Source organism: Oculina patagonica, chromosome 11 (genome assembly GCF_052425735.1).
Source record: "Oculina patagonica isolate OP01 chromosome 11, crgOcupat, whole genome shotgun sequence".
Lineage (NCBI taxonomy): Eukaryota > Metazoa > Cnidaria > Anthozoa > Scleractinia > Oculinidae > Oculina > Oculina patagonica.
The window spans coordinates 15,871,492-15,925,218 of NC_135768.1; the positions used below are offsets into that span (position 1 = coordinate 15,871,492).

At 38.8% G+C, this 53,727-nt stretch overlaps 7 protein-coding genes, 1 non-coding gene and 1 pseudogene across 8 annotated transcripts; 4 read left to right on the plus strand and 5 right to left on the minus strand.

Annotated features, from left to right (window-relative positions):
- Positions 1-5,690: 5,690 nt before the first annotated feature.
- LOC144630398 (cyclic pyranopterin monophosphate synthase-like) lies at positions 5,691-8,032 on the minus strand. The gene is given in 3 exon segments (XM_078488765.1): positions 5,691-6,271; positions 6,274-7,023; positions 7,906-8,032. Coding segments are annotated over 3 exon segments (810 nt in total). The 5' UTR covers positions 7,931-8,032; the 3' UTR covers positions 5,691-6,236.
- Positions 8,033-9,155: 1,123 nt separating this feature from the next.
- Positions 9,156-9,264, plus strand: LOC144631248 (U6 spliceosomal RNA). The gene has a single exon (XR_013566704.1). It is a non-coding gene; the product is annotated as a U6 spliceosomal RNA (small nuclear RNA).
- An 11,346-nt stretch (positions 9,265-20,610) lies between these two features.
- On the minus strand, positions 20,611-23,287 carry LOC144629671 (carbohydrate sulfotransferase 11-like). The gene is made up of 3 exons (XM_078487899.1): positions 23,143-23,287; positions 22,348-22,404; positions 20,611-21,446 (listed from the first exon to the last, which is right to left on the minus strand). Exons 1-3 carry the CDS (start codon positions 23,285-23,287, stop codon positions 20,611-20,613), a joined length of 1,038 nt encoding a protein of 345 aa, XP_078344025.1.
- A 5,766-nt stretch (positions 23,288-29,053) lies between these two features.
- Positions 29,054-30,522, minus strand: LOC144630368 (BTB/POZ domain-containing protein 6-like). Its single transcript, XM_078488734.1, has one exon. The coding sequence runs from the start codon at positions 30,488-30,490 to the stop codon at positions 29,129-29,131; it is 1,362 nt and encodes a 453-aa protein (XP_078344860.1). The 5' UTR covers positions 30,491-30,522; the 3' UTR covers positions 29,054-29,128.
- A 4,655-nt stretch (positions 30,523-35,177) lies between these two features.
- On the plus strand, positions 35,178-36,610 carry LOC144630371 (BTB/POZ domain-containing protein 6-B-like). Its single transcript, XM_078488737.1, has one exon. The coding sequence runs from the start codon at positions 35,243-35,245 to the stop codon at positions 36,590-36,592; it is 1,350 nt and encodes a 449-aa protein (XP_078344863.1). The 5' UTR covers positions 35,178-35,242; the 3' UTR covers positions 36,593-36,610.
- A 2,446-nt stretch (positions 36,611-39,056) lies between these two features.
- LOC144630373 (BTB/POZ domain-containing protein 6-B-like) lies at positions 39,057-40,991 on the minus strand. The gene has a single exon (XM_078488739.1). It carries the CDS (start codon positions 40,961-40,963, stop codon positions 39,626-39,628), a length of 1,338 nt encoding a protein of 445 aa, XP_078344865.1. The 5' UTR covers positions 40,964-40,991; the 3' UTR covers positions 39,057-39,625.
- A 547-nt stretch (positions 40,992-41,538) lies between these two features.
- On the minus strand, positions 41,539-42,259 carry LOC144629672 (uncharacterized; annotated as a pseudogene).
- A 1,593-nt stretch (positions 42,260-43,852) lies between these two features.
- LOC144630370 (BTB/POZ domain-containing protein 6-B-like) lies at positions 43,853-45,740 on the plus strand. The gene has a single exon (XM_078488736.1). The coding sequence runs from the start codon at positions 43,873-43,875 to the stop codon at positions 45,220-45,222; it is 1,350 nt and encodes a 449-aa protein (XP_078344862.1). The 5' UTR covers positions 43,853-43,872; the 3' UTR covers positions 45,223-45,740.
- Positions 45,741-49,182: 3,442 nt separating this feature from the next.
- Positions 49,183-50,761, plus strand: LOC144630377 (BTB/POZ domain-containing protein 6-like). Its single transcript, XM_078488742.1, has one exon. It carries the CDS (start codon positions 49,240-49,242, stop codon positions 50,560-50,562), a length of 1,323 nt encoding a protein of 440 aa, XP_078344868.1. The 5' UTR covers positions 49,183-49,239; the 3' UTR covers positions 50,563-50,761.
- The last annotated feature ends 2,966 nt before the right edge of the window (positions 50,762-53,727 follow it).

A 53,727-nucleotide genomic window follows, 5' to 3' on the forward strand; every position in this document is an offset into this window, starting at 1 on the left:
ATATCGAGACCATGTTCCTTGGTTCTCATATAATCGCCCCGATCGTTTCTATCGCCAGTGTCCATTCAAAACGTTGTCTTGCGATCGGGGAGATTATATGAGAACATTACACAGACGATCGCTAACGTCTGCGGCGATTGGGGCGATCATGATCGCTTGGATCGCCCTTGTTCTATTCTTCTAGCTTCTCTTTCCCTTCTTCGCCGTAAAACTGAAATAACTGAGAAGACAGGAGGCTACGAGTTTTGCTCTTTCATTGAAAGTTGCCATTGTGTTGGATCTAGGGCTAAAATGATTGTTTTTCGTAGGTCTTCGCTTATACCAGGCGATCGGGACGATCATATGAGTACCTCCGATCGCTTCCAATCGCTTCGATCGCCTACGTTCGTCTCAGTAATTGCAAACATTTTTTGTGCAAACGATGCGTGCGATAGAAACGATCGGAACGATTATATGAGAACCAGCCTTAAAAGCTTTTCGTGTTTTGTCTTTTCCCTTCATTCAGTCAGATAAGCTTCTCGCGGTCCGGGTGCTGGGCAGATGCAAAACTATAATTACAATTAAATCACTTTTTACACGTCGAGTTTCTTCCTCTTCAATTTTTCTCACGCAATGAATATTTTTTTTTTTGCCCAACTCCAATGTGAAGTTGAGTTGACCTGAAAATATACTTAGCGGAAACGCCAAAAATACTTTTTTCTAGCAGACACATTGTGCATTGTAAATGCCAGTCCAACGGAAACATTAGATTGTTTCGAAAACCGCTCGCTCGCGAGAACACGCGAACACGCTTAGTGTGGCCGCACGCGACGAAACACGCCGACGAGAAAGGCACCGATGAAGAAGACCTTTATCACTCATTTGTTATTCTTTTGTGTTTATGCTAATCCGCCCGCCAAGCCTCGTTAGCATGTGTAAAGAACAAAAAGAATTTGAGCCCAGAGCGAGGCTTGACGGGCAAATTAGCATAAGTGATATTTCGGAGCTGACTGAACAGTAGCTTATCATTAACTCCCATTAACTGGGAAAAGAAAAAGGTTTTTTTGAGGTGAAGGGTTTACTCAACACTCTGTTTCATTTTGTAGTGAAACTAAAAGATGTAAATTGCGTTTCATTTCTGGAGGCCGCTCACAGTTCACAAATAATGAACGCAAAATAAGACACTTAAAACTCGCGAACAAAGTCTCTCAGAAATAATGAAAAATCACACCATCAAGCAATAATTTCCACTATGTTTCATCGCAGACGACTAACCTTATCGTGGAATGTAAAAAAAGAAATATATTTTGTCTACCCTCTTAAAGCTACATGTCGTTTCTAATCAGTATTTTCCGTACGAAAGTAAACGTTGCGTGACTTTGATACGAGAAAATGAGCTTGTGTGACAGATACTAATTTCGTCACGATTGCCCATACGAATTCCCATATGAGGAACAAGGGGAGTATGGAAAAAAGTTACAACGGCGAGGTAGGTGCAGGCGTGCGCAAAATAATGTTACTAAATTTAAAATGAGTACCTGCCCAGATTAGCTCTTCATTCGGTGATGCGATCGTCACGGCTTTCGGACATGAAGTTAAAACATAGTTAGTAAAAAGGTGATTAAATTTAGAGCTAGCCTGCGTTGCAGACGAACAACGCAGGCTAATTTAGGGCACGCAGTCGACATTTTGCGAGTACGTGTCCGTCCCGCGTATGTTACACACTCACCGCGGTGCGAGACCGCGCGGCCAAAAGGCGAATTTGTACGCGTGTACGGCTAACGCGTGATTTGCAAGACATACGCGCGAGAGATCAGTCCGCTCCTGAAATTCGCGTGAGGGCCACGCGCCCGCGCCATCCGGTCGAGCTACTCCACGCGCAAATCTCACGCATGCCGTTCCAGCTTGTTGTCGCCTGCATTAATCAATGTTTTGCTCCAAACTATACGGTTTCTGGTAACCAAAGATCAGAAAGCTAAAATTCAAGAGGTTCGGTAAAAAATGACGCTTTGAAGTCCTCGTGGTTGATCGCGAGGAGTCGAAGTCCTCAAGAAGTCATGAGAAGTGTCGTGACGCACACGCGTGGCTGTTTTGTTGTTGTGTGATAAGCAGTCCACGTTCTTTATTCGTCTCACTTCCTAACTTGTCTGTCATCTCCATGTATCGTTTCTCATTCTACTGACGTAAGTTTAGGTAGCAATGTAAGAGCGTTTTGTTCCATACACCCGTTTCACGCACCGATTTGTAGAGTATTCAAGAAAGGTGTTTCTTTTTATCATATTTACACATGGATCAAATGTGAAGACTTAAACCTAAGTGGCCGACGTAGCCAAAATTTCCCCCTCGTTCCGTAGCACAAGGGGACATGGGTATAATATATTTTAATACTCCCCATAGATGGGATGCTTGTGTATCCCAGGGGAACCTCCAACTATTTTGCCGTCATTCATGCACATAAGTCAGAAAGAAAATTCACAAAAATCAATTTCGATAAGTCTTGTTGAATAACAATAACTGCTTGCAAAGATAATAATATTTATTAAATAATCTTTGCAAGCAGTAAAATTATTTTGCCCAAACTGACTGCAATTCCTATCAGCATACAGATTCTCCTTATTGATCCCCACATTTTGCCCTACAGGTAGCTCGGAGAACTTGATTGTATATCACATTTGCACTTTGTAATCTTAAATGAATTCGTGACCTGCAGAGCTGATTTGCAATGTAGAGTGAGGAAATACGATCTATTACATACAGTGGAATCCAAATTTCTCAAGCCTTTCATTTTTCGAACCTCCCAAAATAATTCAAAAGTCCATAAAAACGAAAAGTGAAAACTCCCAGATTTCCTATTATTATACTAGTTCTACCTATCGGTAAGTGCCAACGAGCGAAATACTCATGTTTGTTCATAAGAACAGATATTGAATGGTTTTTGATAGAACTATATTTGAAATGACCAAAATATGGTAAATTGTATTTTAGGTAATATGCGAAAAAAGTGCTATTTCTCTGGTGTTCATAAATGACACAGGCTTGATAGCCTGCGTAGCAGGCGCCGTAGTTTCCAGCGCGCGTATTCTCGCGATCGCGCACTCTTTTAAACACACTAAAAAACGTACACAGATGTCTGCTACGCAGGCTACGGGTTTGACAGATTGATAACTCTTGACAAATCTTTAAATTCTTTTCAACGTTAAAATGTCACAAAATGTAGGCAATAAATGAGGTTTAATCACTGTTTTTTAAATACAACACGCGATGGTTAAAATGTTTCCGTCCACAAAAGGGATAGTTGCATTTCAAGAACTTCTTATAAATCAAATCCCAAAATCAAAACTGCTAAGATGCTTTTTAAAAAATAATTTTCAGTAATCAGAGACAGTAATGCACGGGTCAGATTTCAGTCTCGCATGCGAAGTGTCATGTTCAGTTACGCAAAACTTGAAAAATTTGAGCAGAAAACAAAACTTAAACGGTCAAGGATTATTTGGAGACAAAATTTTTATTCAAGTTAACATTACATTTGCCGTTAGAAGCAAAAAACTTTTGACTTTCTTGTGTGTATGACATGCAGTAATTTTAGTGAGCGTCGCTTTGTATTGATGTTATTCCTACCGAAAATGCGTGCCAAATAAAATATAAACGGTATTTGATTTTGAATAAATCATCGGTCAAACAATTACTATAAACACAATCAACACTAAAAGGAAGCATTTACCCGACTTCAACATTCTCATAAGTCAAGAAAACTCTATTTGAAGTCAACAGTCCGCTTTTGATTTTCATGTCTCTCTTCGATCGTAAATCAAAGGACTCCAAAGTCGAAAGATTATTTCATCGCTTTGAAGACCTTGATGTTCATTTTTTCGGCGGTCGAATTTTCTGTAGGGTATTCTCTTTCGATTTATAATTCCCTAAAGGAGTATTTATCGGTAAAGGGATGAATGACCACATTGAAAATTTTAACAGCGAGCCGCGTGGACGCCATTTTGGTCATTTGCTCTCTAGCAAGGAGTGAGAGACTGGGAACCAGTTGGGAAGAACAACACAACCCAAATATGGGGTTTACTTACATCCAAATATGGTAAAAAAAAAAAGTCCCTTACGCAGAACTTAAGATTTTCTCTGCCTATACACTCGTACGCACACGGCTCTATGATTCTGCCGCCTCGACAGCCTCGCCTCTTGGCTCGGCTGTCTCGTTGGGGGGGGCAATAAACATCAGTGAAATACCAGGAAATCTTTCGCACGAAAAAATCATATCTTCACACGTGAAAATAACATGTTATTTTCACATGTGAAGATATCGATTTCGAAACATTTTCTGACAAGTTTGCCCTGTTTCAATGCTGAATGGGCCAGAGTAAATCGATATTAAGTCGAAACATCTTCGGATCTTCCTCGGCAATCATTGGATATCTTCGGAAATTTTCGGAAAAGTTCGGAAAATGTTCGGAAACATTCGTACGACCTTCGGACAACATTTTTACAAATCTTCGGAAAACGGTCGGCAATCTTCGGAAAATCATCAAAAACATCGTAATTAGTAGGTTTATATAATAAACAGAATATTACATGGTTGCTTGGAGATATGAAATTTATCTTCTCGTGTTCAAATCGATATCCCACTCGTTCGCTGCGCTCACTCGTGAGATATCGATTTCACGATTTGAACACTCGAAGATAAATTTCATATCTCCGCGCAACCATGTAATATCCTCTATTTATGATCCTCAGATGTTGTGAGGGAGTGAAGGGAAGTGAAGGGGCTGCGATTGACCTCAAACATGCTCACATCTGTGAATGAGGCCATGAATTCTCGAATCAATTTTTTTCTTCCCTTTGGTTCTTAAAGTTAGGATTTCACTGTTCATCTTATCAACAGGGACGGCGGAACATTTTTCCAGGTGGGGGGGACTGACTAGAGACTTGAAGTGGGCAGGCGAAAGAGACTCCTTCTCTTAGTAAGTCTTAAGTTTTTCGGGAAAAGTGGGGGAGCTTTAGCCCCCCCCCCCTCCTGGCTCTGCCGTCCCTGATCAACCAAGCAGAAGGGTCATAACTAGTAGAATAATATCCATAGGTCTCAACAGCAGGGATCGAGTGCAGTGAGGCGGGTATGACAAACACTGATGGCCGATAATCCCTCAGTATGGTCCCAAGCAAGTTTAATTAATGAGAGACCTATTACAAGGATTTTTAATTGAAAAAGATTTAAAAGATTTGAAGAAACTTTGCGCAGTGCAATACTTTGAAAAATACATATTGACTGGTAACAGTTAGCACTCTGATTGGTTGGTTCTAGCAACTGGTCCTCTCAACTATCTTAATCATGCAATAACAAGTTAATACCAGGCAGTGAATCTTGTTCTGGATAATACAAATGAGAAAAAGTAAGGTAAAGTAATGAAGATGAAGTGTTCAACATGACTCAAGCATGGGACAAAGAAAAATTCTGAGTCCCCGACGGGGATACTTGCAGTATGCAGGACGCATGCCACTTATCAACCTAGTAAAATGGCCCAGCTCACAACGAGTCTCTCGTAGCTCAGTTGGTTAGAGCGCCCAACCGGTATTTGGGAGGCCATGGGTTCGATTCCCGTCTGGGACTCTGAATTTTTCTTTGTCCCATGCTCGAGTCATGTTGAACACTTCATCTTCATTATTTATTACCGAGCTTAAAATTTACCATCTTTATTATTTACTAAGGTAAAGTAGTGTGAAAGTGTCAAGTCTAATCAAGGCTTGATTGCCAGCGACTGTCAAGGAAGTGTATCAAGGGACTAGCCAGAATCATTTCAAGTATAATCTTTCCTTACATATCAATTTTTGCTCTTCCACTGCAATCATAGAATCTACCCTTGAGATCAGAAGGCTACCATCTGCCTCAAAGAAAATGGCTTCCTTGCTACTCAAACACTTATTAGAGAGTCAGGGTAGCATAAATTGCAGTGTCTGACATTTGCAGACTGGAAACTGTAGAGGACTTCAGACTAAAAGTATATACTGTGTTCCCATTCCCATTATTACCATTATTGAGGGCTAACCATAAACTGGCTAACTGGAATGTTTTCAGGATAACCAGAGTGTTACAATGTATTCAGACTAGCTGAAGCACTATTCAGGCGAACTGGAGTGAATCAGAATGTCTGCAAGTCTACAGTCTGCAATTGTCACAGTGCATAAATTGAGCTACATAAAAATATGAAAATCACTACCGGAGAAAACTGGAGATGTCAAACAGAAACTGGATACATTTAGGATGCAACATAATCCCCGCTTTTTCCTCCAACTTTTTCACAAGCTTGATATCAGAAATAACAATGTCACGCGACACAGCTTTGCACATGTCGTACACAGTCAAGGCAGCCACAGTGACAGCAGTCAGCGACTCCATCTCCACTCCAGTCCTCCCGACCGAGTTCACCGAGCCTGTAATATTCACAGCAAATTTATTTTCATCTAATTCCAGATTTACTTCAGCGTGAGTGATGTGAATATTATGGCACAAAGGTATAAGATTTGGAGTTAGCTTTGATGCCATTATACCAGCCAACTGCGCAACTGTCAATACATCTCCCTTCCGAATTTTGTTTTCTTTAACAAGTTGGAATGCCTCTGGACCTAGATACACTACAGCTGTTGCTACCGCTAGTCTACTGCTGTCTTTCTTAGCACCAACATCTACCATTTGTGCATGGCCCTGATTATCCACATGGCTAAGTTTGAATTTGCAAGTATCTACCTCCATTTCTGAAGTTTTATTTTGAAGGTTGTTGCTTGAAGTTTTAGTGCAAAAACAATGAATGAACTGCCTCGACCAAGTTGTAAAAGTAAGAAGTCGGGGCAACTTTGTAAATCTGGGGGGAAATGTCACATGTTGCTTCAGCTGCAATGTTGATGGGTAGAGTCGTGTTGATTTTAACTCAGTATTGGTAAATATTCTTGATTTAAAATGCAGTGAATCCTTTGCAGCTTGAGACTGAATGTGAAAACGGCACAGCAATTTGTTAGATGGCTGCCATTTTATGGTGTTAAAGATTCCTGAAACGTAAATAATTTTAAGAGATCTCAAATGTTGACTCATTCACATGATTTCAGTTATGGTGATAGGAAAAAAGATACAAGATAATTTTGGACAATAGTGAAGGAGTTCACAAAATTAAAGGTGTTCCAACAACATACTCCTGATGAATCAGTTTAGGACAAAAGTATTAAAGCAGCATATAATTTTACTAAGTAATAAAGTATGGAGGTCGAAAAACATTGATGCTGAGAAGAAAACTGCTTTTAGTAACTCTTTAAAATAAAATCTTGAACAACCGTCATATTAAATTCTTTTAGAATATCAACAAATCGCCCAAGCGGACAGCTAATCAGAATTTAAAAAATCAACACATACATGTAGCTGAGAGAACCCTCTGCTGATTGGGAGGAGAAGAGAGCTTATCCTTGAATGATTATCTAAGCTCCTGCCGGAGCTTATCCCGGTTTCCGTAGCATTAAGCGGCTAGGAATATTTCTACTCCCCCCTGAATGGGATGCTAGTCCATTGCAGGGTTCCCCCCAGCATTATGTCGCCGGTATCCATTTATACACCTGGGTGGAGAGAGGCACTATGAGAGTAAAGTGTCTTGCCCAAGAACACAACACAACTGTCCCCGGCCAGGGCTCGAACTCGGACCGCTCGATCCGGAGTCCGGCGCACTAACCATTAGGCCACCGCGCCTCCCTCCTGGGGACACTTATAAATATTACAACTGATGTACTGCAACATTATTATAACTAACGATAAAAGGAAATATGAAAATCAATAATAAAAGTTATTTTAGGAGGTTCTCGCGCAAGCTAGCTTCCTCGGCGTGAAGGCTCGCGCGATCGAAGAAAGTCGATACAAAAAATTAGTAAATAAAAATTAAGACGTACCTGAGTAGCCACGACATGCGGCCATTCCGTGAGTAAAATATTCAGCTTTCTATTACTGAAGAATATTTATAAGATGATGTTTGAAGGAAGGAAAAATCCTACCGAACATAAATTGCCAACACGTCCGCCATTTTGAAAAAAGTATCTCATTACGCACGTGCAATGGCTGAAACCGCTGAACGTTGTTTCGCGGCCTCAGAAGGCGACGTCAGGAAAACGTTCTACACGCGTCTCCACGTGGTTCCGGCATGGTCAACATTAGAAGAGAAGAATTTTGATTGTTTTTGCAACAAATAATTGTGTGACGGTGACTGGATATGAGTAAAAATAAAAAACTAATCTCGTAACAAAACCCTTACATTTTTGTGAGAAACATCGTCGACTAGGCACTTCAAAGGTTTGGAAAGTCTTGAAGAAAAAGCCGGAAAAAAAGAGCCAAAAACTAGCGAAACAAACTAAAAAATAAGTAACTTTATCCTTGGATGATCACCTCAAAAGTCTAAAGACAACATTTATATGTAATATATGCACACACAACAGCCTTTGACAAGGTGAATGCAAATTCAGTACGTTTTGTTCAAGTCGCATAATCATCGCGTCCTGATTAACATTTTATACATAACACTATGAAATATGAGAAGCAACGACGCCAAAGTTATTGTAAAAAAAGCGCTAGGCGTACTTTTTCTGGTTAAATTTAACTTAAGGTTAAAGGAAGTTTTAAGAGAGTATCAAGCTGAGAGTGTTGACAATGAAAGAACGAAAAGTCGCTCGCTCAGTACAACGGTTTTGATTCCTGCAAACGAATAACGAATAACGGTTTAAATTGACCGAGAAAGTGTCTTATAAAAACCACAATTTACCCCTTGCCTTAGGTTAAACGAAACTCCATCTTGGCTGGAATAGGTTTAGACGAGAAAGACTGTTATGGACTGTTTAATCTATTAATATTAATTTGCTGTTTTGAGACGAATTTTCAACTGAGAACAAGATCACTACAAAATATGCACCTGAGTTTCAAAACTTATTTAAACTTCTGAAAATTAACGAAAAAGCTGCGGAAAAAATTGGAAAACACCCCAGACGCATGACTAACAATTTAGGCATAATTGCAGACGTCTGCGCTTCATTTTTACGCATGCGTTGGTGTTTAATTGTCCTTGAGGCAAGTCTGATTTAAATAATTCCCACATGGTCAACCCTTACCTCATTGAACCTAATATATATATTGTTTGATCAAAGCTATAGACGTGCTCGCTTAACGGCAGCACATATACTAAAATTGGAACGATACAGAGAAGATTAGCATGGCCCCTGCGCAAGGATGACACGCAAATTCGTGAAGCGTTCCAAATTTTTTCATTTTGACTACAACGTGAAATTTATTTCGAGGTCACCTGTCGATTTTTACAATAATTTTGAGAAGTGCAAATCTAAAGCATGGTTGCCTCAAACAGCGCTTTTTGCAATCTTAAATGAATGTTATACGTGTATCAGATCTTATATGTGCTTAACATGCGATTTTTTTACGGTTAGACAGCTAAATTTCGAAGAAATTGTTAACAAAACTTTATTAACGCAAAGCGCGGTGGTCTCGCGTGAGCGGCCACGCAAGATCATTCGTGCGTGAATGCTGTCGCGCGCTGATAACCCACGCGTGAATGAATAACAATCGAACAGCGATGACAGTGTCGAAGCTTTTCTTCGCGTTTTCTTGCTTCTCAAACTGGAAAGGACTTCAGAATTCCGTCCTAGACACAATAGACATCACTATAAACAACAACTACGGCAAAAAAAATTCCTTGTAGGTCCCGGAAAATGTCTAGAAAAGCGCCAAATCTCTGCAACAGATCATACGTTCGAATTATGACGGAAACCAGCACGCGAGTCGCGACTGCGGCGCTCGTGGTCGTGTGTTGCACGCACGCTAACCTTTTCGTGTGGTACGTGCGCGGATAGCAGACGGAAAAGGACGTGTATCGATGTCGAATCGTACTGTAGAGCACTGATCGACACACTACAGATATCTGGTAAAATTTTTACCTTTCTGAAGCCTACATCTTTACATACTATCATGGCCAAGAATAGCCACACTTTATTGGCTTTTTCAGCCACAAGGTTTTCCTCGCATCGTCCGCCATTTTGTGCCGCCATTTTGCTTGCTCAATCTTAGATCAATTTCGGCTTCTGTGATTGGCCTGTCGTGTTCTAAAATTGGTGAATACAGTCATTTGATCGGTTCATAGTGTTCTAAAGTGTTCCAAAATTGTTCTAACATTGCTCTATTAACTCGCGCTAGCTACAGACAGGCTGATTTCTCTGTTGAGTGAAGTCAAGAATTGACCAATGGGAGCCTTTCGTTGTGCCAAGATTTACCAGTGGGATGTTTTGGACGTCACGTAGCAGTAATGGCGGACAACATGTCGACGATAGTCGACAAGGCAGAAGTTGACCGCTTTGTGCTGCTCACTTGTATTCATTTTAAAGAATTTTGCTTGATTCCTATAGAAGAATACAACAAGTAAGTTGTGTTAAGTAATTGAGGTGTAATTACTCCGTAAAAACTAAAATCTTAAATTAAGACGTTTTTTCATCTTAGCGACTGGTGCCTAGATAAGACGGGAATTTTTACTTAATTTAAGACGCTTCATCTTAATCAAGATTAAAAATCGTCTTAAATTAAGATAATAACTACTTAAGCAGGAGTTGGGTTGGAAGGATTTAATTTAAGAACGGCAGTCTTAAAGTAAGATTTTTTATGTCTTAATTTCAGTTTCATAACGTCTTAAATACGAAGTGCCTAGATAAGATTCATTTTCGTCTTATTTTAAGATTCAAACATATCTTTCTTACAAGATGTTCCTTGTCTTAATTTAAGATTAAGGTCCAATGCAACTGCCTGGTGATTTCAAAAATAACGGTCACTCCGACTTGTTAGAATACGCGCGTCGGAGTGACCGAGCGAACCAAGGTGGAACAAACCTGGCTTGCTTAACACACAGTTTTTCGATAAACCATACAAAAATACAAGCACAACAAATATAGTAGCAAACACTTTATTAAGCGTATATATATAATTCAAACAAAAACATACACAGAGAAAAAGACAAAAAGGAAGATGTAGACCTTAGCTGTTTTCGTTTGACGGCCGAACGTAGTTGGAGCTTTATACATCTGTGCCGAGTGCTGTTGTGTATTCAAATCTGCTTCAGTTCACCCTCACACAGTCGTTTTTTAAAACCAATTCTAACTCCAGAAATTTTCCTTCTTTTCTATCAGCTCTGGAAATTCCTCCAAGTGTGAAAACATATCTTCGTCAAGGACAAAACATACCAGCCGTAATAAAATGTAAGGAACATGAGTAGCGCTGAGTAGCGCTGTTTATATAGCTGACGCCATTTTGGATCGAAATAAACCAATCAAAAAATTGTTCACTTAAGGTGGCTCGTACCGGTTTTTCTTGCGTGGGAAGTCTGGTGACTAGCGCGCGCGTCACGCTTCATGCCCACGAGTCACGCGCGAGATTTGAAAAGGAAAACAAACATGGCGGCCGAGTGCGAGGTTGCTTTTCTTCATTTTGAGAAAGAAATTCCGCGTTCAACTGAAGTTTTTTCAACAAGAACATTTTAAGTCAACTTAATGTTCGACAGTTAAAATGTTTTCGGATCTCGCTGCTCGAGTTACAAAAGCAAATTCGCATGTGCTACGATCGATCTTGTCGGAGATCGTGACTCAATTCCACTTTTTTCGTTTCAGCTTATTTGAGTTCGCTTTCAAACACATGATTATTCAGACAAAGAAATACTAAACAGTAAGACCAAAGAGGCACAACTGGCGCTAACTGAAACTGGCTAAATCCCATGAAATCCTGAGCCGAAAAGTTTCGCAGACAAAGCGAGGGGAAGTCCACGCGCGTTGCGCGCGTATGTGCCCGCAAAGATCAGCGGAAGTCAGAACTGAGCATGAGTAAATACCAAACTTTTAAAATCGAAATTTTAAAGTGCGCGGAAACGCGCGTGGGAATTATTGAGTTCGCGAAGGCTTTAGCAAGAAAACTAACCCGATGACCCCTATTTTTTATTGCCCTAATATTTTCCTTTTATGTAAAGGAAACGCCAGAAAAAATCTAAAAAAATTCTACGAAAGGAATTTTTAATTACTTACAAATTGCTCTTTTTTGCATTTGCAAAAAATCCGCTTCGTAGAATTTTTTTAAAATAATTATACAGTTTCTTTTTCATATGCTTAAAGTTATCACGAGAAAAAAAATGGGGGTCATCGAGTTAGTTTTCAAGATATAAGCACTGGAAGCTGAAAAAGGGTCCAAAAAAATCATTGCCTACCGTTGCCATGGTAACCACTGATGACGTAATTATTGGTATTTTGGATCAACAACACAATGGGTAATTTAATTATACAAAAATTTTGTTACGATCTTTAATTATTTTTTTGGCCATTTTCTTCCAAACGTCGCACAGTCAAAAACCTGAAAACTGGTACGAGCCACCTTAAATCGGGCGCCATTTTGGATCGAAATTAGCCAATCAGAAAATTGTACTGTTTCCCGAGAGGTCCTCCTTACGTAAAAGAGCAATGGCGGTCAGTAAAACGTTCTCCTTCATGCGACGGAAAATCCCGCTTAATTATTTTGATAAGAAACATCAACTTTCCGGAAATTAGATAATTACGAAAAATGCTGAAGTTGTCCTCCTAAAAAGGTTGAAACGGAAAGTCGCAAATGTTCATACCGTTTCTTTTGGAAGTTTCGGCTTTGTCGGTATGATATCACTTGAATTCTGGTTCTTGGCCGTGATAAATTTACGGCACCAAAATTTTTACATTTCGACCTTACATGCCATAAAATCCTTTGCACACATGACTGCATTGTACAGACGGTTATATCCTCCACATTGACTTCAAAATATTGTAGATGCCCACTTTCTAAATTTAAGACGTAACATGACTTAGTTAAGATGACTCCGTCTTACCGATCTTGAAATCATCTTAAAATTTATTTAAGTCGAACGACCTCCTTAATTTAAGATGTTCTTTCTCTTTAAATGAGAAAGTTAAGAGTCTACAATCTTAAAGTAAGAAGTAGCAATCTTCGATGAGAGGACACAATCTTATTATAAAACGGACCAGTCTTATTTTAATACCCATTCAAAAACTTATATTAAGATGGATTTGAATCTTACAAATACATAAGACTTTACTTGTCTTAAGTTAAGATGTATTATCTTAAACTAAGATCACTTTAGTCTTCTTTGTAGATGGTGGTTATCTTATGTAAGATGCTAATCATCTTAGTTTAAGATTTTAGTTTTTACGGAGTACAGTTCGTTGACGCCGAGCTCCATAAAACATCACACACCGGCATTCTTAACCGATCGAAGAACTTGTGTTTATATCTCAGATCGCTCCAAATATCCCCAGATCTTCACTCAAGTTCCTTTGTTGTGCCTTGTTATAGTTTTGCTTTGTTACTAAGTCGTGTAGTAACCGTATAATATCAGTTTGATTTACGCTTGAGTGAAGTACATGCCAACATTGTATTGACCTTTATTTTATTATTATTGGCTGCGGTCACATCTAGACTGCTAACTATAGTTAGGACGGCGTTAACTATAGTTAGCTATTTCGGTAATATGACCGCTTCTCTGTTCGCCCTAACTATAGTTAGAAAATTTACGCCTCGCTGATCCAAAACAATACACACTAACTATAGTTATACCCAAGCAAGGTTCATGGGTTAGTCTTAAGTTTACAAACGAAAAGCCAATCAGAATGCGACAATTCTTTTCGCACGTGCGAGATGGACCTAAATATGCAAAACAAAGCGTCAAGGGAAGGAAAACAAAAAAAAAAAAAACATGCCAAGAAATTACATATCATCAATGTTAGCAAAAATAAAGCTTGAATTCTTCGGTTTCTAGCATCCTTACTTCATTTTATTTTCTTCAACGCCGAAATGCCGTGCAAAAATAGAAAAAATAGAGGAACAACCGGACACAAATAAACAACAAGGGCTGTCATGAACTATAGTTAACTGCATTGGTGTGACCGCAAAGACGACAGAAAGCACTAACTGTAGTTAGGTATGACGTCACGTAACTTGAGACTAACCATAGTTAAACTTTAGTTACGTCGTAGGTGTGACCGCAGCCATTGTCTGGCGATTTGTAACTACAAGAAGACTCTATTTTACAATTGTCCAGCTGAGCTCGGTCAATTCATCGGTTACTAAAGCTCTATACATCAGTTATATAGCAATTAGGAATGTCTGTTGCTCTGCTAATTGATTAAAAATGCCATTTTTTTCCTTAACGAAATCAAACTGGGCAAAATGAATACGAAATTCGTTTTTCTCGTTGCTTTTTACGTAGATTAAGAAAAACTTGTATTTATGGGTTTACATGCCCTTTAAATAGATGCTATGTTATGCTGCACTATGTTTTTGCATTTCCGGATGCATTTGACTCGATCACGCTTATAAATTAGCTTGTTTTGCTCTACATTTAAATTCATACCCAAGCCTGTTTTTTGTTGACAAGCAGACGGGGAACTTAAGATTATACAGAGGCTGCCCGAAGGATACTTAATTAATTAAAAATTGTTAATATTATTATGAGTCTTTTGGCTTATTATTTTAAGTCTTATTAGACAATATATCAACATTTACACCCTATTTTGTTAGAAACTTGCTGTGGTATATTGAGAGTTATGATTGCTTGACAGACCATGGTACAGTATATGAGCTCTTATAACCCACCGATTCATTTTCACGCACACTTGTTGGACAAAACACATCAAGTGGAACAAAATCGGACCACGGGTATCAGACAAAATACCCCGTCTGATTATCTATCGATAACGATAACCAATAACCGATATCTGTTGATATTTGTCAATATCCTTTTGATAACCGGTGATAAAGTGCATTGTAGAAATTAATTGAATGGTTATAAAATAAATGAACCCCTTTCTGGCTCGCTGGTTTAGTTATTGCCCTTGGCTGAAAGATTGTCCTTAAAATTTCAACGTTGTCCTTGAAACTTCACTTCTCGGCCAACTGTTCATTTTTCAGACAAGCTTTCAGTTCTGGGCATTATCCTCCAAATAACAAACAAATAACAGACAACAAATATGGTAGGTGTACGCATCTACGAGAACAGCCGGGGAGCTCAAATATGCAATTCTTTGGGTGTTTTTAATCTTACAATTATTCCACTCACACTTGTTGGATATGAGGTTGAGTTGTAGCCAACTTTGCACTATGCCCCTCAATGGCTATCTACCATCTCATATTCAATGCATGCTTTAATACCAGCTCATAGTTACATTATATATTTTGGAATGTTTTTCTACTTTTATATTTTTTGTTATTTCATTCAACTGATTCCTACAATGTTACAAAACATATTTAAATAAAAATGTTTTCTTAATATAAAATTCTTCAATTTATTTTTCTTTTTTACCAAACTATTGCAAATCATTGAGTTTCTTCTCAGTCATCTGAAGAATAATTCTTCTTCAATATTGTAGGAGTTTGAGACACCAAGAGTCTTTTAAGAGTTGTTTAAAGGCCAGACATGTCAAGACCAAAGCATCAAGTTGTTGTTGTGGGCATCAAAGCATAAAGTTGTGTGGGCATGTCAAAGGGTATACGTACCTCTTGAGTACCCTTTGGACTGGGTTCAATTCAACTCCCAGGCAATTTTACACATGCTAAGGTTATTGACATGTTGTAATGATCCATTTCTTTATGAAATAAATTCAGATTTGGTTTGTTTTTGTCAGAAAATCACGGCTATTTCCAACGATCAGAATTCTTGTAATTCTCAGGTAAGGGAATCCCCTTTTTTCTCTTTACTCCGCTGTTTTATTGCGTGGGCTCAACAGAGACGATTTTTCGATGACACGCAAATTCGTGAAGCGTTCCAAATTTTTTCATTTTGACCACAACGTGAAATTTATTTCTAGGTCACCTGTTGATTTTTACAATAATTTTGAGAGAAGTGAAATCTAAGGCATAGTTGCTTCAAACAGCGCTTTTTTCAATCTAAAATGAACGTTATACGTGTAAACGATCTTACATGTGCCTAAAATGCGATATTTTTACGGTTAGACAGCAAAGTTTCGAAGAAATTGTTAATAAAACTTTATTCACGCAAAGCGCGGGGTTCTCGCGTGAGTGACCACGCTCGATCATTCGTGCGTGAAAGCTGTCGCGCGCTGATAGGTCAACTCAACTCACGCGTGAATGAATGACAATCAAATAGCGATGACAGTGTCGAAGCTTTTCTTCGCGTTTTCTTGCTTCTCACATTGAAAGAACACCATAGAAATCACAATAACTGACAACTGAGGTAAAAAACCTCCCTGTAGATCCCTGGAAATGTCTGCAAAAGCATTAAACCTCTGCAACAAATCATACGCTCGTAGTCGTATTACGCAGAAAAAATGTGAAAATTGCCCTGTTTAAAGTAAATATGTCAAATATGCTTTACTTTGCAAGCTCTTTTCAAAGTTATTGTAAAAATCAAAAGGACACCGAGAAACAAATTTGACATTGTAGCCGAAATGAAAAAAATTAGAACGCTCTACGACTTTGCTTGTCATCCTTTGCGCTAACAACATTGATTAGTAAATGCCCGCCGCAATGGTCCACCAACATTGAAACAACAGAGAAGATTGGACGCCGCACAAGGGAGAAGCTTTTCCAAAATTTAACCAATCAGCGTAACGGATATCCAGATGTTGACCAATCACATCCGTGGAAATTTCCAAAAGTTTCCAAATTTCCAAATCTGATTGCGTGAGTTCTAGCGTGAGTTGCGTGACAGAAATTAATAAAGTTCTACACGTTTGCTAAGAAATAACCCGGGAAATAATGATAATTTCAAGAAATTCTATAAATATTGAGCCCACTTCCATTCCAGGAAATGATCAAACTATTTTTCGAATTACTTTTAAACGCTAATTTAGTCGCTAGCTGAGTTTGTTTACGTGTGTTCATCGCAATCTACGTGTTTTTAGCAATATCAGTTCATCGCCGTTTGATCTGTCGAAGTTTCAGTGCTTTCACGGATATCTTTAGGGTTTGCAGCGTTTCATACTGCATTTGTTTTCTCTAGCGATTTCTATCGTGTCTAGACGCCGAGATTCAGGAGTGATTTGGCGATTTATGTGCTTGTTGTCCCTTAGATGAGCTAGAACACGTGAGCGCTGCGACGCTTTGTATTTTCCTGACTTTCTTCGTCAGCGAACTTAGATGTCCATTTCAGCTACTTCACACAGCCCAACTTTTGTATACTTTTCAGCAATCGAGGGGGATTTTTATAAATGAGTATTTGTGAGCAGCGCAAAGCGACGCATCCATCTTGATTCAATTGTTTTACTTCTCCGTGCGTGACGTCGGAAACGTCACGCGGAAATCTTGGAACAACGAAATGCTCTCATTGGCCAAAAGTTGGCACAACGAACGGATTTGATTGGCTCACTCTGCGCGCGTAGCATAGGAAGTGGATATCGTTCATGCGACACGCAATCTTCTCTGTTTTGATGATCAAGTGATACAAGTGCCGAGTTTTTCTCCGCGTTTCTTTGCTTTTCACACTGAAAAGGACCCAATTCAGAATTCCGTTCTTGACACCAGGAAATCACTATCAACAACAACTGAGGTATAAAATCTCAATAAGTCTCCAAAAATCCCTGAAAAGCACTAACACTGATACAGATCACAAGCTTAGTACGCGAGTCACGATTTCGGCGCTTCTTGTCGTGTGTTGCACGCACGCTAACGCGTGTTCTACACGCGTGGATAGCAGACGGAAAAGGGAACGTGTATCGATATGGAATCGCCCGCGAACCCGGGTCCGTGACACTCGCGACTTGAATAGATCTCGCAGGACGAATTTGCACGTCTCCGCATTTCTCAAACCTAACGGAAACATTTACGTCCGGCTATACACTCTTTTTTATATAAGAATACAGTTTTTCCGACCCAGGCTGAATATTCTTATTTTTCTGCCGATTTTAGGCTGAAAATGTTCTTATGAACATTCTTAGAAAATACCGTTTGACATTTCCGTTTTAGCAAGTATTGGGTAATCAATTACAAGTGTTTGGTGTCCAGATCTCTATCGTGTTACATTGTGCACATGTACCATTGCTTTTCGTTGCAGCCTGGCCGTTTTGGCTTAAAACAAAGCATTTCTCACAGAGATAAAGTGACGTAAATGAAAATACCTGATTTTGTTTCAACTAAAAACTATATTCTTTTCAAAATCTCAGCCTCGGGTTTATTCTTAGAATATTCTTAAAAAGTCGCAAATTTCAGCCTCGATATTCTTATAAACTAGATTTTTATAAAAAAGAGTGTAAATGTGAAAGTCCCAGTTTACGATGTTTCCGGCACGGAAATGTCGATTAACGTTTCCGTCATGTTTATGTCAGCGGATTTCCGCAATTGCTTGTTTCCGTTAGGTTTCTGCAAAAGGATTTCCAATGTGTTTGAGTAAATGAGTAAATTGAAATCTATTTCTTTATTTCTGGGGCAGGTTTTGTGAATGAAATGAAACTGCACTCGTCACATGTTTATTGTCACGAGAAATGGAAGATATCATAGCTTTTTCAGAGCGTTTGCAGTTGATTTTGTTGTGATGCATGATGAGCATATCCCACTTTTAAAGGTATTTATCAGAACGCAATGCAGCCTACTAGCACATCACTGCAAACATGCCAATAGTAACTAGGGTGGAGGGGGGTATGTTTCCTCTGCAATTGTTTTTTTTTTAGTTTGTGCACCTCTGCAAACATTTTTTTCGAAATTCCACCTATGTTTTGTTATACATATCGTGTTTGCAAACAATTTATTGTCTTTCTAGGCCCTGCAAACATTTTTTTTCTATATTTTCATACCCCCTTCTCCCTCCAAAAAAATAATGGTCCGTCCTTAAGGCACATCTAAAACCTGCTTAATGGCAGAATATTCACTGGTATCACAAATATACCTTGTTCATATCAACCTTTCCGTTGTGCATGCTAACTTGAGGTGGCGTAATTCAAGGCATGCACAGTTGGGTCACTTAAGCCAGATTTGCCATTTAAGGCAGTTAAGTCAATGAGATTGTAAGGTCTATTGGACAGGTTGAATCAATTGAGCAAGTTAGGTCAATTGAGCCAGAAGCCGGTTGTTTGAGGTGCTTGGGTCATTTTTAAAAGATGGTTGGTTCATCTGATGCAATTGGGTCATTTGAGCCGGTTTGGTACTTTGATGCAGTTATGTCACTTGAGCCATTTGCGCCATTTGAACATGTTGGGTTATCTGAGCTGGTTGTGACATCTGATATTGATGCAGTTAGGTCATTTGGTTCATTTAGGCTGATTGGGCCATTTGATGCAGTTGGGTCAATGAAGCATTTGGGTTATGGAAGCATTTGGGTTGGGTCATTTGCACTGGCTGGGTCACTTGAGCCTGTTTGGTCACTTGAGTTGGCTGGGTCACCTGCTAAGGTTAGGTTTTTAGGCTGGTTGAGTCATTTGTGTCAGTTGGGCCATTTGAGCTGGTTGAGTCATTTGAACCACTTGCGTCAGTTGAGTTGGTTGTGTCATTTAAGCTGGCTGAGTAATTTGTTGCAATTGGTTTCCTTGAGCCAATTGAGTCATTTGAGACAGATGGGTCATTGGGTGGGTTGGTTTGGTTATTTGAGCTAGTTGGGTCATTTGATGCAGTTGAGTCATTTGAGCTGGTTAAGTCATTTGCGCTGGTTGATTCATTTGATGCAAATGGTCACTCGAATCCACTAAGTCATTTGAGCAGGTTCGGTCATTTGAGCTGGTTGGATCATGTGATGCAGTTTAGTTACTTTAGCGGGTTGGGTCATTTGCACTGTTTGGGTCACTGGAGCCAGTTAGGTCAATTGATGCAGTTGCATGGGCCACTTGTGTTTATTGGGTCATTTGAGCTGGTTGGGTGATTTGAGACAGTTCAGGTACCTTATTGTTACTTATTTTCGCGGGACTTAATTTTCGCGATTTTCGCGATTTTCAAAAAATCGCGAAATTAAAGACCGGCGAAAATTAATTCTAAACGATTTCTATTGTATTTTTTATGCTAATTACGTATTTTTGGCCAAATCGCGAAAATTAAGTCTCGCGAAATATTCCTGTTCCATTTTCGCGAAATTAAGTACCCGCGAAAATAAGTAACAATAAGGTACTTTGAGGCAGTTGGGTCATTTGAGTTGGCTGGGTCATTTGAGTCGGTTGGGTCATTTGCACCGGTTGATGCATGCAGCCGCAGTCCTTTATGCCGGTTGAGTGGCTTGAATCAGTTTGCCCATTTGCACTGAGAAGAAGTATCGCAAAGTAGTAAAGTTTGGAGGAAGAGTTCTTGGAATGCATTGCTCGGTTTGTGTGAGGTAAACAAATGATTTCGGTCTTGGCGAGCGTCTTTGGCTGCAGATGGCTCGGATGGAAACGGATTGCAACTTGAAAAATTAAAGCTTACTTTTTCAAGTTGTTTCCGCGCGTCTTCAAAAAAATCGATATTTATAGCCGTAACTTGAATTTTATATGCAACTAAAGGATATATCTTCCTTTAGATGTTCGAAGTTAATCTTTTTTATAGGTTAAGTTGCCCACCACCAATTTCCGAACAGTTTAGGCCAAAGATCTTCGAATCCCCTTGACATAGCTCCTTTAATGACCATTAGATATTGTTTCATTCAAAAGATGTCGTACAGGACCGAGATACTCGTAACCAAACATTTCATAGTCACTGCGGTACTGCTCACCTAACTGTTTGAGATACCGAGGAGGAACCTGGGAATAGTATTTCATCACTTCAATTGTGTCTGTTGCTCGATGAATTCGCGGGAAACTTACGCGGTCTGCAATTCCCATCATCTGCAGAACAAGAGGCCCTTCCTCCCCCATGTTCTCAAAGTGACTAATAAAATCGTATTTAACATAGCAAGGATGGCACATTTTCTCGTATTGTCGACAAGGAGGGTTGCGTGTAACATTTTTAGAAAGATACTGAACGAATTCCGAAAAGCTAACGTCATATTCTTGGTATATCCCTTTTGGGTTAAAATCGTCAGGTCGGAGATGTAACACAATAAGTTGCCGGAAAATTCGGCTTTTGCCTCGCTGTGGTGCTTTAGGTGGATATCTCTCTTTGAAAGCTGAAAGCAAGCGGTGCAATGGCTCACGAACGATAAGAAACTTAAAATACGTTTTGAGACGTAACGATTGTTCTTCCTGCGAGTAATCACCGAGTCGTCGGAAAACGCTCCAGCGCCTAACACGAGGTTTGATTCCAAGAGCATCTTCCAATAGCCCTATCCACGTTTTAGAGGCCACTTTATGGAGTGCGCAGTAAATGATTTTGTTTTCATCGTCCACAGAAATGTACTGAAGTTCTTCCCGTGTCGGCTTCTCGTTAAATGAGTGCGTGAGGCAATAATCGTTAAGACGTTTTTTTCTTGCCTTTTGATTCTCTTCTGGATTTGGTTTGGAGCTCTCGATATTCCCTGCAACGACAAAAAAATTAGGACTTTAGGGACACTCGAAAACGTGCGGCAAAAAAGGACATCGCGAACTCCCTTCCATATGTCCCAAAACGAAAAAAAAGCCTAGAAAGAATGAACACCAGCTTAAAAAAATTTTCTACTTATGGTAGAAAATAAGTATTTTCGCTTGATATTGTCCTTGCCTTGACCCTGGGACATTGTTGTTGTACGTTCTGTACCGTGTCTGGTTACTAGGACTGGCACAATTTCCGAACGACGCTCGATCTCGGGATAGCTTATGAATGCCGTGTTACAACTTATATTTTTGCAAGTTTTTCTGTGTCGATGAAATATATTTTCTCCAAATCTTTATCACATTGTATTGATGTGAGATAATAATTTCTGGGTGTGCATCTAATATGGTGCCTACGAAGCTGTGACCACTACAAGGATATCCAATGAACATCACAAATGGCTCCACTCCATCATAGAGGGTAGTACAGGGGGGGTCTCTGGCACGATTCACTGGCGAAAAAATAACGAATCGAATCACGGATCACGGATATTGAAGTTTCATTTTCCCGAATCACGAAAATAGGTACTCTTTTATCCTGTTCTTACTCTACAAAGAGCGTTTGAAGAACAACTGAGGGAAGCTCTCGGCTTCTTGGTAGTTCCCGATAACTTATGAGACGTTACGATAATTATACGGAGGTCATATTTGAAACCATTTCTCGCATGTCTCGCGTCTCAAAAACACGCAGAATAAAGTGGTGAAATCACGAATATCGGTTATTAATTCAAGCTCTTCACGTGTCACGCAAAACCTTCCGGTCACAGGTCACGAAGAATAAATTTATTAAATTCACGTTTCACGGAAAATAAAATCAGCTAATCACGCGTCACGAGAATACCCCTGTACGACCCTCATCATACAATTTGAACAGTTTCTCTTCCCTAGAGAGGGAAGGATCCTCTTCTGAAAGACAATATGCAGATTTAGTTTGTTTCAGCTGTTTAAGAACTTTAAAATTTCACATTAACGACATAACGAGCAAACTGCGTTAGATTGAACATGTCGTCATGCTTAAGCGAAAATTGTTCACAGAAACATTGACAGCCAATAGATATAAACAATGACAGCACAAAAAAGAGTTTGAAAATTTGAAACATTTTTTTCAACACAATGCACCTAGTTGCAATAAGGTTGTCATAAAAAAACAAAAAAGGAAAAAGTCAAATAGGAATTAATTAATTAAGCGTATGCATGAAATTTATTCGTACAAATGGCCTCAAAATGCCTCAAAATACGAATAAATTAATTTACCTTGTTACAGCATAAAAAAGTGGACTCAAAGTGTGCAGATAAAAACTCGTGAGTTTTCTGTAAATGCTATCAGTTATGGAAGTACGCTAATTAATTCCTATTTGCCTTTTTCCTTTTTTCTATGACAACGTTATCGCAATTAGGTGTAGTATACGTATGTATAAACACACAAATTAAAAATGTTACAGGGTAATGTTGTAATAACATGTTAGATACTTTGTGTCTACGTTGTGATTTTGTCACTGCAACATGTCGCTGCGACATGTCATTGCACACAACATGTCCCTTGATAAGATATTTGCAACAAGAAGATGTAAATAATTTTGGTACATAATCTTGTCCATGCAATTTATACTCGAAGTCCAGGCGGCTTCCGTCTCAAAAACTTACCATTTTTGAGGCCGTTTTCTTTCCAAGAGAGCATTTGTGGAACATCAGGTTCTTCATTTTCCATTTTACTGCTAACAATGTAAAGAGCTACAACAGCGGTTACTATCAGTGACGTGAATAGCAGAAGAAATCTCCTGGAGGCCATGGTTATTTTCTTAAAAAGAAAAAAGTTGACAGATCTAAGCATTACTTTTAACGAAGACTTGTGAGAAACAGATTACCGTAACTGTTTTATGTAGCAACCTCCTTCCTTCTTTGAAAAGCTTCCCTCTCCTATAAAGGTCGGGACACACTAGGCGACGGGTCGCTGCGACAACTCGCTCCGTGTGTACTGCTTCAAAAGAAGTCGCTGCGACAAGGCGCTTGTTCCGTGCAGTGCACACGCAGTGAATTTCGAAGATTGGGATTGTGAACTAGTTTTCATGACGCTCTCTCATTGGTTATTTATATTTTGTCGCTCATTTTGTCGCTGCGATGTAAAAGTTTGAATTCGTGCGACACATCGCAGCGACAAAATTCTGTCGCAGCGACATAGATTCTCGCAAGAATGCACCATGCCACACGAGGCAACATGTGGCAGCAACTTGTCGCCTGGTGTGTCCCGACCTTAACACTCCCTGGAACTTTTAAGTTCCAGGGAGTGTATTCAAAAATTAAAATTTTTGAATACCACGACCACCTCTATAAACCCCTCCCCTCTATCTCTGGATGGTAAAATATAAATAAAAAACAATTTTCTTTTAAAGTAATGTAATATTGTCTCGATGTTTCCCTCGACTCTCGGGAAAACAAACGAAACTATCTGTTTCCCTTAGTACCAGACATTAAGTGTATGATATCAACTTTTTACCTAATTATAGGAAATTAACGCTTCGTGAAATTAACGCGAATTTCAAAAATTCGCGTTAATTTAAGTCGCGTTAATTTTTGTTAACGTTAATTTCCGCGCCGTTAATTAATTTCCATTATTTTGGCCCCAATTTCTCGATACAGTCTAGACGTCTTTACTCTTATGAAAAGGTATTATTTCATCAGGGTGGGAATCTGCCGGATCACTAAAACTGTGAAGAATGCTCGAATCGGTCAGATTCCTTTGTGTTAAAGTAAACTTGTTCCTGTTGTCTCAACAAGTTCTTTTTTCCTTTGTGTTCGTCGCGTTAATTTCATTCATTTTGAAATATTACCCCCTTTTTCGCGTTAATTTCTTTTATTGGGAATTTTTTTTCCTTCAAATCGCGTTAATTTAAGTCGCGTAAATTTCAAACACCTTAATTAACACAAGCGTTAATTTCCTATAATAAGGTATCTCTGCTATTTCACACTCATGAACAAAATCTCTTTTCGCGGCCATCTTGATGTCGTGTGAAACCAGACTCGTTCCCAGTCGCTCCCGAGACGGTTTTGACTAGAACGCATTGCATCAAGGGAAGGTATATCATTTCTCCCCAGTCTTTTTTCACCTTTGAGAAGGAATAAGTAGGGACTGGGAACGAGTCTGTGTGAAAACTCAATTTTAGTGACGTCACGTGAAAGGAAAGCAAAGAATTCAAACAGACTGAATAATTACTTTAGGAGACCCATAGTTTCACACACCAGTACTGAATAGCAGCAAGTACACACAATAAAGGTCCGATATTTAATTTTCAGGTTTTGGGCAGTTGTTTATTAATTGCATGATAATATTATTAATCAGTTTAGGTAAAGAAAAATTTCCTTCTTTGAGCATTTTACGAATAGTTTTAATTCAGAACAATATCAACTTAATTAAGTTTAAAGGAGAAGTTCACTCCAGAATGGCCATTTATTTTCTTTACGCCAATAAAACGTTTACACAAAGATATGTTATTCACCAAAATTTCAGCCTCCAACGTTCGCTATAACCCTACGAAATCTTTCCCAAAACTCAACAACTGAACGCCGCCATCTTGGAGCTGGTAATGTATGTGTGACGTCAAAGAGCTCAGCCTGAAGTTTAGCGGAAAAATTTTTGTTGTCGAAACTCCTTGTTTTTTGTATTTTTTGGAGCTCTGTTTGAGCAAAATGGAGCTGCACAAACAGGAATTTTGACAAACAAAAGCCACTACAAAGAAACAAGGAGTTTCGAGTATTAAAATTTTACCGCCAAGCTTCAGGATGAGCTCTTTGACGTCATGCATACATTACCAGCTCCAAGATGGCGGCGTTCAGTTGTCGAGTTTTTGGAAAGATTTCGTAGGCTTATAGCGCACGTTGGAGGCTGAAATTTTGGCGAATAACATATCTTTGTGTAAACGTTTTATTGGCGTAAAGAAAATAAATGGCTATTCTGGAGTGAACTTCTCCTTTAATTTATTTCTTACTGAGTGTTGCTTCAAGTTGCTTTCCATTTTGACAGTTCTATTGAAATTTCCTTTTCCCGCTTGATCAAGAGTGCGTGTATAAAATGGTTAGCATAACTCGAACTTCGACTCGCCGAAACCGAAATACTGGAAAACGTTTCAAAATTGCAAAAAGGCTTTTAGAAAGTTTAGCCTGGAAAGTTGTGTTTTTTTTAAATATGCTGTTACTTCGCTGATGTGGCAGTGCACTTAGCTAGGATCTTTATGAAATAAATATTATTTAGAAAAACGCGCACTTTAAGTCAAGCGTAAAAATGGAATTTAAATTTCAATAGATCTGTTTTGATGAAAAGCAACACTCAGTATAAGCATAAGAGATAAACTTTTAAGGCTGTTAACTTAAACTGTCTGTAAAATGCTCGCATTTTTAAACTTTAGAGAGAAAACGTTTCGATACATTAATTGATCGATGTATACAACAGCAGCAACAACAATTGCGGTGAAGTTAACTCAGAACCTGAAAACATCGGACCTTGCTTTAAGTTCTATTGTGCGCGCGTTTTGTTATTCAGGTCTGGCACGCACAAGTTCTCACAATTAAATATAGCCAATAATGAAGTAAGTAAGATAAAACCCACCTTTCTGAGAGGAGCTGTGTTAGATAGGCTGCCACTCTGCTGATTAAATCTTTCTCCTCCGAGAGCGGTTGGACGAAGTCAAAGTATGTAAAACCATTAATTAAAACGGTCCATAAACTCCTGCTGTGATTAGTTTAGGGTGGTTAACCTGCGGATGGGGGGAGGGGTACTCCCATATATGGGCTATATAGGTATGTGCCGAGGGATAGGGTATGGCACTGGTATGGTTTTTGAGGTTCTCGGTCCTTAAATAGGGTATAATTTTTGCTCCTTTTGGCATTGTGTTCCCGGTGTGATCCTTAGATAGGGTACCTAAATTCTATCAACTAAAAAGAACACACAGCCAAACGGAAAAAGGTATTTTAAAATTGAACTATCCTGTTTAAGTATTAGAAAAGCGATTTTATAAAGATTTATGTTTTGCCTTGTGCGGTTAGCTGTTATTTAGGTCATCACGGAACGCTACTCCTCCCCTTAAGGGTATAATTTTCGCTGTTTTTATCAGTCAGGGTTTTTAAACCCTAAAAGAACTTCCGCGGCACACCCCTATCCGAAATTCATGGGAGTACCCCCCGGGGGGGGGTTACCGTGTCTGTACAGATTTGAGCTTGTACCGTTGTTTGTTTTGTTTGTCTAATGGACAGTCAGCTTCCTTCGCAAAAGCTCTTTGCACTCGTGAGGTCAAAAGCATAAAAATAACGGCAAGGGGCCTGGATGGGTTTCTTATGTAAAAAGGGAGAAAGTAATGGATTTTTTATTTTCCAATAATACAGGGATCCCCATCCCCTGGTAGAGTCGCTTGCTGAGTTTGTTTACGTGTGTTAGTCGCAATCCAAGTGCTCTGAACAACATCTGCTCGTCGCCGTTTGATCTTTTGAAGCATAGTTAACTATGGTCGAAGTTTCAGTGCTTTCACCATGTTTCACGGATATCTTTAGGGTTTGCTGTTGCTCATTTATTAAACATTACAGGTTCTGTTAAGTGTTTAGTCTATAAGACTATAATTTCATCTAGTCGGTTAAACTTTTTACTTCAAAATCAACGCAATCTAGCATTTGGGAATAATTATTATTATGACAGTATATAAAATACCGTATTTATTCGATTAAGCGCCCTGGGCGCTTATTAAATTTTTGGACCTTGAGAGTGGGCGCTTATTCGAGGCTGGGCGCTTATTAAATTTTCGCGATTTTCAGCAAAAAGTAAGTTTGTTTATGTAACAAAACAAAGCAAAATTTCGACTGTTCATCGAAAGTTTCTGAAAAAATACTAAGAAAACTCGGTCATGGGGGAAGTCTTCTTAGTAGTACTTAGTCAATTTCAATAATCAATACTCCTCTTGTGCACTTCAGTTTTTTTGTGGGGTGGGGGGTGGGCGCTTATTCGAGGCTGGGCGCTTATTAACTTTTCCTACCTTCAGGGTGGGCGCTTATTCGAGGTGGGCGCTTATTCGAGGTTGGGCGCTTAATCGAATAAATACGGTAAATGTAAAATTTTGTTCTATTTATACTACCGGTATGTAATACAATGATGACAAATGTTGAAATGAAACTGTATGTCATTTACAGTTGATCCCACTCTTACGACAAGTTGACATTGAATCATTTGAAATAATGCTTTAATTCCAAATCTTGCAAGAAAAGAGAGAAAAAAAACATTAAATAGCAACAAAAAATGGAAAAGATAGTTGCTTTTTAATTTCCCGTGTGCCGCTATTTTGGATTTTATGACATGGAATGGCACTATTTCAAACAATTCAATGTCAACTTCAGTGACAGATCCATACCTTCAGGTAAGTAGATTAAAGGCCTGATCATCCAGACTCCAAGAATAAAAGGGGGGCCTGCTCTCGAAAAATAATTTTTCTCAGTCCTACAGGCCTTCATTTGGCATGAAAGTACGATGGGGGGGGGGGGGGCCTCCCCTAGATCCGCCACTGAACTTATCATAAGACTAAGAGTGGACGTTCCCTTTAAAACATTTGAAACAATATTAAATTTTCATTTGAAACATTAACAATCATAACAAAAATAACTTTTCAACCGATATGTTTATCCTAGACATGCCTATTTTTAAACCATGACTTCCTTGAAAGAAAACATGAAAAATGCGAAGAAAACAAAAGACCATGCATGATAGACCAATACTTCAGTTAGGGGTATTCTGTTAAGACCTAGAAGCACCTCTAAACTAATGATAACTCTTTTCTAAACAAATTCAAGTTCTAACAAATCTTAAGGTCTTTGAGCCTCTCCATGGGTACCCACAGTCTTTATTTTCTTTGCAATTTTTTTTGCAAATCTTCGTTTTATTTAAGCAGATCTTCGTTTTACGGATTGAAACAGTTTGAACGTTTATTCAAAGTTATTCGCAGTTGATAGATATTTCACTTCAGTAACAAACTGCATCACTCACTGATTAAATTAACATTTAAATTCACGAAAAGTAATATAAATAGTTTTTGAAACAATAAAGGTTTTTTTTTCCCGGCAGTGACTGTAAACCACTGTTGTTAAAATCACAGTGAAATGGGGCAAATACCAAAATTCAGAAATTACAGATATTTTCTGTAGTGTTTACGAGTTTTGACAGTTTTATATCTGAGTCTTCAATTTGATCACCTGAATTTTGGTCAATTTTAGATCTTCGCTTCAATCTTGAGATCTTTATTTTTATTTTTCCTGCGGTGATCTTCGTGTCTTCGATTTCTTCGGAAATACCCATAGAGAGGCTCATCTTTTAAAGTTCAAGGATATTTTCAGTTTGAGTGAGTCTCAGGTTGAAACTGCAGAGGGAGGGCCACTAAAGAAACCCCCAGTCAACTGTTTGAAAACTTTCCAAGCACAATGCTCATAATCATGATGGCTGAAAAACTTGACCATCCCCCCCCCCCAATTCACCTACTACCAGCTCCCTGCCCCCTCCATAGAAAACTCAGAAATTCCATTTTTTTTTTCAAATTAGACTATCAACACTTCCATTATGAGACAGCTATGTCTAATTGGGGTACTACCATCTTGAATGTTATAATTATTTTGGCCTGAACAGGAATGCTGCAAATTGACCATAGTCAACATCAGTTGAACCACAGTCAATTTCTTGACAATTCAAAAAAGAAAACTTCACGCCTTGACATTGAACATCACAAAAGCCATCGCACCCCAACCATGATTCAGGACCATCTATTTTAGCTTCAATGCGATACCTGATCCCTTTGTGTAAAACAACTGGAGAATCAAACATAACATCAAAGCCATAAAAGTGAGAAAACCGCCGTGTCTGCAAACGCTTGGAAGAAAAAGTTCCTGACTTTGAAACTTTTGCTGTCTTGTAAAATCTGTCTATAGGGCCTCTTATTTCTAAATTTACAACATACCGGTAGTCACTATTTTCGCTACCAAACATTCGTATTCCATAAAGCAGTACATCTTTGTCTACCTGCAAATCAATGCAATCTTTCTGATCATTGTCATAATCCCATCCACCAAGATTTGAATCTCCAAATCTGTAACACAATAATCCAGTTCCAACCCTTTTCTTTTCCGGAAAACCGACTGGAGAGCTCAGAACTGAATTGAAATACTTCATAATATCAAACACTTCTTCTTGGGTGAGAATCTTGTAACCAAGAACAACACTGGCAAACTCTTTGCTCTCCATTACTGGAAAACGTATTTCTTTTACAATAACTTCCCCAAGGATCTTTCTTTTCACGTGGCCATTTGCAGTCAGTCCTTGTCTTTCACATTCCTTTGTAGCCCAGAGATCAACAGCCTTGAACAACTCTACCTCACTGATTGTCAATGAATCTCTCTTGACAACTGAGTCAAGTAAGGATCTCTCAATTGTCGCGAAACCCTCTGATTTCACAGCTTCTTCGGTTTCTCTGTCAATCAATTCCCAGCATTGATCTTCAAGATCTTTCTCATTATATTGCTGAGCATGTGACAGAACACAAAACACGTTACCTGTGTTCACGTTTTTGTGCAGAAACCGAACGCATTCATCAGCGAGGCAAGGTAATACTATGTATTTCTTTGCCACATACAGCACTTGCATCACATTGTTTTCGTTTAATTCCGCCTTTCCGCTGTACATGTATCGTAGCATTTCTAACAATCCCTCGTATTCGCAGTCTGGCAAGTCAACAGAGTCTGATTTATCGGCTAGTTCTCCACAAAACATCGCGAGAAACACAGGACTACAGATCGACAACACAAACTTGTGAGCAGGAATCGCCATCTTGGTTTGCTTCGCTTTGCGCTCACCTTCGTCACTCGATGCTCTAACAACAAGGCTTACATCGCTTAGTAGCTCGTTATTAAACATGAAGAGACCTCTTTCCGTGATGCTTGCTTTAGCCTTTTGCCACTTTTCGTCAAAAACAGCCATGATTTCTAACAATTTCTATGTCGTAGTTTCTCGCAGCAACAGATTCGAACGAACTGCTATCCAATGAGCACTTGCGCGCACCAATGGCGCGGGAAATTTCTGTCACGCAATCCAAAACAATAGGCCGATTTATGTGACAACTTTTATTTGCTTGCGTTCTAGCAATTATGATCTAAGAGGCTATTGTAAGCTTAATCAGTCTACCTTTAAATCAAAGTATTTGCATAAATCTTATCGCTACAAAACTTCACGTTCATGGAACAACCTACCTGACAATATAAGAGGAGCGTCCTCTCTTAGAATTTTTAAAAATTTACTGAACAATGTTAACCTGACCACCGAGGCCAACTGTTGTTGTAATCTTTGTATCGATTAGTTTACATTTTTAAATTTTATTGTCTACATAGTCTTTAAATTTTATAGACTAGTTTTTCAGTTTTAAATTTTATAGTCTAATTTTTGTATTTTTTTGAATAGATAACAGGAGCCCATAGATATATTTTTACATTGTAATTTTTAGGGCCTGTTTATATGAAGGAGAGTTGTCCCTGGTAGGAGGGTTACCCTCCATACCGAGCCACCCCGGGTGAGAGAGCTTTTAATACGTTTCTTTACAGATAGCTGCGAACTGTTTATATGAGAAATTGCAAAGTTGGCTCGGGGGACAGGGTGACCCTGGGTGGCGGGTCACTCGCTTTAAAGGTAGGGTGACCCTGGGGAGCGAGCCAACTTTTTTTCCATATAAACAGTTTGGTTATTTTTGCCTCGCCTACCAGGGACAAGTTGACACATACGGAGCATGCGCAAATGCTGGAATCGGCCAAAACAATATCGAAGTCGGCGGTAAATTTGTCCAAAATGGTCTTCGTCGATGCTTCAGCGTTCCTGATTTTAGAAAAGGCCGCCATAATAGATATTTCAAAATAACTCTCGCCAGTCTTTTGAACCGACAGAGCCAAGTTTTGGCTCGGTCAACAGGGACAACTTTCTCATATAAACGCTCGGTAAAAGATAGCGCGGGGGAGAGGGTAACCCTCCTACCAGGGACAACTCTCCTCCATATAAACAGGCCCTAAGGGCCTGTTTATATGGAGTAGAGGTGTCCCTGGTAGGAGAGTTATAGCATATGTGGTCCCAATCTCGTTCCCAGAGTCCACGTTGAAATAACAGCCAAATATAGTATTTTTAATGAGTTTGATATTAATGCAACATCTTTATTTCTTTGTAACAACATTGATCCTGCTGTATGTCGATCAACTGCTGCTTTTGTTTTTCAAGCAATGTCTCTTAGGCATGAAACTTTATTTTCGAATTGATAAAATCGCATTTTTGTTTTATTTCTGATTCTATTTTATATATCTTAATAATTTCTTAATTGTACCGTATTTACTCGAATAAGCGCGCCCCCGAATAAGCGCCCCCTCGAATAAGCGCCGCATTTGGGACAAAAAAGTTAATAAGCGCCGCCCCCGAATAAGCGCCGCAGTCCCGATGCGGCGCTTATTCGAGGACCTCCGTTTAACTAAAAGCAGCACTACAAAGCATCACTAAAACAAACTTGGACATTTCTTTCCATCAAAAGCTATGTTTTGCAGCTTAAAGTGATTGTTTTACCACTCGCCCATTAACATTCTTACAATACGGAGTTCTGTTAAATGTTGTGAAGGCCGCGAACTTTGCCAGGACAGCTAGCGCCACTTCTCTCTTCAGCAAGAGACGAATACTGACAATCAATAGACGCTATTTTCAATTACTGTAAAAGATGAGATTCTTTGTGGCGTCCAAATTTTAAATAAGCGCCGCCCTCGATTAAGCGCCGCACTTGAGGTGCGAAAAATTTAATAAGCGCCGCGGCGCTTATTCGAGTAAATACGGTAAGTAGGTAATACCATGTATTTTTCATGGAAATACCTCAATAAATTGTTGTTGTTGTTGTTGAAATTCTTCTGAATTAAAATGAGAATACCAAAGGTAACAGGATGCTAGTAAACTATCATTAAAATTTTCCTCGATCATGTTGCTTGTGATATTAATTGATTAGAAGGCTTGATGAAATTTCAACATAAGTTTTCTGTTGTTGTTGTTTTTCTTAACCGAGTATTCAACTAAAAAAATAATTCGTATATTTTACAAGATCTCAGTTTTCATACATCCAATTCTTAACTTTTATCAGTGAGTGGACTTGAGATGCAAGCTCACAAACATCATGTGTAGCTAAATGTGCCAAATGGGTGTTGGCGGCTAGGTTGTGTTTCTGCTGTCAAACTGCCTCGTTTATAATTATGACATGTTTTTTTTATAGAGAACTTAAACCGGATCTAAACACTCAATCCGTGCAAAACTTTTTTCACGTACCTTAATATTGTTACTTATTTTCGCGGGAACTTAATTTCGCGAAAATGCAACGGGTATATTTATATTTTACGATTAAAGTAACTAAATTTCGCGAAATTTGTCAAAATACTGGTCAACATTATTATCAATACACGCGGCCAAATTGAAAGCCGCCCTATTGAAAACACGCGCTTTGCGGGCCGCAAATGACTCCTAGCGGCCGTTAATGCATTAACGGCCCTGCAGCTGATTAGTTCTCGGTTCATCATCCGATTAATATTAACCAATCAGCGCCACTGACGCGGGAAAACCATTCAGGTGCGTACGTGTACAGCAAGAGTTAGGCTTTTGTACATTATGCTTTTGTTTCCCCACTAAAATGCTCCACCTTAATGCTCCATTTTTCCCACTAAAATGCTCGGTCTCCCCCAAAAAAGTTACTAAAATGCTTGGGTAATGCTCATTATACAAACGGTTTTTAAAATTAATTTCTCAAACTCATTAATAATTCATCAAGTTAAAACAAAGAAAATTATAACCGTGACGATGGTTTGGAAACCCGATCTAGCGTAGATTTTTACGATTTTATTTCTCCGTTTACTCCGTAGTTTTTGTTTCGATTGAGAAGATATATCAAACACTCGAGACAGTGTTTCATCGGCTATCCAAACACCTCGAATTTCGTCAAAAATACTCCGCTGCGCGTCGTATTTTCAACTCTCTTCTCGGTGTTTCAAAGTTTTTAACATGGCGTTAACTGTTAACACTTACAAAAACGTACAAGTGTTGCAAGTAACAACAACAACGTATACAAGTTCATAAATACAGCCAAAAAAATCATAATCCTCAAAATCATCTTCGAGGCTAAGTACAGAAAGTAGTTGACTATCTCTAGAAGGCTATTTGTAGTTGAATTTTGAGTTTAAGTCTTCATTTTCTCTAAAAAAAATCAATTTCTTTTTTATTTTCTCGGGAAAAATATCAATTTTCCGGGAAAATGCCACTAAAATGCTCGAATAATGCTCAATGCTTTTGCCTCACTAAAATGCTCTAAAAAATGCTACCATAATGTACAAAAGCCTGGCAAGAGTCTCGAACAGTTTTTCGCTAAGCGAATTGTGTTCGGTAGGAAAAACCAAAGTCTATTTGTTGTAAATGGGACAAAATACAGCCAAAAAATCGGATTTAGAAGCAAATGCACAAGGCGAAGAGACAAAGAAAGCAACTCCTTGTTGTCTTGCGAGAAACAAAACATCGTTCACTTGAATTGTGTATCTCCGGTCGAGCTAATTTAGCTAAAGCAGTTGCAGGAATTTTACGCCGAAGTTCAATCGGAAAATGTAAGTTTGTAAAGTACTATTATCCATGAATCAACCCATTGCTCATTATTTTCAGAGACACTACAGCTAGCTCTTTTATACTACAACTACACAATAAGACATAAGCCTCAGTAGCATCGTTTATAATTTTCATTGCGACGAAGTACCGTATTTTCTCGATTAAACGCCGGACCCCGTTTAAACGCCGGCCTAGTATAAACGCCGGTTCAAAATTGCCAGTTTTTAAATAAACGCCGGGGGCGTTTGTTCGAGGTCCCGGCGTTTATTTGAGGTCAAGCTAACAAGTAAATATATTCTGTTTGGTCACAAATCTTGATTGCAACATAAACTATTCAATCCGTAATAATGTACCTTTGGAAAATAATCACCTTTGGATACCCAGGAAAAAACTATGTAATAAACCCGGCGTAACTGTGGTTGAAACAAATGTAAGTTGATGGTTAACGTGATTTTTTAAGTCCGCGATTTCATCAAAAGTTAGAATTGAATAAGATGTCTTCATTCGTTTGTTTTGTGCTTGCCTACAAAATCGGGTGACGGATATCAAATCGGACGGGGTATATTCGCTGATACCCGTCGTCCGATTTTGTACCACGTGACGCGTTTTGTCCAATGAGCGCGCGCAAAAAATAATGAGTGGGTTATAAGAGCTCATATACCATTGCCTGTTAACCAATCGATATATACCATTGCTAGTTTTTAAAACTCATCAATAGCCATCGCACTTGACATTGACACTGTACTGAACTTGAAAATGCTGTAATGACAGCGGCGTTGTTCCTTGCTTATATAGCTAGTTTTTATTTTAAAATATAAAAATTGGCATTTTTAAAGGACCATTCATCACACCTTATCGTCTCTCCCCCTTTACTCCCCAGGTTTCAAGCCACCTCCTGCATGTGTCTCCTGCATACACACCAAAGCGAACCTATTTTGGGGGTTGGATCTGGAATGCGTCACCAAGATTGTCCGTCACCAAGTTTTCCCGCGAAATTGGCGCGCGCAAGGGCTTGTTGGGATACATTCAAGCTGCAGTTCTTTCGATAATCGACGCTACTCGACTTTTATCAAAGAAATCATGGCTGTGTTCGATGAAAAGTGGCAAAAGGCCAAAGCAAGTATCACGGAAAGAGGCATTTTCATGTTAAACAACGAGCTACTAAGCGATGTAAGCCTTGTTGTTCGAGCCTCGAGTGACGAAGGTGAGCCCAAGAAAAGCAAGATGGCGATTTCTGCCCACAAGTTTGTGTTGTCGAGTTGTAGTCCTGTGTTTTTCGCCATGTTTTGTGGGGAACTGGCCGAGAAATCGAACTCTGTTGACTTGCCAGACTGCGAGTACGAGGGAGTGATGGAAATGCTACGATACATGTACAGCGGGAAGGCAGAATTGAACGAAAGCAATGTGATGCAAGTGCTGTATGTGGCAAAGAAATACATCTTACCTTCTCTCGCCGAAGAGTGCATTCAATTTTTCCAAGAAAACGTGAACCCAGGAAATGTGTTTTGTGTTATGTCACATGCTCAGCAATATGATGAGAAAGTTCTTGTGGATCAATGCTGGGAAGTGATTGACAAAGCAACAGAAGAAATTGTGAAATCACAGGAATTCACTAAAATTAACAGATCTTTACTTGAAGCAGTTGTCAGGAGAGATACATTGACAATCATAGAGGTAGAGTTGTTTAAAGCTGTTGATCTCTGGGCTTCAAAGGAATGTGAGAGGCAAAGATTGACTCCAGATGGCAATACGAAAAGAAGAATTCTTGGAGAAAATGTCCTCAAAGGAATCCGTTTTCCACTGATGCAGGAGAAAGAGTTTGTTAGCATTGTTCTTAGTTGTGAGATTCTTACACCTCAGGAAGTGTATGAAATAATGAAGTATTTTAATTCAGTAGCCAGCACGCCACTTTGTTTTCCAGAAAAGAAAAGGGCTGGAAGCAAGTTATCGTGTCGCAGATTTGGTGGGGTAGAAACAGAAGTTAATTGGCGTTATGCCAGTGATGACTGCATTGATTTTAAAATAGACAAGGAGATAGAACTTCATGGAGTACGTATGTTTGGTTCTGAAAATGGTGAATATGTTGCAATCTTGAGGATAATAGCCATTGAAAACGATTACGCGTTTGTAGCAAAATCAGGAAAGTTTTCTTCTGCACAAGTACGGTCACAATCAACTTGTTATTATGGCTTTGACATTCTGTTTGATGATCCTGTTGTGTTATACAAAGACCAGAAGTATCGTGTGACGGCTACAACAGATGGTCCTGATTCGCCGTATGGGATCGATTGTTTTCCTTCTGTCCAGTGCCATGGTGTGACATTTTCTTTTTTCACTGCTGACTGGAATAATTCTCCAGAGAGTGCTCACCCTAATGACACTGATGTTGATGGTGGGCAATTTGCAGAATTTTTATTCAGGCTACATTGATTTAGGAGTTGTGTGACAATTGTATGGTGAAAGCCATGGTGTGACATTTTCTTTTTTCACTGCTGACTGGAATACATGCAATTTTCCGAAGAGTACTTACCGTAGTAACACTGATGTTAAATATGGCATTCTGCAGAAGTTTTATTCAGGCTACATTGATTAAGGAGTTGTGTGACAATTGTACATGTTGAAAATTCATTTGTTAATGTTTAAAGTTCACTGATTGCATTAAATTCAGCTTACAATCAAAACGGCTGAAGCATTTCACTTTAAAAAGAATGTCAATATTTTGATTGAAATTTCGAATGATTAATAAATATAATAATTATTTGTCCATTACCTCCAGTTTTAATTATCATCTGTTATTAATATCATTTCAGTTTACAAGTATAAAAAAGTTAACACTCATCCTTGGATTACACTGCACTATTTGTATTATGGTACTTTTATGTACGGTACATATCTTTGAACCTGATAATTTGTGAGTAAAACACAGAAGATGAATTTTCTGGTCTTGCTTTTTGTAGAATTGAATATAAATAAGCAAAGAAACCTTTTGATTTGAAGTGTAAATGAAAAGGTCCATGAATTCTAGGATACTGGAAAAACTAAGGACCTATTTATATAGAGACAAGTTGTCTCTGGTAGGAGTGTTACCCTCCCTACTGAGCCTTTCCAGGCAATAGTGCATTTGATAAGTTTATAAACAGCTGCAAACCATTTACATAAGAAATTGCAAGATTGTCTTGGGTAGGGTGATCCTGGTTGGAGGCCACTCATTTTAGAGAAAGAAAGGAGGGTGACCCTTAGGGGTGAGCCAACTTTTTGTCATGTAAACACTCTGGGGTTTTTCAACTCACCTACCAGGGGCAAATCTGGACATAAAGAGCATGTCTAAAACCGAGAGGGCCAATTTTTGGCTTGGATGGTAGGGAAAAACTTTTCTTGAAATATGGTCACTAAAAGATGGCTCATTGGGGAGAGGGTAACCAGTCCTTTTTGTGATATAAACATGTCCTTATTGGGTCAATGTTGAGGATTCAGTTATCAATTACGGTATTTTCTTTTTGGGGATGTGTGATAAGCCCATTGCCTGGCCTCTGGACTGGGAGGACCAAGGACCATTCTTTGTTAGGCATCTACAGTAGCCCTCAGCCAATCAGGCAAGGCTAGTACTGCCAAGAAGCAAGGTCCCTGCCGGCATAGCTCTCAGGGTCAAGTGACACACACAAACTTCACTGCTCGACTAGTAAATGACAGGCCAAGGTGAATGTTCCTAATCTGTCACACATTCCTAAACAGTAATGCCAATAATGGTTGAAACCAGTCTTGTCACACATTAAGGACACCCTACCTCCCATGTATACAATCAGTTTATTGTTTCTTAAAATTCATACACTTATTTATTCACCATTGACTATTTCTGTTGTTTTACCATACAAAAAGAGGTAAACAGATTATCTTTATTACTATACAAAAATCATTTAACATAACCATGGATCATCATTGATAACTATTAGTTTTCAATTTTCCTTTTTATATGTGCACCATTACAATGATGTTAAAGTGGCACCTTATTTTCTTAAACTACTGTAATTACCTACTTATTCTTAACAGTCTCTTTGATATGTGAACTGAAACCTTTTCTATTTACCAAGAAATAACCATTCACACATGTCCTAAAAAGAAGATAATATTGAGTGGATTTGCTAACATTGATCGAGAATCTTTTTTTCTTTGTACAGTCCCACTGTGGGAATATACAGCCATCGCAACATGCACCAAAATAATGGTTTTTGTCTGCTGGCCAGTTAGAGAAATACTGTTACAAATGCTGCAGGATTTTGTAGAATGCTCTTTTCTGATTCGAAAATGTGTTTTTTCTTTGCATCATCTTAGAAGTATTCTTATTCTCCCATGATCTTCTGACACAGGATGGTAGTTTGGAAACTAGGAAATAAAAATTTTTTGTACAGTTTCCAGCAAAGAGGCAGGGACCAGGGGCATAGCCAGGATTTTTTCAGAGGTACGCATACCAACTTGCGCGTGTCTTCAGAGGGGTCTGGGACATGTATGCGCTTCCAATAGGGAATTTACAGTCTCAGAAATGCCCTTTCCTGCATTTTTTGCAGAATATTTTTAGAAATAACATCAAAAATAGTTAACATTAAAAGGAAGGAACTACTTATTACAAATTGATCATGCCAATAGCTCTTATATTTACATGACCACACTGCTGTGGGCGATTGCGTAGTTCCATAAATAATCCATACCTCCCCTATGGAAGGAATTTTTCCTAAGACGCCCCCTTCTCAAAAATTCCAATTAACCTTCATACATTTCCCAAAGTTTTTGGCCTTTGAGTCCCCCCCCCCCAGAATTTCCAATCCCTTCTGTTGGGGGAGGGGGAGTATGGACATTTTCAGGAACTACAAATTGTGCTGTAGTTATTTTCTCCTGAACTTCAATGGCACAACTGCCAAATTTCTAAATAAGTCATCAGATTCCCCCTGGAAATCACATTTCTTTCACATGATACTTTATGTGAAGATGGACTCAGATTGCCAAAACAACATGGCACGTTCGACAAGATAAAACCAAAAACAAGTTCCATTGTTCACTGTTTTTTACTTATTATTCAGTAAACAAAGAAAGAAAATCAGTTGGTATCTTTCAGGTGACAATAGGAAAAGCAGCGAAGGGCAGAATTTAAGTGCTTTTGATTTTATCACTTACTTGACTTTGTTATGGTCGATTTTTCAGGTATGCTTGTGCATCTGGCAAACAGGTTGCTACGCACCTGTGGATCACTTATATGCAACAAGACTTAACTTTGTAGCTGGATTGTTTAGTTGTATGTAACTGGTTTATCACAAGCATCATTACCCAGGCTATGTCTCTGGACCCTCTCTCCCAAGAGTGGAGCATTGCGTGACAGTCAGGGCTGAAACTGGGATGGTATCCCTGTAGACTTGACAGAAACATAAAACACCAGACTGCTACAGGCACTAAAGGAAAAAAAATTACTTTGGCCTAAACAAAAATGCTGCAAATTGCCCCCCTTAACATATCTACCCTACTACAACCACTCTGACAGTCACACGACGAAAAGGAAAACTTCACACCATGACAGTGGACATCACAAATGCCTTCAAACCCAAAACATGAAGGAGGGCCATCTATTATGGCTGCAACATAATACTTGATGCCTTTTCTTAAAACAGCTGGAGAATCAAATAAGACATCAAAGCCATAATAAAACTTTGATTTAAACGGAAAGTGCACAGATGAAAACTTTCCTGATTTTGAAGTAACTAATTCACTTTTAGAAGTGTCTGTTATTTTTAAAATCACCACATAGTCGCTATTTTTAAAACCAAACATCCGTATCCCATGGAGTTTTATATCTTTGTCTACACGGAAACAAATGCACTCTTTCTCATCCATGCCAAAGTCCCACAGATCACTTTCATCCACAATGACAACTCCAAATCTCGGACATGATAAATAAGTTCCAACCCTTTGCTTTTCTGAGAAACCAACTGGTGAGCTCACTACAGAATTGAAATACTTCATCATATCAAACACTTCTTCTGGGGTGAGTATCTTGCAATCAGGGACAACAGTAGCAAACTCTTTCACCTCCATAACTGGAAAACGTATTGCTTTAACAATCTGGTCTCCTAGAATTTTTCTTTTAGTATTGCCATCCAAGGCAAGTCCTTGCCTTTCACATTCCTTTGTAGCCCAGACATCAACAGCTTTGAACAATTCTTCCTCTCTGATTGTTAATGAATCTCTGCTCACAATTTCTTCAAGCAAAGTCCTTGCAATTGTCAAGAATTCCTCTGATTTCACAGCTTCTTCAGTTTCTCTGTCAATCACTTCCCAGCATTGATCCACAAGATGTTTCTCATCATATTGCCGAGCATGTGACAGAACCCAAAACACATTTCCTGTGTTCAGGTTTCTTTCCAAAACTTCAATGCATTCATCGGCGAGTGAAGGTAAGATGTATTTCTTTGCCACATACAACACTTGCATCACATTGTTTTCGTTTAATTTCGCCTTCCCGCTGTACATGTATCGTAGCATTTCCAACACTCCATCGTACTCACAGTCTGGTAAGTCAACAGAGTCTGATCTCTCGGCCAGTTCTCCACAAAACATGGCGAAGAACACAGGACTACAACTCGACAACACAAACTTGTGGGCAGGAATCGCCATTTTGCTTTTCTTGGGCTTACCTTCGTCACTCGAGGCTCGAACAACAAGGCTCACATCGCTCAATAACTTGTTATTGAACATAAAAATACCTCTTTCTGTAATGCTCGCTTTGGCCTTCTGCCACTTTTCGTCAAAAACTGCCATGATTTCTAACAACTGTTTTCAAGCGTACACAACCTTCGAGGAACTACACTTCCCAATGAGCACTTGCGCGCGCCAATTGCGCGGGAAAATTCTGTCACGCAATCCTTTGTGTACATGTTTTAGCGAGGCAAACACGGCTAAAATATGGCTGTCTTGATTTAAAATAAGATAGGTAGTGAAAGAAGCTAATATAAGAAACTAAGAATTTTTTTAAGGCAGTAGGAAATAATTTGCTCATCTGTCTTTGCACGAAATTTTACATTTTTAGTCAGGAGTTATCTCAAATTGATTCAAATTTTTATTGTTTGGACCGCCGAGACTTAATTATGCGAAAATCTAGGCCTGTGATGTAGCTAGACTTAGCCTGCAAGTACAGTCTCTTCGCTCCCGGCTTGTTTTATTTATTATATAAGGTATTTATTTATTTAATAATTACAATTTATGGCTAAGAAAAAAAAAGCCAAAGGATGAAATGCAAGAGTCAAGACCCCATATTAAAGCAGATCACCTAAGGTACTAAGATAAAAATACAAATGAAATTATAATAGTAATAAATAAGTAAACAAGAAAAACATTTAAAGATTATGCTGATCCATAAAAAACTTTTTAACTAATGCTTTAAAAGAGTTCACACTTGTTGCCTCACGAATGAAAAGCGGAAGCGAATTCCATGTTCCCACTACTCTATGAAAATAAGAATTTTTAAGGACGTTCGTTCTTGCATATCTCATCTTTACAGTTAACTTATCATTATGTCTAAAAGAATAGTGATCAGTTTCCTTATAAAAATCCACATAAGGTTCAACATCTATGTCAATAATCCAATTAAGAGCTTTATATAAAAGAGTAACATCTGCTAACAATCGCCTCTTTTCCAATGATAACATTTAATTTATTCAGGCGGTAAGCATAGGTGTCCAGAGTCTTTAAAATAAATTTAGTTGCCCTTCTTTGAACCTTCTCCAACTTTTCAATGCCTTTTGTGGTGTAAGGGGACCAAATTAGAGAACAGTATTCTAAGTTGGATCGTACAAGAGCACAGTAGAGAGTTCTTAGAGTCTTGTGATCATCAAAATCTCTGCAAGTTCTTTTAATTAATCCTGACATCTATTTGCTTTGGCTACAACTTTGTCAATGTGCAAGTTCCAACGCAGGTGCTGATCAGTGGTTATTCCAAGATCTCGGAATTCATTGACTTACTCCAAAAATGAGTTGTTTTAAAAGGAAATTTGAAATAAAAGGTTGCTTCTTCTTCGTAATTCTCATTATTTTGCATTTCTTTACATTGAAATCCATAAAATTGCGTAAGCTCCATTGATGAAGATTATCCAAATCCTCCTGAAACATGTTTTGATCTGCGGCGCAGTCAATGATCCTGAAACTTTTACAGTCATCCGCGTAGAGGGCGATGGTATTTCCTGGAAGTACAACATCAGGGAGATCGCATATGAATATGACAAAGAACAGTGGACCTAAGAGAGAGCCTTGTGGGACACCAGAAGGAACTCATGCCCAAGATGACGACACACCTTCCAAGACCACTCTTTGCCGACGATTGCTTAAATAGCTTTCACACCATTGTAAAATAGAGCCAGAGATTCCGAAGCCACAAAGCTTTTTCAGTACTGGGTGACTAACCCAATCGAAGGCTTTGGAGAAGTCCAAAAAGGCTACATCCACTTGACGACCCTCATCCAGCGCCATATCCCATTGATGGTGGGTAAGAACCAATTGAGTCTCACATGACCTTCCCTTGACAAAACCGTGCTGCCATTCGCTTAAATAGGATGAAACGTGTGACTAGATAACATTATACACAATACGCTCCAAACATTTAGCAGAGATAGGTAGCAGAGAGATTGATCTATTATTTTCTACAAGTTCCCTGTTATCACCCTTATGAACAGGAGTGATGTTTGGTACTCCATCGATCCTCCAGCAAGAGCTAGTCGTTTACTGATCTTTAAGCCAATGATATTGCTGATATTGCTTATATTAAATATTCTCAATATTTGCTTGATTATTTAATATAGTTATTTAATATTTAATATAGTTATTTAATAACTTGCTTGAATATTTAATAACTCGTCCAAATCGCTTCGAGAGAAATATCATTGGGCCGCGCATAACAAGAAAAGCAAAAATCGCACTTTGGAAGAATTTCGCTTCGAGTGAGATGCTGTCGAAAATAATTTCCAGCCTTGGGAATATTTAATAAAGTACACGTGTTCAAAATTTCGCAAAGCAATAACTCGTCCAAATCGCTTCAAATTGGCTTGAGGAGCTGGCAAGCAAGAAATAACACGACACAGCAACAGTGTAAGTCAATTTTATTCACAAAACGTTCGAATTTCTATATCGTAAAAGAAAATTGTTTCATTCCCATACAAATCCTTATAAATTTAGTCTTAGAGTTCTGTGGCTCTTATCGTTAGCTTGGGCTGCCATGCCTGTGCTTTTTCGAGCTGTTGTAAGTAGAGCCTATTTTAAAGATTTTAATTTTAACGCTCTGTCGGCTTCAACAAACTGCCACAGACATAGTGATTTTATATACAATTAGTTTTTTTTTAGTTAGTTTTATCGTAATCATATAGTAGATAACTTAGAAACAGGTCTAGTTAGTAATTAATTAAATAATTAATTTTTATTGTAAATCTAAGAATTGTAATTTTAGATATTTTAATTGTAATTTTAATTTTTAGCAGAGTTAAATTTAAACACACGACCCCACAAGCTTTTAGCTTTAATCAATATCGTGTTTAATTACGTTACCTTATCATATACGCAAAGCGGACCTATTTTTTGGATTGGAATGCGTGACAAAATTTTCCCGCGAAATTGGCGCCCGCAAGTGCTTATTGGGATGCATTATAGCTGCAGTTTGCTACTCGGTTTTTATCAAAGAAATCATGGCTGTATTTGATGAAAAGTGGCAGAAGGCCAAAGCAAGCATCACGGAAAGAGGCATTTTCATGTTTAACAACGAGCTACTAAGCGATGTAAGCCTTGTTGTTCGAGCCTCGAGTGACGAAGGTGAGCCCAAGAAAAGCAAGATGGCGATTTCTGCCCACAAGTTTGTGTTGACAAGTTGTAGTCCTGTGTTTTTCGCCATGTTTTGTGGGGAACTGGCCGAGAAATCGGACTCTGTTGACTTGTCAGACTGCGAGTACGAGGGTGTGTTGGAAATGCTACGATACACGTACAGCGGAAAGGCGGAATTAAACGAAAACAATGTGATGCAAGTGCTGTATGTGGCAAAGAAATACATCTTACCTTCTCTCGCTGAAGAGTGCATTCAATTTTTCCAAGAAAACGTGAACGCAGAAAATGTGTTTTGGGTTTTGTCACATGCTCAGCATTATGATGAGAAAGTTCTTGAAGAACAATGCTGGGAAATGATTGACAAAGCAACGGAAGAAGTTGTGAAATCGGAGGGATTCACTAAAATTAACAGATCTTTGCTTGAAGCAGTTGTCAAGAGAGATTCATTGACAATCACAGAAATAGAGTTATTTAAAGCTGTTGATCTCTGGGCTACAAAGGAATGTGAGAGGCAAGGATTGACTCCAGATGGCAATATGAAAAGAAGAATTCTTGGAGACAATACCCTGAAAGGAATCCGTTTTCCACTGATGCAAGAGAAGGAGTTTGTTAGCATTGTTCTTAGTTGTAAGATACTAACACCAGAGGAAGTGTATGAAATAATGAAGTATTTTAATTCAGTAGCTAGCACGCCAGTTGGTTTTCCAGAAAAGAAAAGGGCTGGAAGTAACCTATCATGTCGTAGATTTGGTGGGTTAGAAACATGTTGTGGATGGCATTACCTCAGTGATGATTGCATTGATTTTAAAATAGACAAGGAGATAGAACTTCATGGAGTACGGATGTTTGGCACTGAAAACGGTGACTATGTTGCAATCTTAAGGATATTAGATCCTGAAGGTAATTATGTGGTTGAAGCAAAATCTGGAAAGTTTTCTTCTACTCGTGTACTGTCACAATCAACTTGTTATTATGGCTTTGACATTTTGTTTGATAATCCTATTTTTTTAAGCAAAGATCGGAAGTATCGTGTGATAGCCACAATGGATGGCCCTGACTCATCATATGGGATTGATTGTTTTCCTTCTGTTCAGTGCCATGGTGTGACATTTTCTTTTTTCACTGCTGACGGGGTTAATTCTCCTGATGATGCTCAGCTTAATGACACTGATGTTGATGGTGGGCAATTTGCAGAGTTTTTGTTCAGGCTGCACTAATTGAGGGGCCATGTGACAGTTGCACATGTTGGTAATACATTGTTATTGTTTAAGTTCACTGTTTGTAATCATCTTACAATCAAAACAGCTGAAGCATTTCTCTTGGGAAAGATTCGAAATGAATGAAGGAATTTTAATAGTAGTAATTTGTATGTTACCAGTAAATCCAGTTTTAATTATTAGAGCAGTTTTCAATTGAGTGTCATAAAACCAAAACCAAAGTAATAACTCCGGCCAATCATAAAGGACACAGAAAATCCAGTAAACCAATCAAAACTCAAAGCAAATACATGTAGCTGGCATGAAGCGCGGGAAAACATGCACGTGCGAGTCACGATTGGTTTTGGTTTTGCTTCTGATTGGCTGAGAAAGTGGCGAGAGATTTTTAAGCCAATCACTAAGCGTAGAAATGCAAAACCAAAGCAAACGCAATTTACTTTCGACACTCAAGTGAAAACCGCTCTATCTGCTTCATCATTGTAAATATACAAATTTAACAAAAAAATACCAATTAAAGTCTTGTCCTTAGAAAGTTGATGAAAACATACTCCGTTATTACTACATTATTGCATTATTATTACTTTTATGTAACTGTCATTTTATTAACTAAATTTTCATTTGAATCTGACTATAAGTAAGAGCACTCTGGATGAGTTTCCTGGCTTGATTTTTTAGAAATGATTGATATATTTAACAACTAGACTACGTGCCTGAGTTTTTTATGAGCGAATAGTCAACGAGGCACAGCCGAGTTGACTTTCGCTTATAGAAAATAAGGGCGAGTAGTCTAATTTTTTTTGTAGAAACTCTAAAGAATTGCAGTCCAAAACCTTCACCTTTTTGTACTTTTTAGCCAAAAATCATGGAAAATTGTCCTTTTTAAGGTATAAGGTATTTTATTTAAAGTCGTTAACATTGCGAGTGGTTACCCAGTCTCCCGAGCCAGGGGCTCATGTTAAAAATGCACGACTATTTACAATAAAACTACTTATATTACTATTACATTAAAATCATTAAAATCCTTTTAAAGAGCATCGCGTGCACGATTGTGTTCTTTCACCAGTCAGATTTCCAATAGAATATGACGGGCTGAGGTTCTACTAATCAGGCATAGAAGTCTCTTGCTGTTTTGGGTTAATGATTTAGTCAATTCTAGAAAACTGAAAATGTGAAAAACAAAGGAGCTATTTATATGGAGAAAAGTTGTCCCTGGTAGGAGGCATACTTTTCATACGGGGCCATTCTGGGCAAGAGTGCTTTTCGTACATTTTTCATAAATAGCTGCAAAGTGGGGGATCACTCACTTCAAAGAACTTTAAAGGTAGGAAGGATGGTGACCCTTGAGGGGCAAGCCTACTTCTTTTGCATGTCTGCCAGGGACTAATCTCAACTTTCAGAGCATGCATGAAAATGGGAGAACCAATTTTTCCCTCGGGTGGCAGGGACAATATTTCTCACATATTTTTTGGTAAAAGATGGCTCAGGGGAGAAGTTAACCTTTCTACCAGAGACAACTTTTCATACCAACATTTACGTAATGTTTAATAAATGAGCAGTAGTGCTTTATCAAGTTTAAAACACAAGGTGCAGCGGAGTGTTTTAGACTTGATAAAGCACGAACTGCGAGTTCATTGAACAGCTTCAATAACCTCTGATGTAGATCCTTTCATTCTTGCATTAATATTTAGATTTTGGGTTATTTTGGCCAAGAAAATGGACATAAAATTTAGCCGTGTCTTTATCAGATATAAAGTCACTCATTAATTTTCCTTGTATTTTCTTAATGAATTATTAATGAGTTTTTGAAAGATTGGTTCAATGTTGATTATTTTATAATCAACGTATTGTTATTATCTTTTTACTGGGGATGGGCGATAGGCCAATTGCCCAGCCTCTAGACTGGGAAGACCAAGGACAGTTCTCTGTTGGACCTCTAACCCTAAACCAATCTTGCAAGGCTAGCCCTGCCAGGAAGCAAGGCCCCTCCCAGCATAGCTCTCAGGGTCAATGAACCATAAAAGCTTCACTGCAGAACTAGGTAACAGGCCAAGCTGAATTTTTTTACTGTTGCATATTTCTTAACAGCATTGTGTGACAGCAAGCCAAATATACCCGTAGGTTTAAACCACTCTTGTCACACATTAAGTACTCTCAAATATTGGGGATGGGTAAAAGTGGAGATGGGTCTCACCCCAAAGCATAACAATTAGGGGGAGGGGCCTGGATGGACTCGAAGGTAGAATTTCTGGCATAAAAAGGGAAGAGGCAATGGACTACAAGTTATATTTTTCAACAATACATTGATCCCCACCCCTTAGATCTGCCACCCACAGAGTGGACCCTGGTAACATTACCAACCAGCCTTAAAAATGTGGTTGTACTAATGAGATTGTTGCATTGATTGGCGGGGGTGGGGTAGGATTAAATTACATTGCTTGTACTTAGCCCTTTTAAACAATGCCAAGACAGGTACAAATAAATTGTGACTTGCCTAAATTGACTATTTCTTGCAGGTCAGCGAATACAGCCGGTCGTGATTGTAACCAAATTATGCAATGTTTATTTAAGGCTTCATCATGATCATAAGCGCTCACTTGATTTACCCACACCTGTATCGCATATTTTTAGGGTGTTTTTGGCAGGGGTGTAGCCAGCTTTCTGAAGTTTGGCAGACCTAGTCACTTAGGGTGGGTGGGGGGGGGGGGGGGATATGCTCCCAATAAAGGCCCTCAAAAGTGCAATTCCAGCAGCACCTGGGCCAATTTTCAGTCATTGCGTAACATAAATTCACTTGTCTACGTATGTGGAAAACTTGGAGAATTGGAGTTTCCTAAAAGTCTTTAGAAGTGTTAGAATACCAGAAACAAGCAAAGTTATGCTCTTGACAACAAAAAAGTATGAAAAATTGGCGAAAAATACTAAATTATGGTAGCAATTATTTTTTGAGAAAAAAGTGTCAAAAAGTGCTCGTTAAGCCAAGTTATGCCGAAAAAATGGGAAGGGCCTCATGTTTAATGCTGTTCCTCGAGAAAGGGTCGTGAAAGAGGGGGGGGGGATAAATCCCATTTCCCAGATATTTTCCCTAATTTTTCACAGTCCCGGTACCATTTCTATTGTTTTCTATTTGTGATTCCCATTCCCAGTTAACCAAATCCCGTTTTCGCAATGGATATTTGCTCAAATCCCAGTTTCCATGTTACCCCCTTCAGGCCCCTCTCAGTATTAGAGGTGCTTACTTTAGACAATACAGTTGAACCTCTTTAATACGGACACCGAAGGGACAGAGGAAAGTGTCCGTATAAGAGAGGTGTCCGTAATAGAGAGGTCACCACTATGACGTCACTTTTGACTTCATTGACAGCTTAAAGTATTTAGTACCTCGAAATGTTCTGCAACGCAATGCTACAGGTAAAAAAATTAACACTTAGCACAAATCCGAAAACGTCTAAGATGAGCAAAGCGTTACGTTTGTTGTTTTTGTAACCACAAACAGGAAATTGCATTACCGTAGTGTCCGTCCAAAGAAAATATATGGCAATTTTGTTGGGCCATCGGAAATTGTCCGTAATAGAGAGGTGGCCGTATTAGAGAGGTGTCCGTACGAAGAGGTTCGACTGTATTAGTCAATGCTAGTGATGAGGTTTACAGCAGCCTTTTTTATATATACCGATAGATTCAAATTTTTAAGGCATTATTGACTTTTTATAAGGCACTTTTTCACCTGGCATGTTTGCCCCCCTTGTATATCTATCTTGGAACTGTAAAGCAATGAAAAATAAGCGCTGCTTGTTTAATGTCTGCGCCTGTATGATGTAGCGGACGGACAAGATCGAATTGTTTCTCTAGCATGTGTACGCAAAGCGGACCTATTTAAAAACACTTCAATTTGCGTGACAAAATTTTTCCGCGTAATTGGTGCGCGCAAGTGCTCCTTGGGATAGATGTTTCGTGTGATCTGAATCGATCTTTGTTGAAAACTCGTGTAGGAACGTATTAGACAGTGTTTTAAGAGAAATTATGGCTGTTTTTGATGAAAAATGGCAAGAGGTCAGCGCAAGTATCACTCAGAGGGGCATTTTCATGTTTAACAACGAGCTACTGAGCGATGTAAGCCTTGTTGTTCGATCATCGAGTGACGAAGGTGAACCCAAGAAAAGCAAGATGGCGATTCCTGCCCACAAGTTTGTGTTGTCGATTTGTAGTCCTGTGTTTTTCGCCATGTTTTGTGGAGAACTGGCCGACAAATCGGACTCGGTTGATTTGCCAGACTGCGAGTACGAGGGAGTGTTGGAAATGCTACGATACATGTACAGCTGGAAGGCAGAATTGAATGAAAGCAATGTGATGCAAGTGCTGTATGTGGCAAAGAAATACATCTTGCCTTCTCTCGTTGATGAATGCATTATGTTTTTGGCAGAAAAAGTCAACGCAGCAAATGTGTTTTGTGTTTTGTCGCATGCTCAGCAATATGATGAGAAGAATCTTGTGGATCAATGCTGGGAAGTGATTGATAGAGAAACTGAAAATGTTGTGAAATCAGAGGGATTCGCTACAATTGAGAGGTGCTTACTTGAAGAAATTGTCAAGAGAGATACATTGACAATCAGAGAAGAAGAATTGTTTAAAGCTGTTGATCTTTGGGCTACAAAGGAGTGTGAAAGACAAGGATTGACTCTGAATGGCCATGTGAAAAGAAAGCTTCTGGGAGAAGGTATTGTTAAAGGAATACGTTTTCCAACAATGGTGCAGCAAGAGTTTGCTGGTGTTGTCATAGGTAGTGAGATACTAAGATCAGACGAAGTGATTAGCATAATGAAATACTTTAATTCAGTAAGCTCCGTAGTCGGTTTTCCAGAAAAAGAAAGGGTTGGCGCTCTTCTGTCATGTTGTAGATTTCATGGGTTGGCAGAACATGCTTGGGGTCAATATGGCAAGTTGAAAAAGGAATGCATCGATGTGAGTGTTGACAAAGATATATTACTCCATGGAATAAGGATGCTTGGCAGTGAAAATAGCGAGTATGTTGCAATGTTAAACGTTACTGACAAACAACAGAGAAATGCCCCACTTATTGCATCAAGATCAGGAACTTTTTCTTGTGTGTCTGTTCGTGTGAAGTCAGAATCATTTAATTACTATGGTTTTAATGTTTTATTTCAACATCCAGTTACTTTAAAGAAAGATGGCAAGTATCGTGTTACAGCCATAATAGATGGGCCTTATTCGTCATTTGGGACTGACTGTTATACTTCTGTTCAAAGTCATGGTGTGAAATTTTCCTTTTCGAGTGAGGGAAGTGATTGCGGACAGTTTGCAGAGTTTTTGTTTCAACAAAATTGATTGGTTCAAATTCCTGAGGTTAGGAATAAATTAATCTTTGTATATAAAGATGACAGGTTAACCCCTCTGCAGCCTTGAGTCTCGATAGGGTAAATTTGTTCCTTGCCTTGAAAATGTTTTAATGTTGTTATTATGACTTACCTATTAAGAGTGCAAAACAAGTTATTTGCACAAAATTTATTTTTAATGTGGTTTCTAGTTCAATAGTAGATGAGGCAAGTTTATGTACAGTTTCACTTCATGAAATTTACATGAAAGGGGTTAATAGAAGAAATACTTTCAATAGCATTGTTCATGTTACATCTATTACATCATTGTAAACATACAAGTAGATATAAAAAATTAAAAAAAAAACTTAGAATGTTAATAAATTAATACACCATTATACAATTAATAACTTTTATGTACCTGTCATTATATAAACTTGATTTTTATTTAAATCTGATTGTAATAATAACACACTAGATGAGTTTCGTTATGTTGATTTTTATAAAATTTATTGATATAAATATGCAAAAAAGCCTTTTGCTGTAATGGGTTAATGAAAAAAAGCTATTAATTCTCAGAAATTGGAAAATGACTGTTTATATGTGGAAAAGTCAACCTGGTAGGAGGGTTACCCATGCTGAGCCAGTCTGGGTGAGAATAAATTTCATACATTTCTAAGTTTATAAATAGCTGCAAACTGTTACATGAGAAATTGCAAAGTTGGCTCAGGGTAGGGTAATGCTGGATGGAGGGTCATTTATTTTGAAGATAGGAAGGAGGGTGACTGTTGTGGGGCAGCCTTCTATTTGCAATGTTAACACTTTGGCCCTCTTTTTGACTGGCCTACCAGGGACAAGTCTCAACTTACAGAGCACACATTAAACCTGGAGGGGCAATTTTGGTCTCAGTTGGCAGGGACAACTTTTCTCTCTTGGTATATGAAAAGCTGTCCTTGGTAGGGGAGTTACCCTCTCTCCCGAGCCAACTTTTAAAAAGTTGGCTCGGGAGAGAGGGTAACTCCCCTACCAAGGACAGCTTTTCATATAAACATGCTCTAATTTAATAGGTCAATGTAGAGGATTCAGTAATCATTTTTTTAGTGAGGATTGGTGAAAGGCCAATTGCCCAGCCTCCACCTTGCCAGAACCAAAGGCTTTCAATCCAGGAAGGCTTGTACTGCCAGCATAGCTCTCAGGGACAATGAGACATGCAAGCTTCACTACCCAAGCTAGTAGGTGACAGACCGAGGTAAATTTCTCAACTCTGTCGTAATACTTCAAAAGCTGGGGGAGGGGCCTGGATAGAATTGAAGCTAGGATTTCTGGCATAAAAAGGAAGAAAGCAATGGACTATAAGTTATATTTTTTTCAACATTACATAGTTCCCCACCCACTAGATCTGCCAGTGGGACCCTGGTAACATCATTACCAATAGGCAATAAAAATGTGGTTGTACTGATGATATGGTTGCATTAATAAATTACATTGCTTAAACTAAGCCCTTTTAACCAATGCCAAGACAGTTAAATTGTGAGTTGCCTAAGTTGACTATTGCTCACAGTTCAACAAACACAGCCTGTAGTGATTGTAACCAAGTTATGCAATTTTTATTTAAGGCTTCCTCATGGTCCTCATGATCATAAAAGCTTACTTGATTTACTTATACCTGGATTGCATATTTTTAGGGTGTTTGTGGCAGGGGTGTAGCCAGCTTTCTGAAGTTTGGTAGACCTAGTCACTTCTGATGGGGAGGGGGGAGGGGGTATGATATCAAAAGTGCAATTCGGCAGCGCCTAAACTTTATAATTTACTACAGAGACAGGGCTGTGCTCTAAGGGTGCCCGGGTGCCTCAGGCGACTAACTTTTGTCTCTGGGCGACCAGATAATCTTATTTCTTTCATATAAGCTTTATGCTGGGCACCCTGGATCTCATAGTTTGGAACCTTTGGGCTCCTTGTAATTTTTCTTAGAGCACAGCCATGAGAGAATGGGTCAATTTCACTCATTGCTAAACAAATAAATGCACTAGTCTTTAGGTACAAATACCTATCACTTGGCTACTTTATTCTTACTGGAGAGAATATCGCGAAAGGGTTATAGTCCCGATATCGAATGCATATTGATTTCTATTATATCTTGAACATGCTTCAGCCTGAATTGCTCTTTATTGAACATTTTAAAAATACGAATGGGGTAAAAAATTTCTAGGCCTAGCTTTCTTTATTTTTGATATGTCAATCGTGTGTCCATGATATTTGACGTTGCCATGGCAACGTCATAATTACAAGCAAGTCTTGCCAAAAACCGTCATTTTTAACATTTTTCCAGTTTTTTGAAACAGAATTGAACGATTTGATATCAGTTTTGCATTCCATAAGCATTCTGGCTTGATTTTGCATCAATTTTCGTTATTTTCTGACTTTTTAAGAAAATGGTGAAATCCAAGATGGCGGCTATAATGACGTCACTTGACGTCATATGACGACACAGCCAACCAAAATTATATCATCTTGTAGAGTACGCTACAGGCTTTCTTCTCAGTGCAAAAATTATTTCGCTGCGCCTTAATAGGACCAAAACTCTGAGGAGGGGTTCCATCCACCCTCCCTCCCCCTTGTACGATGGTGGGGTATGAGTTTGCCTGTACGTCCGAGGGTTAATGGTAGCCTAAGACTACCAGTACAGTGCACTCATCTCCAGAGATCCACCACGTGTACCACATGTGTTGGATCCCTAAGGTACTTTCTCCCATAGCTTATTCCTTGCGCCTTTCATGGTGCTGACAAGAGATTACTTAAGGCACATAACAAAGTGTACTTAGTCTATTTTTACTATTTAAATTAGTGAAATTGTGAAAATGGACTCACTGGCCTACACTCGGGTGTGTGCATTTTTTCGTCATAAATCAATGTTCTAAAACATATTTACTAAGTGTCTCATGTCTAATGCTGCTCCTCAGGAGAGGTTCCTGAAAGGGGGGGGGGGGTATAAATCCCATTTCCGAGCCTCTTTATTTTTACCAAAATCCCAGTCCAGCTCCATTGTTTTTCTGTCTGTGATTCCCATTCCCAGTGGCCCAAATCCCATTTTCGCAATGAAAATTTGCTCAAATCCCAGTTCCCATTTTTACCCCTCAAGGCCCTCTCAGGATTAGAGGTAGGCCTAGACACAAATATC

Excerpts from the sequence above, each read along its gene's own strand:
- LOC144630371 (XM_078488737.1), top strand. The coding sequence starts at position 35,243 with ATGGCTGTGTTCGATGAAAAGTGGCAAAAGGCCAAAGCAAGTATCACG.
- LOC144630373 (XM_078488739.1), bottom strand. The coding sequence starts at position 40,963 with ATGGCAGTTTTTGACGAAAAGTGGCAGAAGGCCAAAGCGAGCATTACA.
- LOC144630377 (XM_078488742.1), top strand. The coding sequence starts at position 49,240 with ATGGCTGTTTTTGATGAAAAATGGCAAGAGGTCAGCGCAAGTATCACT.
- LOC144629671 (XM_078487899.1), bottom strand. The coding sequence starts at position 23,287 with ATGGCCTCCAGGAGATTTCTTCTGCTATTCACGTCACTGATAGTAACC. Across the intron at positions 22,405-23,142 it reads AGAAAACGGCCTCAAAAATG|AAGAGGATCCTTCCCTCTCT; the intron begins GTAAGTTTTTGA and ends ATTGTCTTTCAG. Across the intron at positions 21,447-22,347 it reads CAAATTGTATGATGAGGGTC|GGAATATCGAGAGCTCCAAA; the intron begins GTACAGGGGTAT and ends TTGTCGTTGCAG.
- LOC144630370 (XM_078488736.1), top strand. The coding sequence starts at position 43,873 with ATGGCTGTATTTGATGAAAAGTGGCAGAAGGCCAAAGCAAGCATCACG.
- LOC144630368 (XM_078488734.1), bottom strand. The coding sequence starts at position 30,490 with ATGGCTGTTTTTGACGAAAAGTGGCAAAAGGCTAAAGCAAGCATCACG.